The sequence below is a fragment of the Paroedura picta genome, chromosome 6 (assembly GCF_049243985.1).
Source record: "Paroedura picta isolate Pp20150507F chromosome 6, Ppicta_v3.0, whole genome shotgun sequence".
In the NCBI taxonomy this organism is placed as follows: domain Eukaryota; kingdom Metazoa; phylum Chordata; class Lepidosauria; order Squamata; family Gekkonidae; genus Paroedura; species Paroedura picta.
The window spans coordinates 42,136,441-42,196,353 of record NC_135374.1 but is presented as its reverse complement, the minus strand read 5'-3'; the positions used below and the strand labels follow the sequence as shown (position 1 = coordinate 42,196,353).

The 59,913-nt window shown below is 42.5% G+C and overlaps 2 protein-coding genes and 1 long non-coding RNA gene across 3 annotated transcripts; 2 read left to right on the top strand and 1 right to left on the bottom strand.

Moving 5' to 3' along the window:
• The first annotated feature begins 12,750 nt into the window (after nucleotides 1-12,750).
• MAEL (maelstrom spermatogenic transposon silencer) lies at nucleotides 12,751-25,187 on the top strand. The gene is made up of 12 exons (XM_077342275.1): nucleotides 12,751-13,039; nucleotides 14,105-14,188; nucleotides 14,937-15,027; nucleotides 16,057-16,212; nucleotides 16,627-16,668; nucleotides 17,695-17,822; nucleotides 19,682-19,736; nucleotides 19,820-19,961; nucleotides 21,568-21,630; nucleotides 22,447-22,579; nucleotides 22,949-23,027; nucleotides 24,399-25,187. Exons 1-12 carry the CDS (start codon nucleotides 12,818-12,820, stop codon nucleotides 24,530-24,532), a joined length of 1,329 nt encoding a protein of 442 aa, XP_077198390.1. The 5' UTR covers nucleotides 12,751-12,817; the 3' UTR covers nucleotides 24,533-25,187.
• Nucleotides 25,188-31,147: 5,960 nt separating this feature from the next.
• On the top strand, nucleotides 31,148-33,319 carry LOC143839785 (uncharacterized). Its single transcript, XR_013231855.1, has 2 exons — nucleotides 31,148-31,487; nucleotides 32,718-33,319. It is a non-coding gene; the product is annotated as an uncharacterized LOC143839785 (long non-coding RNA).
• Nucleotides 33,320-33,329: 10 nt separating this feature from the next.
• On the bottom strand, nucleotides 33,330-59,659 carry GPA33 (glycoprotein A33). Its single transcript, XM_077342276.1, has 7 exons — nucleotides 59,371-59,659; nucleotides 54,413-54,564; nucleotides 47,979-48,198; nucleotides 42,463-42,627; nucleotides 37,359-37,472; nucleotides 36,149-36,272; nucleotides 33,330-34,342 (listed from the first exon to the last, which is right to left on the bottom strand). Exons 1-7 carry the CDS (start codon nucleotides 59,411-59,413, stop codon nucleotides 34,180-34,182), a joined length of 981 nt encoding a protein of 326 aa, XP_077198391.1. The 5' UTR covers nucleotides 59,414-59,659; the 3' UTR covers nucleotides 33,330-34,179.
• Between the last annotated feature and the right edge of the window lie 254 nt (nucleotides 59,660-59,913).

The following is a 59,913-nucleotide window of genomic DNA, read 5'->3' as shown; positions in this document are numbered from 1 at the left end:
CCGGCCAACATTGCCTTGTTGTTGTTGTTGTTGATGTTAGGTGCGAAGTTGTGTCCGACCCATCGCAACCCCATGGACACTGATCCTCCAGGCCTTCCTATCCTCTACCATTCCCCAGAGTCCATTGCCTAGGGACATCTATTCGGACATTACAACTGCAAACAGAAGAGCTGAGGTGTTAGGGGGCTGAGTAGGGTATAAATTGTTGCCACCATCAACTGGAGTACTTGCGTACTATATGAGGTTATTGGGTTTCAAATATTTAATGATTTTTATGTAAACCACCACGAACCGGCCGGGCCAATGGTAGTAGTCTCTAAGTTTAATAATAAATAAATTAAAAAAACAAACAGCAAAGCTGGGAGAAACCTAAAAACTGGACATTTAGAGAACAAATTCATGTGGAGTATCCCAAAACTGGTTCGAGTTTTGAAGCAAAAGCAGAGCAACACATTTGTGTGGAAACTGTCTGTGATAGCCACATGCTACCCTACCAAAACTGACATTTTGGTAGCCCATTCTTTAAGACTCTTCAGTAACAATGAATTGCAAATCCCATATCCCTTATCTATTGCTCTTGATCCAAGACAGAAGGCTGAAAAACAACCTCAGCAATGTGTACTTCTGTCTTGATTACATTCAATGCAACTTGAACAATATTATTCTTAACTTTGGGAGGGGTCAGAAACTCAACATTTGAAAATGTCTTCTTTATAATGTGATTTTTCGTGTCATTTAAGTTTTCAGTAGAATACAAAAATGTTATTGTAAAACTTTCATCTCTAGCCAATTACTTAGTAATGCAAAAGTATTAGGCCAAGAGAAATAAGCCTGCACAACACATCAAGCTATGTGGTATAAGCCATAGAGTCTAACTTTTTACTCCATGGAGTCTAACTCCATACCAGTCAGCAGTTCCTGTTGCTGACAAAGCCATTATTCTTCACAATAAACATGTTAGTCCTTGAAAATAACACATTTTAACAAGAGCAGTTGATTCCTTGGGGGAGGGGGAGATCAACTATTTTGATAAAACATGTAATCAAACCATACTGCAAGTTCCCTGCTTACTCGAGTGGGGAGAAGTTCCAAGGACAGCACTTTTGGGAATGATTCCTCTAAAAGGAGAATAGTATTTCTATAATAGTTGCTTTACATACAAATAGATAGGTTAAGAATGGCGATGACAAAGAAGCAGTTGCACAGGGCAGGAGATCATCAGCTACCCCACATCAAATCCTGTTCCGATTCTGAAAGAGATCTCATCCCCCAAACTCTGTTATTCAACTTCCCGTGACATCAGTTTGGTTCAGTCTGTCCAAACTCGGTGTTTCTTTTTATTCACACAAACACACAAGCACACTTATTTACTTACTTGTCCCTTCTTAGCTGAGAGGTATCACCTCCTCCAAGATGTGATCAGAGGACCATTTCCTTATCATTAGCATTCTTTTGATATAGGCCCTGATTCCCACCATGTCAATTGCCTTAGGACAAGCCCATGTTTACCTAAATAGGTCAGCACAGTAAATTCAGCTTTCAGGTGGGGGTGGAGTTCTCCCAGTTCCAGATGTTCAACTGCTCTGCTCTACAGAGATCAATTTTCTTGGAGGAGATGGATGCTTTGATGGCAGCCTCCATGTATCACGTTACCACCAAGCTCAACCCCCCTCACCAACTCTGTCCTCCCCAAGTATGGTCCTCAAATCTCCATGAATTCTTCCTTGAGTTGGTAGCACTAAACGCACAAAAGCTCTGTATCATCTTAGACTTCAGTGTGGGAAAGAAGCACCATAAATTTAATAGAAAAGATTAGATTTTCTGCACACAATTTTGTAAACGTTCTTGAAATGGTTTTACCTTAAGAGCAACAATAACACTATGCAAAGTACAAAATGAGTAGTTCTGTAGAGCATAAAAGCTTCTCTTCTCCTTGGCTATTTTTCTCTTCTCCATAATTTTCCAGCACTAGTCATTGAGTGCTCATTTCTTCTAGCAGTAGGTATGTGCATTCTCTTTATTTAACTCACTGCTGGCAACTGACATCTTTACAGTGACACCCTCTGTCTGAATAATTTGTCTTCAGTGTAGGCTGTGTCTCTGCATGTTACACCTTCCTTTTCTAAAGCTCTGGCATAACAGGAAGAAAAATAGAGGCTGGATGGTTAATAATAATAGAACTGCAGGGAGGAGAAACAGATAAAAGATGTGACACTCCATATTTGGTGTCTGCGCATGCAAGGTACATTTTTGCACAAGTAATTTCCCCAGATGCCATTATGTATCCTCCACCATGAAGTGCAATAAAACATAGGACACTTACACCTGTCCTTAAGAGTCTCCTTTTAACATTTTATTTGGAAACATGTGGTCTCTTTATGTTCATTTGCACATCCCTTCAGCACTCAGGATTTACCTTGCAGCAATTTCCATAGAAACTGTGTTTTCAACAGCCTTCTGAGATATGCAGCAGTGCTCAACAAACAGGCATTGCTAAATTCTTTCCTTAGATTTACTAAAGGCCAGCGTGTCACATAAAAAGTACTATTTGATATTGCAGCTATCCTTAAAGATAGCTATACGCTATAAAAGCTTTCCTTTGTGACAGCATTCTATTTTTGGACTTTCTCTTTCATTACTAGGACTTTCACAAAAATTGTTAGCAAAGTAGTTAGTTGTGGCATCTCAGCATGCATATATATATATATATATATATATATCCTTTCCAGTCTATTTATTTTCCCTAAAGGCTCAAAACAGCGAGTACAGTCTGTCGCATGTACCATGATGTTCATTACTGGTACCTGCATATTTTGTTCCTTAGGTTTTGTTAAATATGCCATTGAATGGCTACTGAATAAGGATGCTGGAACAGGTGCAAACAATTGCACAGCCATGGTCATCTTGGCAAGGCTCTAATATCAGGCTGCATGTCTCTGACAGAAAGAAGGATGCTGGCCAAAGTAATACCTTAACAGAAGCAACCACAAGATCCAAATTTAGTTTCTCTCTCTCTCTCTCTCTTTGCCACCACCATGTGCACTAACTAGGGAGAACGTTGCAATGAACTCAGCCTTGTTTCTGAGCGAATAGAATCAAGCTGCAAGTGACTATGGTGCTTAGAGTGCCAGACTAGGACCTGGCCAACCCAGGGTTGAATAGCAGACTTTGCCATGAAAGCTTCCTGGGATGCCTTGGGCCAGTCACACACTCTCAGTCAAGGCTGTTGAGAGGGTAAAATGGAGAAGAGAAAAATGTAAACCACTTTGAGGAGAAAGGCAGGGCATATATACATGAAGTATATAAAATATAACATTGTACCATATACTGGGAGTCACAGAATACGAGAGTGGTGCCATCTTCTTTACTTCCTTCAAGTTCTTCCTCGACACTCACCTTTCCAGGAAGCATATGACATAACCAATTGTAATCAATTTTCTTCTACTAATGTTAATAAGCCTTTACATGATAATACATGTACAAGAGATGGATGCATTTTCTGCCCCTGTTTGTGCCCACTCATTTCCAGACCCCTTCTTTTGTGGCCTCTTCTGGGTTAAATTACAGGTTCTATTCTAAATTATTCAGGACCCATGTCTTGTATTCTGAGAACACATCATGTATACTGATGGTGATGCATGGTGAACATGATGATGAACAGGAAAATATGGCACCAGAAATGTACATGGCATGTTACAAGGTAACATTAATTGAATAAAGCATCTGCTCCAAGGATCTTACAATCTAAAATTAGCAAAGGCTTCACTTATCCAAGATGGGGAAGAATGTGTATGGCAGAAGCCTGGGGAGATTCATCAGGAGAGCTTTAAACTGAAGCCACAAGGGGAAGGAGCCGTCCAACGCAGAGATTCTAATGTAGGAGAGCAAATACCAGTGGCCCACCTGGGAAGGTCAGGTCAAATAGAACCAAGGGTATGAGGTTTCAGGTGCCAGTATGCCAAAGCATGGGCAATAAAAAGGAAGAGTTCGAGCTTCTCATGCAGACTGCCTGCTCCACCAAAGTAACAGATACTGTGAAAAGCTGTAATGTAACGGTGGCTCAACAGTTGATTTCTACATGTTAATAGTCAAACAATTTGCTCTTAATTCTAGTTCTATCTGGGGCAAACTAATCAAAGTGCAATTTTGCCATGGAAGTAATTGTTCTAGGGCATTTAGCAACAAAATGGATTGTTATTGCGGGGAAATAATAACTATCATGCTAGAATCAAATATCTGTTCAGCATAGTCTGCTGCTATTTTTATTTTTGATAAGAACACAGCACCTATTTCCAAGAGATGCCACAATATTCTTTCATGTTCCTCCTGAGGTGAGTGTGGATGTTATCTTCTACCAGCACTTTTACCCTCAAGCATGTTTTTTGTGGTTCTTGACATTTTTAAAAGTTATCTGAGTCATGCTAACCTTAATTTATTCCACAAAAGGAACATTTGTCAGTGGGTAGGTGGTATTCTGACAAAGAGGGAGTTTCCTTTTCTATCAGAAATTGAATAAGGTTATGTTAAAGATACACAAGAAACAAAAAGAGGCAGGGGACAGAAAAAGCAAGAACAGGCACAGTGCAGGAGAAGCAACTATGTATGCTTCATGTGTGTTTCAACAACACAGTGGAATCTGGTAAGGTGCACAGTTGGTTTTATATCTATGGGAAATTTTCATAATTGAGCAAATGCACTCACAGAGATCTTCATGTGGAAAACTTGAGTTGTCAGCTTTTTTCTGACAAGGTTTCTGTGGCATTAATACTTGAGACACAAAATGTAGAATATGAAACTTCCTAAATATTTCTTTTCTACCCTGAAAAAGCTTTTTGTACTAAATAGTTGCATGACACAGAGCAGTTACAACACAAGAGCCCTCAGCAAAAGAGACAGAGTGACACACACATCTAGAGAGAATGCAAATTAGGATAGTTGGTGATTTTCCAGAGTAAAAGATAAAAGAACCACTTAACACTAGACGTCATTCAGATAGTCTGAAATTGTTATAATGTAATCTGGTTCAATAACACAAAATGAAACCAAACAAACACCCTATGTTGACCCCCTTTATACATACCACTCTGTTCAAGAGGGGTAATTCATTCTACATACTATGCAGTCTTTCCATTTAGCCTCATATATTCCACTTAGTATTTCTGGTAAGGCCTTGGAGGAGGACCGTGTCTCATGGCTTAAGTGCCACTTAGTGTTTAACACCCGCTCAGGGTGGTTGTCCTGCCCCTGAGTGCTTCCTCCTTCAACTGGCTTGCCTGTCTGTCCAGCGGCCAATCAATCGCCTTCTGTCCCCCACCCTTGACCACCCCCTCTTTCTTTCGCTTCTTTCCGAGGCTTGGAAGCTGCAGATCCCTGTCGTGTGAGATCTATGCCCGGACAGTGAGTTCCCTGCCTGGGGGCCCCTAGACCAGGGGTAGTCAACCTTTGGTCCTCCAGATGTTCATGGACTACATTTCCCATGAGCCCCTGCCAGCATTTGCTGGCAGGGGCTCATGAGAATTGTAGTCCATGAACATCTGGAGGACCACGGGTTGACTACCCCTGCCCTAGACAACCAAGCCACCCGGCCAGGGACAAGGCATCCTAACAGCTGCATGCAGCCTTTCCAGGTCCTGAGGGGAGGGAAAAGCCATCTAGAGTAGCGGTCCCCAACCTTTTTTTGGTTGAGGGCCACCTGCGGTGGTGGCAAAGAGCCGACGGCCCAGGTACCGCACATGTGCGTTAGCGCCCCTGGTGGTGAAAACGCGCATGCGTGGAGCTGCCGCGCATGCACATTTTCACCACTATAGGGTGCTAACGCGCATGCGCGGAAGCTCCGCGCATGCGCGTTTGTGCCCGCCGGCGTGCCAGCGGCCGCGCCTGCCTCTCCCCCCCCTCACAGCAGAAAAATAGCCGGGCCACGAGTGAAGCGGCCGTCGCGGCCGGGTGAGCTTCTATCTGCGGGGGGGGGGGGGGAGAGGCAGGCGTGGCAGCCCATCACCGAGGCCTTCGTGGACCGGTAGTGGGCCGCAGACCGGGAGTTGATGACCACTGATTTAGAGAACAGCCGCCTGCCACCTTTCCAGGTCTTGGGAGGAGCGGGGAGCTGTGAGCAGATAACAAACCTGAAAAGGGCCATACATTTGCAGAAATATGTGAAATCTTAAAAAAAAATGGGTGGCTTTAAAAAAATCAAAAAAAGATAAAAGGAGCACCTGTAGCTTAAAAAAAAAAAACAGATTCCTGGCTGTTGTCACCAACCAAGGTATTCCAGTCTAGGTTCTATCAGTATAAATATGTGTGAATAAAAAATAAATAAAAGGAGTTCCATGAAAAAATAGGAATTATCCAGGCAATTCAAAATCCAATAAAGAATTCTTTAATTTCTTCCTATAGTTATCCAGGCTGTTTCCTCCAAACCTCACCTTCCCAAGACTCCACCCCCAAATCTGCAAAGATGTCCCAATTTTGATCTGACAGTCCTAAGTGGAACTGATCTCTGTGGCTGGGAGATCTGCTGTGATTCCAGGAGATCTCCAGCCCCTGCCTGTAGGCGGACAACCCTAGAAGAAGAGAAGGAAGCAGGAAAAGGGAGAGAGTATGGGAGCTTTCAATGAAATAGAAAACAGTGGGCGAGGGTGAAATGAAAGCCTCCCAGAAGTCCTTGAGAGCTCATGCCTGTTCCTTTATCATTCTAAAGTTCAAATCCCTTTTCGGACATGCATTCTTACACATTTCTGTTTTGCACATTCTGCTGAATGATAGAGGTATGGAAGCCTGACCTCCTTAGGCGAGACATTCCACAGTGTGGAGACCACCACAGAGAATATCTTTGAACAGGCATTTGGCAATCTTTCTCTTTTACAGGGTGGCCCCTTCCAAAGGTCCAGTTCAGATGAATGAAGCTGCCATGACTGAGGATAGCATTTATACACCTCTACTTTTCCTTCAAGGAGCTCAGGACAGTTTCGTTTCCATTTTATCAGCTGCCATTTCCCCTAAATTTTACAGCAATATATTGTTATGATCTAGTAGCTTCTCAGAATTCTCAGTTTTTGTTTTTTCATCTTCTAAAATCCTTTCTGCACCATAGGTGGACTATTTGTGTGATGTATAACAGTTCTGTGTAATGCCACTACCTTGCTACTGAGGATGCCTACATGAACCACTAACAGACCTTCTTATGCACTTGCTGGTTGAGCTGTGCCAACTTGACATAAGAATGCAGTGCAAGCAATTTAGTATTGTCCTGGCATATCCACACTGCTGCATCAGTCTAAATTGTTAGCACTTGGGCATAACAAAATTGCTTAGAACTTGGGGTTTGCTTCCCACTACAGGTGTTAAATTAGCATACCATACTATAACTGGAAAGATTATATTATCACCATGGCTACTGTTGTGAATGGGTGATTCTTTTCTTATCTTGCAGGCATCTGAGATCTGTATAGAACTGCCACAGATTTTGTTCCTATATTTCATGGGCACGTGAAGGAGCAGGCTTTAATTCATCAAACTTCATTGTCATAATAAAACTTTAAAAAGACATGAGGCCCTTTGTTCCTCTTAACCTTAAGAGCATAGTACTGTTGCCCCTTAGTTAAAGAAAGTGATCTTACCCAAAGCATTTGGTTCTATGCACTGAATTTTCTCCTCATTACAGACAAATTAGTATATTACAGACCTTGATCTAATTTCCACAACATCATCATGAAACACTATATATTTTATCATGTCCAAACCACAGGATAGTACAAGACAATAGTCTATGGCAGGGGTAGTCAATCCGTGGTCCTCCAGATGTTCATGGACTACAATTCCCATGAGCCCTTGCCAGAAAATGCTGGCAGGGGCTCATGGGAATTGTGGTCCATGAACATCTGGAGGACGACAGGTTGACTACCTCTGGTCTATGGTATATAATTTTAATGAACAATTTTATTGTGTTATACATAAATTACTCATGGGATTAATCAAATAATTTTTCAATTATTTGGAAATAGGTGCAATAGGATCTAATTCAGTTAAACCTCCATGTTCTGAGGTAAAATATCTCTCAATACCTGGGGATCATCATTACAGTCAAAACTATTTGTGAGTGTCCATCAGAATAGGAGTCCAGTGGCACATTAAAGACTAACAAAGCTGATTCCAGTGTATTTGAGAGTCAGGCTGATTCCGCACATGGACCAATGTTGCCAATTGGTCACACAAAGCGGAAACGCTATTTTTAATAGTGCAATCCCGGCGTTACGCATACCTGCTTTTTTAGTGGAATCCAGTAGCATTTCATTCGTTTCCCACAGGTTTCCGGTCTTGCAAAAATCGCTAGACAGGAAGCGATTTTTCCTGTGCTTTGTCACACCCCTGGACGTCAGTCAAACGAACAACCAATGGGCGGTTGTTATCATGCTCCGGGAAAGCCCCTTTCCCTTTCAGAAAAGTAAAAAAAAAACCACACACACACACATTGCAACGAATATGCCTTGATTCTCCCTAACAAACAGACCCATCTAGCTGGCAGCTGGCGTGTGAGCTGGCGATTCATCGTTGCCACGCTCCCCCAGTGAAAAGAAAAGTCCCCCCCCCCGCACGGGTGCGATTTTCGACCGAAAATAAAGGGAACTTGCAAGCGGGGCTATGTTGTGCTTGGTGACTTAGGGGAGCTTTAAAGCACTTCTGTGGAGGGACTGTAGCCGGAGAAGCCTCGCTGGGTGAATGAAGGCTCGCCGGTTCATTGCTTTCTGCTCACTCCGAGAAAAAAAAAATGGCGATCGCTTCGCCGGAAGTTCAGAGGAGAGAGCCAGGGGGAGGGACTTTGCTCGAACCGCAACAATGGGAACACACAGGTCTTTTTCACTAGTGATGCAGATTGTTTGCAAGAGTGTAGTGCTTTTCGGAGGGTGAATCCATTTTTCTGGATTTCCCTTTAAGCGCTACAACGAATCGCTTTTTGTGGGACTGTTTCAGGAGTGTGGCAGATTGTGTGCGACGTCTTGCGGAACTGCAAATTAGTAGCGTTTACAATTTACAGCATTCCAGTTGAACTATTCAAAAGTGGTGGTGACAGCATTCCAGTTGAACTATTCAAAATCTTAAAAGACGATGCAGTAAAAGTGCTACACTCAATATGCCAGCAAATTTGGAAAACTCAACAATGGCCACAGGATTGGAAAAGGTCAGTTTACATTCCAATCCCAAAGAAGGGCAATGCCAAAGAATGTTCAAACTACCGCACCATCGCACTAATTTCTCATGCTAGCAAAGTTATGCTCAAAATCCTACAAGCTAGGCTCCAGCAATATGTGGACCGAGAACTTCCAGAAGTACAGGCAGGATTTCGAAGAGGCAGAGGAACTAGAGATCAAATTGCCAACATACGCTGGATCATGGAGAAAGCTAGGGAGTACCAGAAGAACGTCTACTTCTGCTTCATTGACTATGCTAAAGCCTTTGATTGTGTGGAGCACAACAAATTGTGGCAAGTTCTTAAAGAGATGGGAATACCAGAGCATCTTATTTGTCTCTTGAGAAATTTATATGCAGGTCAAGAAGCAACAGTCAGAACTGAACATGGAATCACTAACTGGTTCAAAATTGAGAAAGGAGTTCGGCAAGGCTGTATACTGTCGCCTTGCCTATTTAACTTGTATGCAGAGCACATCATGAGAAATGCGGGATTAGAGGAGTCACAAATTGGGATCAAGATTGCAGGGAGAAATATCAACAACCTCAGATATGCAGATGATACCACTCTAATGGCAGAAAGTGAAGAGGAACTAAAGAGCCTGTTGATGCAGGTGAAGGAGGAGAGTGCAAAAGTTGGCTTGAAACTCAACATCAAGAAAACAAAGATCATGGCATCTGGCCCTCTCAATTCATGGCAAATAGATGGGGAAGAAATGGAGATAGTGACAGATTTTATTTTCCTGGGCTCCAAGATCACTGCAGATGGGGACTGCAGCAAAGAGATTAAAAGACGCTTGCTCCTGGGGAGGAAAGCTATGGCAAATCTAGACAGCATCCTAAAAAGCAGAGACATCACCCTGCCAACAAAAGTGCGTTTAGTCAAGGCTATGGTCTTCCCAGTTGCAATGTATGGCTGCGAAAGTTGGACCATAAGGAAGGCCGAGCGTCAAAGAATTGAGGCTTTTGAACTCTGGTGCTGGAGAAGACTCTTGCGAGTCCCTTGGACTGCAAGGCGAACAAACCAGTCAGTCCTAGAGGAGATCAGCCCTGACTGCTCTTTAGAAGGCCAGATCCTGAAGATGAAACTCAAATATTTTGGCCACCTCATGAGAAGGAAGGACTCCCTGGAGAAGAGCCTAATGCTGGGAGAGATCGAGGGCAAAAGAAGAAGGGGACGACAGAGAATGAGGTGGATGGATGGAGTCACTGAAGCAGTAGGTGCAAACTTAAATGGACTCCGGGGAATGGTAGAGGACAGGAAGGCCTGGAGGATCATTGTCCATGGGGTCGCGATGGGTCGGACACGACTTCGCACATAACAACAATAACAACAATTTGCAAGCCTTTTGCAACATTGAAGTCATGCGGAATGGACCTCAGAGTTCATTTCCTAAGATGCACTGATGTGTATATACATTATGTCTGATTTGTACACAACCGAAGGGAGGAGTTAAAAAAGGAGGCTGGATCACATCCAAAGAGTAATCAGTTGACTCAGCATGGGTATGAGATGCTTCCAACTGTTATCATATAGCCAAAATGTAGAATCTAGTGTAGAATGAAGATAAACAGATTAACAGGAAGTTAAAGTGGCATAACTGAGGAAATCAATATCTGTAACAGATGGAATATGCTAGATATTTATTTATTATATATTTATATAATAATATTTACACCTACAGTGAGAGGTAGTGCTAATTTTTTCAATTGTGATTGAATTGTATATGATATATACATTGTAAACTACCCCGAACCTACTCATGGGGAGAGGCGGTCTAGAAAACTAACAAAATAAATATATAACCAGTACATAAAAATGAGTGATGATATCAGTTTCTCTTCACAGTCTCCCTTTCAGTTTCTTCTGTATAGTATATTACTGACTTTAAGAAAAGAACTGACCACCGGTGGAAACAATATGTTGAATTAAATAAACCTAGACTGATCCAGCAAGCTAGATTTTACATAGCCCCACTACATAATTCCCATTATGTAAAAGTATTTTTTTCAAATGTACTTTGTTCTTTTCATCTTGTTTATATTAATGATTTCATTTACCCTCAAAAACATAGTTGAAATACATAGGTCCTCATGATTTTTGCACTATACCATCCAAAACTGTTAAATTGACTCCACCAAAAGACATTGTGAAATCACACAAATGTCTATGAAATGACCCGCTACAAAGCATCTGAAATGATTCTATGTTAGCATGAACTCTGTATTAAATGAGAAATCACAATCATATCCACAGCTTACATTATAAAGAATTGCATCTGGAACTTCCTGATACCACTAAGAAGCAAAAATACCTAAGGCAGAGATTGTCATGGTCTTATCTGTGAATGGAGAAAATGAAATCCACTACACTGAGACCACCAAAGTAATCATACAAAGCAAAAATCTGTCTTCTGTGATTAAGCTACAAATGCCTTTGGAAAAAAGTTGGGTGTTTGGTATATCTTTTTTGTAATTATGAATGTAGGTTTAACTGTAAGTTTTTTGGCCAACAGATTTTGTTACTGCAAACTTCTAAATCAGTGGTCTCCAATGTGGTGTCCATGGGCATCAGGGTACCTGCTGGAAAATTTCCTGGTCCCTGTCAAGTATTTGTTAGTTACTGGCAAGATCAGGGTGGTCTCTTTTCACCGGTTTCATTTCCCAAAGATAATTCTAGAGTGGTGCAAAAGGCAAATGGCCAATGTCATCCAGAATTTTGTTTCACATAGTGGCCAAGCAATTGCCCTTGGTGTAGGCACTTCCTTTGGGGCTGCCTCCTGGTACTAGATTTCAGAGGTTTGTGGACTCTGTATATTAACCTTCCCTTTACTTAACTTAAGAGCCTCTTGTGGCGCAGAGTGGTAAGGCAGCTGTCTGAAAGCTTTGCTCATAAGACTGGGAGTTCAATCCCAGCAGCCGGCTCAAGGTTGACTCAGCCTTCCATCCTTCCGAGGTCGGTAAAATGAGTACCCAGCTTGCTGGGGGGTAAACGGTCATGACTGGGGAAGGCACTGGCAAACCTCCCCGTATTGAGTCTGCCATGAAAACGCTAGAGAGCGTCACCCCAAGGGTCAGACATGACTCGGTGCTTGCACAGGGGATATCTTTACCTTTACTTAAACTTGGCTAGCAGCCACTGACAGACCTCTCCTTCCCCATGAATTTCTACCATTAAAGCCGTCTTTGCATGTGGCCATCACTAAATCCTTAAGCACTGTATTCCACAGGTCAATCCCTCATGGAGAAGTGGTACTTCCTTTGGCTGGGTGCCCGTGAGTTCAATATCATGGGAGAGGGAGGGAAAGTTCCCTCTATCCACTGTCTCCACTTCCTGCATAATTTGGAAACTTATATTGTATCCACGTCCCCAAAACGTAGCCACTTTTTAGTAGCCCAAGCTTTCTCAACTGGCGGAAGAGTTTTGCAGATAGGGTGGGAGTTAATTTATTTTGTATCATCCGCGGGTCATCTGGGCCCTGAAATTGACTAATGACCTCATAAACTGGGCCCGGGAGAAGGCGCCCTGCAATTGCTGTCTCAGACATTGGCCATTCCTCCCCTCACCCAGCTGCCGTTGGGGCTGCGCCACGTCGCCCGATTGGTCTTGTAAGAGGGAAAGAAGCAAGCGCGCATGCGCAGTTCTCTTTTCCCACCCCGAGGTCGGTGGCGGCGGCGGCAGGAGCGCTTTCCCTTCTTCTCCCTCGTGCCGAGAGCGACCGAGATGCCCAACCGCAAAGGCGCGAGAAACGCCTATTTCTTCTTCGTCCTGGAGAAGCTGCCGGAGTTGAGGCAGCGCGGTCTGAATGTGACCGGCGTGGCCGACGCCATCCCGCACTGCTCGGCTGACTGGGCGGTGAGGGCAGAAGCCGGCCTCCGCCTTAGTGGACCCTTCTCCCCCTCCTGGCCCCGCACCCTGCATTTTAACTTCTTCTCACCTGCAGGGCTGGTTAACGGGGCTGCATCCTGCTTCCGTTAAATTTTCTCCCCAACTAGCCGTGGCGCCCGAGTGCTGCACGCGTGTATTTCCGTTCGTGTGGAATAGTGAGAGGATCTTATTTGCTGGAAGTGGAGCGTATGATCGACACGCATTCCCACCCTGGTTTCGTGGGGCCTCGATCCAGTCCGCGTCACGTTTCAGACCTATTTTAAATGCGTGGTGATGCGGCGTAATCTAGTACAGCTAACCAAGATGGCCGTGCAAATGCTAGAAAAGTTACTTAAATCACGTCCATGTAGGATTTGGTTTCCACATAGGCCAAGTCTGAGTGTTTCCTGAGCACTTCTGAATGTTTGATACCATTTATGCACCCTGTGCTAGTTAATTGATAATAACAGAAGCGGGCTTTTGTAATATATATATTAAGGTGACCAGATTGTCCCACCTTTGGAGGGACATCTTGGGGTACCTGGAAAATTGTACTTATGTTGAAATTAAAATATATATATTACAATATTTTTGCATTCTATGGAAGTTTTTGTTGCTCCATATAGACCAAATTTTTAATGAAGAATACTCCCCCCCCCCCCCCCCGGTCAATGGTGTCCCGCTTTACCAATGTTAAAATCTGGTCACCTTAATATGTACTCGAAAATTGGTGGGTTGGGTCCCCTGCCATTACTGAACTCTTAAATTTATTTCCAAAGTCTTCATATATTCAATGTCACCTACAAGCTCACGTGGGAGTAAGTTCTAGTGATTTTAATTAGAGGTGAATATATAAACAGTGAGTAGGATTCAGCAGATGAAAAACTAATTAGCACAATCCAGCCACTTTAAAAAGAATTCAGGTAATATAGATTTTAGTGTTAGCTTAGTTTATGTTTGGGGTTTTCCAATGGAGTTACAGGGATTTAAATATTCGGATGATCTTGCCAAACACATGGAGAAATGGAAAACTATAACTGATTTTATTTCAAGATACTGACAGAAGAGCAAAAAGAAAAGTATGCAGTTAAGGCTCGGCAGTGGAAAGCTAAGAAATCGGAAGCCAGAGAAAAGGCAGTAAGTGACTAAATGTATTTGGATTTGGGAGTAGAAATATTAATTGGGAGTAGAAATATTTTCCCACTAGTAACTTGAAAGATCCTGCAATTGAAGAGCTGTACATTAGTGCAGTGGTCCCCAACCCCCGGTCCGAGGACCGTACCAGTCGGCGGATCAGTCGGTACCGGGCCGCGGCTCACCTTTGGTGCTCTCCAGCGGCCACCATGGCTGGGGCTCCCCCTTGGCGTGGCACTGCGCAGCTGTTGATGGCAGCACTCCCCAGCAGGCAGCGGGAAGTTAGGGGTGCCGGCAGGAAAGCAAGTGGAGCAGGGGTTCAGGCAGCGATGTCCCTCGGCAAAAGACTACCCCCCTCCACGGGCCTCAGTAAAATTGTCAAACGTTGACCGGTCCCCAGTGATAAAAAGGGTGGGGACCACTGCATTAGTGGACCTGCAAAAGCAAAAGAAAAGCAGCATTAAAATGAATGCATTAGGTGGAGTGGACAGAGGGTTGTTTTCATACAGGAATAAGCTTATGCAGTTTTCCTGTTGAGCGCTGGACACAAATGATACTTTCATGTGACTACATCATTAACCTCATACCTGTGATGGTTGCATAGAGGATGACTCATCTTTATCTTCACTTGGCTACATAAGAGAAGGAAAGATCTCCATCTATGGTCAAATTACAAATTGAGAGAGTATGATCTGTTAATCTTTCTTGGTTTGGTGTAAGATGAATAAATGGTTCAACGTTTTTTCTTTAGCCGCCTGGCCAGTTCCTGGCACCCCTTCCTGTGCAAGCACAGACAGTTCCTATTGAGAGCCTCACCAGCACATCCAGGAAGTGTGATCAAGGTGAGGAACTCTAAAATTATCTTTGAGCATGTTATTCTTGCATTCAGTTGGAGAATGCTGGAAGGCAACAAAAACAAATTTGTCCTTTGAACCCAAGGAGAAGCTGTTACAGGAAAAACCTCATGTACATAGGAGTATGGAGGGGGAAATGGGCACATGAGGGACGATGAAGGTTTAGACAAATTAAAGACAAAAGAAGCAAAACCAGGTAAATGGGTTGGCAGATGTTGGTCTGCTCAAGAAAAAGAGTATACATACATTCATACATCTCCCCCCACCCCCGGTGCAGGCTTGGAAAATACAAATATACCAAAGTAGAAAAGCAGTTTAAAAGGAAGGGATTTTTCCGCTCACTTTTATATTTGCAGGAAAGGGAGTAGATCATATGATTCAACAGGTCATTCTCTAATATGTAAAAGGTATCCCCTGTGCAAGCACCGGGTCATGTCTGACCCTTGGGGTGACGCCCTCCAGCGTTTTCATGGCAGACTCAATATGAGGTGGTTTGCCAGTGCCTTCCCCAGTCATTACCGTTTACCCCCCAGCAAGCTGGGTACTCATTTTACCGACCTCGGAAGGATGGAAGGCTGAGTCAACCTTGAACCATCTGCTGGGATCGAACTTCCAGCCTCATGGGCAAAGCTTTCAGACGGCTGCCTTACCACTCTGCGCCACAAGAGGCTCTTTTTCTCTAATATGTCGTTTCCCCCTTTACCTCATTAGTGGTTAATATTAAGCTTAGTTAAGTAGTAGCCACATTTGTTAAAGTTAGAAGCTGTAATATTTTTAACAATTTTACAATAAAATCAGGAGTGAAACATGTAAGTGGACTACAATAAGAAAAATCTCAAGCTACTATAGTGATGCTTGTTGAAGCAGGTACATGTAGGGTCTGTTGAGTTCTCTAGAGAAAGTTCCAAAGAATTAACTAAGGTACATTTCAGGAGTTTTTCAACAATTTTAGGCTGAGGTTAGTGTGAATTTATTCTTCAGTGGTGGTATTGCTCTTATATTCAACTCTTTTTGCAGTTTCCCTTAAAAATGTATTCTACATCCTCAACATTTTCAGCCATGGAGAACTACCACCTCATTGCGTTCAGCGTTTTCTCCCTTGTGAAATTGGCTGTGTCAAATACTCGCTTAAGGATGGCATCATTGCAGACTTCCACCTTTTTATAGATAGTGGTAAGTTTGGGACAAGGGAATACAAGACATTGGTCCTTTATACTTGAGTGCTGGCAAAGAGACATTAAGTTCTGTTTCCTCAGGTTCATGTATTCCTACAGTATAAAAAAGACTGAATTCAGGTTCTGTGCAGAAATTATCCTGAACAGCATCATCAAATAGAGTTGAAATTAGAATAGATGAAATACTCCTCTTGCCAGCAGGAAATATGGTTGCAAAAATTCATAGTTTTGTGTACGTGGATGCTTTACACTTTGTTGTCCCATGTTAGTAACTCTTATAAATAAATTGAGTATACAAAGAAGGGCATACTTGAACACTAATCTCCCATTCTCCCAAAATGAAGAAAGATTGTACTGTGAAAGCCCTGTAATCTTGGTGTCACATGCTAGGTTTCTCTGTGGTCTTTTACAGGTGCAGTTCCCCGGGGGTTTCGGTTTCATTGCCAAGCAGCAGGTATGCATTGGACACATGACATTTGTTTCAGGAAACTGGTCATGTTCTCAGTAAAGAGAAGACATACTGAAGTTCCTTTCTGTGCTGTTTTCTTTGTTGAAATGGTTCTCAATAAAGTAAACAAAGTAAACAAATCCAGAATCCAAACCAGGCATTTGGTGGGGCCGACTGAGCCATAACACCTACAGGTGCCCCCCAGACTGAGGGAACGAACCGAATGAGGGATTGTCAAGTTATTGTTGAAGTGCCATTCTAATTGTTCCAGTTGGTGTGTTGTTGTTATTGTTATATTGTTATATTGATTTTTGATATTGATTTTGATAGTGTTCTATGTGAATGTTCAAAAATGTTTTATGTAAACCACCCAGAGCCGTAGGGAAGGGCGGTATAAAAATATAAATATAAATAAATAAATAAAATATAAACATATTAGTTAGCTGTCCAAATCTTGTTGATGATAGAGCCATCAAAAAAGCTTACAATATTTAACTATCTCTCCCACCTGCCCTATTTCATTCTGAATATTAATCCCAGTTTCTGAGTGGATGTTTTGGCCCCTCCTCCCAGAGCAACAGGTCTTTTATATCCAGAACGTCATGCAGAGAGGAGCTAAGAGCTGCACTGCATCTTATGGGAGAATGTCAGTAACAGACACCTTTTAATTCTAGAGAACACCTTTATGTACTAGTTGAATATGAATGTATTGTCTTGACATAGTTATAGAATACACTGAATTAGCCCAAGCTTGTCAGAGCTTAGAATCTAAGTAGGGTCAGCCACATTGAGTACTTGGATGTGAGACCACTGAGGATGTCCAAGCTTCCTACAGGGGGAAAGGCAGTGGCAAGCCACCTCTGCTCATTTCTTGCCTCAAACGCTCCATAGGTGGAACTTCATGTTTTTGAAGATCAGTGCACTTGACATTGCAGAATTCAGTGTTTCAGACTAGCTATAGGTGAATGGATTATTTAAAGGGCAGTGTGCGGTTCTAGAGGTCATGTGTTTACTTGAATGTTCTGTTGTTAGGTGATGCTACTCATAGGATTCCCATCTCTGGCATTGAACTTGCGTCTGCAAGTCGTTCTGTTGCGTTTCGTGATCTGTGCATGTTCATCCAGCCACATAGGAGCAACTGGCCACTCGTATATTGTAAGGTAAAATATTATGTTTTTAGACTTTAATTGCTCCATGTTCTTCAGAATTAGTCTAAAATCTGTATCCAGATACATTTCTCACAGAGACAGCTTGGAAAAAACCTTTGTTGGCACTATTAAGTAATGAAGGCTTTCTATTAGCTGTTTGATCATTTCCATGCTGCAAAGATTTGTGGCTAGCAGCCTGGATCATATGTGCAGGTGACCTCTTAAAGTCTGAAATGCTACAGTCAAAGGAAGAGCGGGCTTCTACCAAAGGGAATAGGCTACATTTAACACTGAGGTATAGGTGGTTGGCATCCATTCAAATAATTGTTTTGAATACCTTTAACTAGAAATCTGCCACATCTACTTTTTTGTCTCCCTTTCCTCTAAGGAGCTCAGGAATGTGCAGTGGTACCCTCTCCCACATTTTATCCTCACAACAGCCCTGTGAGGTAGGCTGAGAAATAACTGACACAGAGCTGCATTTTATAGGAGAGCTTGTGTATGTTGTTATTATTGCAAGGAATCTGCTATATAAATGGCATGCAATGGCATTAATATGCTGTGATACATATTTGCATTTGTGCCTCTGAATATTTTTCTATATTCTCTCCCAAGTATTCATTTGCCAAGTCCTATGGAATAGGAACACACAGCTGGAATGTCCCTTGAGTTCTTGGCAGGCATTCACTTTGCCTGTGTCAGTGGTTTGTTTTCAGATGTTGGCCTTATTGCTGGATGTGTTTCACTCGTTCAGCCTCCTCTTTTCACCTAGTAATGGAGACACAACAGCCAGGTCCTCCTCATAACCAGTACATTTCTTCATCAAACCTTGGATAACAGGACTTAGGTTGGAGGTATTACTTCAGTCATACAACTTTATTACGTGTACTTTGGAGTTGTTATTTTAAAAAATGGCACCAGTTTTTTGTATAAGAATTAATGGGCCGTGAAATTTGGTCCTGTGGTGGCTTTGTTATCCTATGCGTATCTGCCTCAGGGAGCTTCAGAACTCTGTGTAATGTTCTGTTAGAAACAAATGTACCATGATGCTGTGGAGAAGCAAGGGGGGGGAGTGCCTGTTTTTTCCACAGTAGGTGAGTTTCACTTTGAACCAAGGGCCATCTGTTTACAAAATAAGCTTGCAGCTTAGATTAATTTCCATTGCATTCTTGAAAGATAGCATAGCCTTTCTCTGTGAAGAGGTATCTGTAAACTCATCTAAGTTGGTCTATATTTTTTACTCCTTTTCTTCCTGAGTTGATAATTTATGAGGCAGGACCTACTCTGCGCCTTAAAAAATAGTGTGCAATTGCTGTAATCAAACGCATTTCTGTCATGAGCCCACTTACTTTCCCCAGATCTTTCCCCCTATTTCGAGCATTCACAAGATGCAAGACATTTTTCTTCCCAGGTAATCTTTGTGTTTGGTATAAATCCTTAGTGAGGACCACTTTCTGTTCTAGTAGATACTGCAACATCCTCCTAGGCAGAATCCCTATTGCTGTGCTGGGAGACCTTCCACAATGACTATTAAGTCACTTGTCCTACTTTTCCTCCTCTGCTTCTTGGCTACTTGAAAGGACCAGCAAGTGTTCTTCCTGAGCTCATCTGTCTGTTTGATCTGTTGTAAGACTTCTGTTGCCACTACTATATGTATCAGATGCTTTAGGTATGAATAAACCCAATCGTGAAGATTGCTCTGCTGTAATACGGAGTTATTACCTTGTGTTTGTAGAAGTAACCTTTGCCTCCACAGTGGGATTAAATTTAAAGGTGTATGGAGGGGGTGGTCTCATTCTGTTGCATTGATTATATATAGATGCCTGATCACCATATCTGGTGGTTGTTTTTTGTTTGCTTTTTGTTTGCAGTCTGATGACCACTTTAGAGTGAACTGGTGTCTGAAGTACATGGCTGCAGAAGCAGGTGAGATGATTCTTTACAGTAGGAAAGTCTTTCTGTGGATATTTTTTGTTCCTTTTGCTCCTGAACTCCCCTCTTTGTAATAGGTGTAACAAATCAGCTGAAGCTTCTCAATGTGGAAGATCTTGTGGTAGAGCTGTATCAGCACAAGTTTCAAAAGGAGCCTTCCAAGACTTGGGTGTGCAACACCCTGGATGCTTCCATGTGGGATTATTCCAGCGATACTAGGTATAGTATAGCTTTCTCCCCATCAGAAAAGATATTTTGAGAGCTATCACGCATAACCTGCTTACGGGACACCATTCTTATAGATATATATGTGATGGATGCCAAAGCAAAGACTTGCCACCTGTTCAGAAATAAGAGGCTTAAAGCTTATTTATGAAAAAGCATGCGTACAACCCCCTCCCAGACACACATACAAAAAGTATATGGTTCAAATGCTGAATTTTAATCCTGATGCTTTCAGGATTTTCTAAATACATGGTTGCTAAAGCAAAACAGACTTCTGTCTCTCCAGTACTCGTATAGAAGGTCATCTTCTACTGGGCCCCCCAGCCTACCTCATATGAAACTGAAGCTAAAACTGCCCTGAGCCTTCGGGGATGCGGTATATAAATGCCAGAGAGAGAGAGTAGAATGTAGCTATCAAGCAGGTAGCTGATCCTAGACTCTGTCATATGAATTGAAATCAGGAAATTATTAGCCAGGATAGTTCTTCATTTTCTGCCTATTTTAAATATATATTTTTAAATAGCTCTTCTGGATAGGGAAGATAGATAACTAAATTTGGGCAGCAGTGTCAGGCCTTAATATTGAGCATAGGCTTTCTTTTCATTTCAATGAAGGCTGGGTTTTTTGTTTTGTTTTAAATTTTGGAGGATTATGCAGTGAGCTTGAGTTTGTTTATTTACTTTACAAGTAAATAGGTTTGGTGATATGAGAGCTGGTATTTACAGTGCCAGATCAAACTGTTGAGAATCCTTTACAGCGCTCTCAAGTTATTCTAATTTATTTATATACCGCCTCTCCTGGTTTAACCAGCTCAAGGCAGTTCACATCATTAAAATCCATCATATATTAAATGTAAATGCATTTAAAACGGTTAAAATGCATCAATCCACATCAGCTAAAAAAAAAATTGTTTCTGTATTTCCCCCCCCATCTCCAGGAGTAGGTTAGTCTTGAAGACGGCCCATTTGATGGTTTTAGTCATTTACAGCCCCCAACCAAGAGCCTGGCATTTTGCAGGCCCTTTGGAACTGAGGAAGTTCCTGAAGGGCCTGCAGTTCTTACAGGAGTTCATTGTACCAAGTAGGGGCCAGGGCTGAAAAAGCCCTGGCCCTGGTTGAGGCAGACGTACTTTTCTAGGGCCAGGCATAACCTGGCAGTTTGTATTGGCTGTGAGAAGCACTCTTCGGGATGCATAGTTTATTGAAAGTGTTACAATCCTGAAGCTTTTTCCAACACCAGATCCTAGAGTAGAGAGAAGTCCAGTAGGATATCTTCAAAACATTGTCTCAGTACTGAAATGTATTTTAGACATTCTGACTTTTCATATGGCTTGTTGTAGTGGTTAAGAGTGGTGGCTTCTAATCTGGCAAGCCAAGTTTGATTCTCTGCTCCTCCATATGCAGCCAACTGGGTGACCTTGGGCTGATCAGTCCTGATACAGCTGTTCTCACAGAGCAGTCCTGTCAGACCTTTCTCAGCCCCATCTACTTCACAGGGTGTCTTAGGGTTGGCGGGGGGGAGCTGCTTTGAGACTCCTTTAGGTAATTAAATGTGGGGTATCAAACCAACTCTCCGTCATGAAAGTTTACTTTATTTGTAGGTGCAAATGGCATGAAGAGAATGATATACTATTTTGTGCCCTTGCTACTTGCAAGAAAATTGCGTGAGTACTATTAAATCCAGAAACATTCTAAAATACCTTCCCATTCCTGTGGAGTAAAACTAATGTTGGTCTCATTTCATACTGTATGTGGTCTTGTTACTTTAAGGTATAATCTGATATTCCTGTATATCACATTGTACGTGTTTTGTCTGCTTGAGTTGAATGACAGGCCAACTGATGTGACTTTGTGGCATTTCTGTTCTAGGAAGCCTAGGTTAATTTTTTTTCAGTCCAATCTTGTTCCAGTGATTGAATTACAAATTGTTAAAGTTAGTAATAGTTCACATAAACCTGGTAGGAACATAGAAGTTCTTAAAGTGTCCTGAATAATATCAGATTTATTGTTAGGTTTTAGACAGTCATTTGCCTCAGGCTTCTCTAGGATACTAGCCACAGAGAGTTAAGGGGTTCTCCATGTACAGGGGCAACAAGCCTCTACTGGTGCCAGGAGGTAAGCATTAGTGGGAAGGCTTTGGCCTCTATGGCTGGTTGGCTGTTGTGTGGAACAGGAAGCTGGACTAGATGGTCCACTGGTCTGATCCAACAGGGCTTCTTATGTTCTTAACCATTTGGTAGCTTTGATCTTATTTGTCTGAAAGTTGCTGATCTGTAAACACTCCTAAAAAGTAAGTTATAAACTTTACACTTTGTCTTGTCACTAAGAAAACGTCTTTTTAAATTGAAAGTGTACCGTTGTTTTGTTGTCAATGTTTTGGTTAATTCAGTTTATGCTGTCAGCTGTAATTATAGTTTCAGATTTCAGTCTCTAGAATATGAGAAATATGACATCACAGTGCTTTTCTTTCTTTTCCACAGATATTGTATCAGCAATTCCTTAGCTGACCTGTATGGCATCCCACTAACTTCATCTCATTTACCAGTGCGTGACAAGGATTCCCAAAGTACAGTAAACCCCAAGATGGTAGTACTGGATGCTGGAAGATTTCAGGTCAGCTTCTGTTGCTACTTTTAATCCTCTCGTAGAAATATAGCAGTGTATTTATAACGTGGAGTAGAGCTGTAGATGGTTCCCGGGGAAAATGCTACAGATGTCACATGCCTTGAGAAATAGTTCTGTTAATCAGAATATATATTGTTTTCTTCTATTGTTGATTTGATTGTTACACTCCCAATGCTGCTACTAAAAAAAGGTGTAGATTAATGTATTCACCTATAGGCCCAGACACGTTATCTGTTAGTCGTTGTATTCTTCTTGATCATTGCTTAGTTAGTGCATCATGAAAATCTGGTAAATGGGGTGGTTAAGGCTATTTTAAGGATTTTGTGATTTTCTCTTTTGCTTTTGTCTACATTGCAGAGAGCGAAGGCCCAGCATGGGGGAAATGATAGGTACTTCACATCTCTTAATGAGGATAAAAATGCCATTCCGTACCCTGGTGAGTGGATGCTTACGTTGGGAAATTAAAACTAAAAAACACATGTTATTGAAATACTTCAGTATATTAGTACTAAGATACCATTGTGTAACTGAGACATCTTCCCTTTAATCTATTCCCAGAGCTTCATGCTTTTGTATCAGCCACTAAAATAACTTAATATTGGAAGATTCAATTGGATAGCCGTGTTGGCCTGAAGTAGTACAGTAAAAACAGGGTCCGGTAGCACCTTTAAAATGGCAGCTTCCCCAGACTCATTAGGTGGTGCCAGCCTCCGCAGGCTCCATCACCACCACCACCACTACCTGCCTTTGTGCCGGCCACCTGCCTAAGTCTTCTGGTGCGCTTGGGGGGGGGGGGGCAACTCGCATCCGTCACGTCCGTAAGAACTTCTGTTTCACCAAGCATGCCAGAAGATGCGTTGCTCATCAAAAAGGGCTGGAAATTTTCACTTCCAGTCCCTTAGGCTGTTGTGTGCAGATAAAAGTCTGGGGGGAGATGGGGTGGGGGAAGTTGGTCAAAGATGCCCCCATGCGGACGTGGGAAAAGATCGGAACAGCTATCCCGAGGCAAAAAAAACAGGTGGCAGTGTGGCATAACAGCTGGGTGAGTCTTCTGTGCACAAGAGGTCTCAGTGTTGCCAGCTCTCATTCAAGAGTGCATTCTCCTATGTTAAGCAGGAAACAGTTTAACACATGAGAATGCACTTTTGAATGAGAGCTGGAAACACTGAGTGGTGATCTTCGGAATAATATTTCAGTGTGGGCTCCATATTAGACAACACTTATACAGCGCACATTAGTTGAAGCATCACCTTATATATATTTTACTCCTCATAAGCCCTAATGTTATTTTATCGTATAAATGCATTTTAAAATTATTTGATCAGGGCTGAAGCAGGTCTGGTCTTACTTCTGTATGTATTGCTGATTGTGTTGTACTGTCTACAGTGGAGATTTTATCAGTGTTTTTAATTTTTATTATGTGCACCTGATTATAATAAAGGTAATATAAATGTATTTTAAACATAAAACTTCTTTATGCCTCTAAGTTCCTAACTTGCCTCCTGACTTTGTACAGTGTTAGATGTGAGGATGTGGTCTCCTTGAATCCTGCTGAATTCTTGGGTTATTAATCAGACCTTTATAATGTCAATGGGTTTTTGTTGTCCCCTACTATATGGAAGAGATACTATTGAGGTTATGCTTAGGAGGGGAGCAAAGGCTGGTTATTTCCTTTCTTAATCTGCAGCTGAAGCTTAGCAGAGCTGGGGCTCACTATTTACATCTGGCTCTTGGCTGCAGCTGAGCCTTATAAGCTTTTGAGGATGAGCGCAGTTCGTATGCTGATAGTAACATGGTATTTGTTTAGATGAGTATTCTTCAGGAGTGAAGACAGTGAATGAAATGAGTACTGGCCGTGGAAGAGGAATTGTGCGCTTTCTGGAGAGCATCTCCAAGCAGCCCAGCAATTGGAAATCAACAAGTGTTTCCTGCCCAAAATAGTTCTGCATAGCTGTGTTTCCAAATACATGGGGATCGTAAGGCGCCACATTACTTTATTTTCCTGTTTGTCATGTTTAAATGTTTCCTTAGCAAAACTATCTCTGTTGTTCATTAACATTTTAACACTTTTTGTTTAAAAATTGAAGGGTTACTCTACAGTGATGAATACTTGATATGTGTATGTTAAACGGAAGTCAGAATAACTGAAACTAGCAAGGCAGGTTTTTTGAAAGCATCTAGATTCTTTAAGCCTCTATTGTGCCTTATTCCGCAGTGCACAAGCAGAAGTCAGCTTGTTCAAAGAAAACTTTTGTTCCTGTGGTATTAGACATTGTGATGGCAATTATGTTTAATTACAATTGTTTTGTACTTTAAGGTGTTTTGATTTTACCTCTAAATCATTGTGTTGGAGAGTGATGCAAATCTTCTTAGTGTGTCATGTATTTCTATAAGGCTACAATACTTTAAAAATACTCCATCTGTTGCTGTAGAAGCTTCAATGCATTAAAGCTATTTGAGTGAGAGGACATGCATCTGTTGTGTATTTTGGCAGGGAACTGCAAAAAGGGTCTGATATCAGTTGTAAAGGATATTATAGAAATGAGTTGTGTGCCTTTTGATGACATGAGTTTGTTGCCTTTAACATTTTATGTTCCGATGGGAAGTGAAGGCATTCTTTCATGGATGTTTGTTCTGCTTGACAGAAAAGGTCTTGTATCTTGTCACAGCCCCTGTGGCTGGCAAACTCATTACTACAAAAACTCACAGTACAGCTTGGCAAAACGAAGTTGACTTGGATTCTCCTCTGAATAAGCATATGAATCTAGCTGCATGACTACTTTCAATATGTACAGTGAAATGAAAGGCAAGTGTTCTTTGTCCTGAACTTCTGTCTTACACCATATTTTGCATTCTGACTAAATAGATCAAGTCATTTGAAAAACCTCCATACATGGCCCTTGTTTCAGCTTTTTATTAGGCTTTTGGATACTGCTCAGTATTGCGATGGTTGTTATTGGGGACATGCTGTCTTAGATTGAGTAGAGGATGTCTACGTAACTGATTTTTATCGGTTCTCTGTTCTTGCAGGCCTCTGACTCCTCAAGCTTTTGGGAGTGGTGAGGGTTGGGAAAACACTGGATGATGGGCAAAGAGGAAAGGAAATCACACTACACCTAAAGAAATCTCTTCTCTGAAAGTTACTTGTGGATCCCAGACTGTATTTAGATTGTCTTAATGTATGCCTGTCTCAGGTTAGAACATGGGTCTGACACTGTGATTGAAGAATAGTGTGGACAGTAGACATTCTGTGTAGCTTTAAGAATGGGAAACTTAAAAAAAAATCCTTACATGGAAGTCTTCTAAATGCTACACAGCCTATATCTTTACTGCAAACAAGCTCTATCCTTAGTTAGAATATCTGTTTCAAACCTTTATGAATGGAGATGGTTATGGTACCTTAGGAAACTCTGTGTAACATTCTAAATAAGTATCAGGAAAGGAATGGACAGTTTTCCAAGTGTCTCTGAATCTCTGGAAAGACACTGTATTTGGAACTTGCCCTCAGATTGAAAGTTTACCTGAACAATAGTAGATCAGCTATTTACTCCAGGACCAGAAATTAGCCAAATACAAAACTCTTGAAAATGTATTTCTTGCATCTCATACAGTTGTGAAGAGAAGACCACCTTTTTTATGACGGAGAGTGTCAGATGGATTTTCTCAACAAGAAGTTGATCCAGCTACTTTTCTTCACAATGGAATGCACCCAGGAATGGGCACTTCGATGTCCAATAAAATCTTCAGGTTGAGGGTAGTGTGGTGTCATTTGTCATCAGAATTTTGGGCTGAATTCTGTGCAGCACCTGTGATGGTGATGGCAGGAGCCTGTTTAGAAGTTATAGTGAATGTATGTACAGTCCATGTACAGTCTGTGTACACTTGGGGTTTTCTTTGTGTGTTGAGTAATTGCAACATTCATAAGATGAACAGTTGAATGTGGGATTCAGAACTTACATTTTATCCAGATATAAGATGAATACACATTGCCTGTGTTACAAACAGATGGACGCTTATACAAGTAGGATTTCCCTGTGTACAGTGTAATGGGGGGGGGGGATGAGAAAGCCACACAACATAAGTAGGGGAAATTGGGTGAAGTTGATCACCTTGCCTGGAGCATTTCTGAAACTACATTTATGGAGAAGGCATAGAGGGTGATTTTGCTAGCTTTAATTCCCCACAGGGCAGCTTACCCGTATTGCTTACTTTCCCACTATGAGAGTCTCCCAAACATTGTTTCTTCTCTGAGGCTCATAGCCACTTGTAGTGGAAGAATGAGTCAGATAAACCCACCTCCACTGCTGCATAGAATCCAGCCTTTTGTAGCAAAATTAAATTGGTATGATGGTAGCCAAATTAGATTGGTGAGATGGCTCAGTGATGCAATAGTCCCTGCTTCATCAGTGTGATCATACAGTGAAGAAAGAAAATCTATCAGTTTTAAAATGACTGACACTTTGAGGTTCTTTCCATATTCTTCAAGGGCATTTTTTTTTTTGCCCTTAAAATGTTTGAGGTAAAAAAAATTGGCAACTTTTAATTTCCAGTGGCTCAAACAATGCTTAATTTCTAGAGAAAAATTATATGAGGGTCTTGGAAATCTACCCTCTGATCTGGAAGCTGTTCCCTTTAATACTCAAATGAGTAGCCGTGTTGGTCTGAATTAGCGCAATAAAATCAGAGTCCAGTAGCACCTTTAAGACCAACAAAGATTTATTCAATACTCAAAATTTGTAACTTCTGTTAGTTACTGATGACAGGAAGGCACTTGATATTTTCATTTGATTTTCCTTTGTCTTTCCCTTAAATATTTCTGAATTGAGCCTGGCTACAAATCAAGCCTTTTGGTACAAGCTTGCACACAAAATATGTGAAACAGGTATGTGGTATGAAAAATGTACCCTTTGCAATTGTGTGTAGAGGAATGTGCAAATGAGATGGCTGGTGCACAGCTGGAAGCAGCCATGGGACAGCATCTTCATGACTGGCATAATGTCTAGGTGAAATGTATTTGTGACAAATATAGAACTAGCTTGTCATCTGAAGAAAGATTTCTTTGTGCTGAAAGTGACAGCTGGTGATTTATTGAGACAGGGCTAGGGGGGTAGTGTTCATTATTTATACTCATTGCTATTTTCTTGCATGGTTTCTTCTCCAACATCCAAGAAGTCCTGATATGCTAGAATATCTGAGTAAGTATTTTTTATTAAGAAAGTCACATTATAAAGTTATTTTTAAAAGAACTAAGAATGCTGTTATTAGCCTAACCTTGAATTATGTTCAGGCTCTGACTTTTCCTTCATTCTGACTTCATTCCTAGTGAGCTGTTTTAATTGCCACTTCCAAAGCCATGGTTTACTTCACCAGAGCTGCAGGTGAAGGCAAGATTTCCAGGATGTGGTATCAATTCTTCCAGCTTCTTCATACTGTATGCATTTTATAGCAATCAAAACCGGCCGTTTCAAGAAAATCAGATAAAACAAAAAAATGTATTATGAAACAAAGTTTGAGTTCAGCAGCACCTTTTAAGACCAACAAAAATTAATTCTGGGTATAAGTTTCATGTGCATCCAGACTTCTTTAGATATATTAAAACAGACTTCACCAACCATTTTATGAAGGTAAGTAGAGGGTATGCAGGGGGAGGAGAGTTGCCAGGAAGGGCTAATTAGAGTCAGGCTGTGTTAGTAACTGCTAGGAACCCGAAAGGTTGAGCAACAGCAGAATATATTAAATATTAAAATGCAAATATTTATTTGAATACTTGTGCACATATAAAACTTTAAAACACCAACATATATTACACTATTGCACAAATCCAAAACATTTTGACACATGGATAAATGACAAAACAAAGCCAGAAGTATTTCAACTCCTCTTGGGGTCTTCTTCAGTGGTATAATATTTAAATACACTCATGTGATATAATAATGGGAACTATGATTAGGCTTATACAAAGTATCCAAATATATCTCTTGGAGCTTCCCAATTAAAATATTCTTCAAAGTACCACCCTTATTGAAGCCCTCTCTCAACCTAGAGTATTCTCATGTGTCTCACAGAATGTAGATTAGCAAATCCAGAATGGGATCTAGAGAACAAGTCAACTGGAGATCCCCTGCGAGTTTGGTGTTTTTAGCACTCCAGGGAGCCATCCTACTACCCCACAAACCGGGTTGCATGGTGACTAGTGGCTTGCAACCAGCACATGTCATGAGCTACAAACAGAACCATATGTTCCTGGTTCATGCCCATCCTTATCAATATAATAGGCATAAGTGCTATCAAGTCACAACTGACTTACGGCAGAACCAGCAATGAGCTTTCAAGGTGAACAAGAGGAAGAGGACTGCTATTGCTTTCCTCTGCAGTCTTCTTGGGGGTCTCACAGTTTGGTGTAGTGGTTAGGAGCGTGGACTTCTAATCTGGCATGCCGGGTTCGATTCTGCGCTCCCCCACATGCAACCAGCTGGGTGACCTTGGGCTCGCCACGGCACTGATAAAACTGTTCTGACCGAGCAGTGATATCAGGGCTCTCTCAGCCTCACCCACCCCACAGGGTGTCTGTTGTGGGGAGAGGAATGGGAAGGCGACTGTAAGCCGCTTTGAGCCTCCTTCAGGTAGGGGAAAGCGGCATATAAGAACCAACTCTTCTTCTAAGTACTGACCCTGCTTCACTTCTGAGATTTGGTGAAACTGGGGAATGCTATATTGTTTTCCTTCCTGTAAACCAGCATTAAGTACAAGCCCCCAAACCTGGCTAGAAGGTGGCCTATTGTGAGGTTAAAAATGGTGCACATAGTTGTTGAGGAATTTTCTGGAAGGCTGTCTGATACGCTATTCTGGGAATCAGGGAGAATCTCCAGAAGCGATAAAATACTTTGTTCAGAGAGAGGTTTTATAATGCAAAAGTTCACAAATACTAACAGATTGCCAGTATGAGTAAACCTGTGTTTTATTTTTTCATCTGATTTCTGGATAGGATTGTGTGGGATGCTTTGATATGTAAATACTTGATCATGTTGCCATTATAGTGAAAGGGGATTGAAAGTGTTCCCCACCATGAGTGACTGTGGCTGCAAAGAATGAAATCGTTGCTGTCAATTTAAACTCTAACAATATGATTTCCACTGTACAGTTTTCCATCTTGAATTATACACCGGTGGCTAGTCTGGAATTCAAATAGAATTAGTTCCTAGGGACATGTTAAAGGCTGATGATCCTGGATAATAAAAGTAAAGAGGTATTCTTTTAATAAATTTGGTCAGTCTCCTATAGGAATGTACATTTGGTATATCTGAGTTAGGAAAATAGATGAAAAATAACTTATCTGTATTTCCAGCTGTTTTTTCAGTTGCATGGACATGGAGCTGCATTTTGGGCTATCCAAAATGGCCATCCTTGAAAATATTTTGAATTCTTCACTAGGATGGTTGGATAGCTGAATTAAAAGGGCATTTGAAGGTATTGGTAGTCCCTTTAAATGTCTTCTGGGGGAAGGGAAGGAAGTGCCAAGGATGGCTTGTTTAACTGCCACCTTGGTGGGGCAAAGGGAGGGGGAGCTTCTGACCCCCCCTCCCCCCAAAGCACCACTTGCCCTTTAGGAAGCGAATGGCCTCTTTTGTCCAGGTCACCCCCAGACCAACCCCAAACTACGCTACTGCTGTCTTCCTTTGCACAGGGAAGAGCAGACAAGGCTTTGATGGCTGCTGCTACAAGGCCTTGGCGGGGATAGGCTCTGGTGGCAGCCAACAATGCCCTTTGGTACCAAGCACACAGCTGCTCTTGCTACTGCCCAACCCCAAACTCCTTGCAACGCAAAAAAGGTAGGGGAGGTGATGTCATCAGGTCCTGGGGCAGCAGGCACTTGACACTCTCGTCTACACTGGAGCTGTTCTCCTGTCCCAGCTGATGGGAAAGAAGAAATGCCCTGCTTAACTTAAACCCAGAAAGATTTGCAGATGGGTATTGGTTGTGCTCATTGGGTTTGACTTGCCTGAACATGTGAAGACAGCCAGTCAAGGTAATTCTTGCTAATGACACAACTGGTTGCCTAATAGAAAATGCAGGGAAGAACTTTTCCAGAATTTCCCAATCTCTATTATGAGGATTGCACAGCAAATTTAGTGTCCAGCACAGTCAGGATATGTTTGCTTTTGAAATGTTAACTCTCCTTTGTCCTGTGCTGCACAACCTTGTTTTCTTTTTCACTTTCAACTGTAGTGGGATTCCCCACTACAATGGTCCATGTAAGAAGTAGTTGATCTCTTGCCCTCATTTTGGCAGTCAAGCACAATGGGTGCTCGCTAGCTAGAACTTCAGTTATTAGAAAACAAGATCAAAATGTTTGTTATTTATATATTACGGTCTTATATGGGAACTACCAATGGAACTGTAGGAAAGGGTGTACAGGGCCAAGTACTACAGACTTCTCCAACTTAAGGAAAGTGGGGGAGGGGGGCTTGTCTGGGGTTTTATGTGAGTGTAAGATCATATCTTAAGATCATTTTGGGAGGGTAGCCTTATTGATCTAGAACTAGATCCAAGTATAGTAGCATTTTAGAAACCAATAAGTTGGGGGGGGGGGGTTGTCAGTGCTTTCAAGAGTAAAAGTTACCTTCAGCAGATATTTGTCCCTTCAGATATTTCAAGAGACTGATGAAGGGATCTTTGACTCAAAAGCTAATGGCCAGGAAATCTTGCTGATTGCTAAGGTGCTACTGGACTTGAGTCTAACTAACATGGAATGAAGAGAAGTACTTTGAATTCCCTTTCATCAACACAATTTTTGGTGTTCGAAGGAGCTAACCAATCAATATGAAGCTGAGCTGTATGAGAAGAAAAACACTGTAGAGCTTTGTTGGATGAGCACTATATTGCCTTCATAGACAGGGTATTAACAGAATGGACACTATCCGTGCAAGTCTGGATAAATGTGTTCTTTCCTTTCAGTTTCCCAGCTTCCTATCATTGTTGTTCGCCTTTTGTTTGAAGCAGATTCTCCTCCTTTGTGTGTGGCATTTCTCCCCCCTTCAATAGCTGCTTGAGCTGTTCCTTTGTACGTTTTGTTACCTTTTTTTTTGAAGTTGCTATTTATAAGATGCTGTTTATGTGTGAGATTTCCCAAGACTTCTCTGTGGGGACTGTAGCAATTTAAATGGAAATTATAAAAAGAAGAAAGATCCAAGCAGAGTTTTTGTCTGTTTTAATGGATTGATCTTGTTGGGTATTTCTACTTGATCTGTGAAATGGGAACAATGTGATCCTGTGGAAGCCTGTGTGCTTTTGGCACCAGATAGTGGGAAAGGGTGAAACTTAAACTTTTTTACTGTAGACTTTTGAAATGCACTGAGTTGATAGCATCATCTTAAAAGTTTATACTGGAGGAAAATGAGTACTGTGAAGCTTGTAAATGGGGGGGGGGGAATCTGCCAACAAGGATTCTCACCCCTTATGTGGATGTGTTCCACATAAGGTGTGAGAAACCTTATCCCCTGCCCTCTCCCCCCCTTAGTATCACTTCTCTCCCTCTCAGACACACACATACCCAGATACTCTCAGCATCCATTTCCCTTCCTTACCATTAGTGGTGGGAGAGCTGATGTGTCTGGCAGTCCTCCACCGCCTCAGCTGGGCAACCCACACCTCTCTGCTGCAGGGCTCCTTTGAGATGGCTGGGCTGGCCTCCACAGGCAGCGGTGCCAGGGTTGCCCCAGCACCACCTTCGCAGCTGGGCTGGCCTTCACCACCACAACTGCCCCACCCTCTACCAGCCTGCCCCATGGCTGGGCTAGCCTCCTCAGCCTCTGACACCATCACTGGCTGCCTCCATCTTCTGGCACCCGGAGGGGGGGGACTCATGTCCGGGAGTGCTTTGTTTCACCAAATGCTCCAGAAGATGTGTTCCACATCAAAAACGCAACATTTTAAGGGCTGAGACCTAAGTAGTGAAAAAGGACACTGAAGGGAGGATATATAGGGAGGCAATGTCTGGGAATTGAGTTTTATTGGTTTTGCCAGATGCTGAAACATCCTGCCTATGCCAGTGAAAAATTAGAGTTAGAGGTTGATCAGGAGAAACAGCCAATCCCTGGAATTTTAACTGTGCTTTCCACTTTCACAGTCAGCACTGTTACTGAGGCATCACTCAGGAACGTTCACTGGTACATTAACAAGAGTTAGCTATGGGAAAATGAAGTTTATTGAGACATCAGTGATAACGGCATGTCCTTCTGAAACACTTCTGTTGTGAGTGGCAAAGTTGTTATTTTTCTCCAAGAACTATTACATTAGAGTTCTGAGAGTCTCAGAATTTTGAAAATTACTAAATTCAATGTTAAGTAAATTCTGTCTTTCCTAGCGTGGTTTCTGTTATGCATCTTAAAGTTGCATCTGAAACTAGCTACTAGAGGGAGGTGGAAAAGGCAGTTTTTTAATTCAATGCGTGGTGACTCCAATTTGAGCTCAGATATAGCCAATTATGCTTCAAACGACTTAGAAGAATCTATTTTTATTTAAAAAGCAATATTGCAACTTCAAAAATAAACATTAACAATCAAAACGACGAGAATCATTAATAGCCCATTCATTCAAAGGTTCTCCAGCCAGCAGCAATTAAAGCTCTTTCTGGCTTATTTCTTAAATGAATTTGATTGTAAGCAACAAAATTATGCTATTACTGGCACTGTCTCAGTACTATAATGTAGCTAACCATCAGTTTTTTTTTTTAAAACTGTTTTAAAAAAACTGAAGATTACTGATTTAATGGTTTGGGGAGAAATAATGGTTCCTGTTTTTGAAGCTTTTTCTTTTTTTAAACAAGTGCTCAAATTCTGAGGTAGCATTTTGGGACAGTGAAGAGTCATTTCTAAACTGGTAAGAAATGATGAAAGCAAACTTAGGAATACTTCATGTACTGTCCAATAAGTGCTTTTGGCTGTCATGATCACATTCTGCCCAGCAATAACATTAGATGCTGTGCCGGGGGATGGAACGTATTAACAGCAGAACAGCATTGCAGGTTCAGTGCTAGGGAAATGAGGTGTTCCTGCGACACAAGCATTTTCACAAGTGAACATCTTCGAATCCTACCCAACAAATTAGCAAGAATTATACTACTGGTGATTTCTAAAGTGACCATCTGAAAGATCCTACTTATTATTTCAAACATACCGATGGTGAAACTCTGTTTCCTTTTCCCACTATGAAAGTGGTAATCGCTTAACTTGCGTGAATTTCATTGCGTTGTATCCAGTCACCCTGGTCAGCCAAATTTGAAGCTGTCCTCTAGCTTAAGTGGCTTCCCCTCCAACAGAAGAGCTGCTTGTTGAAGGAGTCATATTAGATTAGAGGGAGGCTTCAATCTTTGCTTAACATAGTAGCTGGGTGATATTTGCCTTTTCTCAACAATTCACAGATAGGGACTACGAAAATTTGTATGGGGAATGTGTGACAGTGTAACATTTACAGAAGGATTTCCCTCTCTTTTCCCACTTAGGTTTAAGCAGCTCTTCTTTCTTATCTTGTGTATTCCAGAACCCCCAGAAGATTCTTTCCTTTGCTGTAACATCAGGAAATGCTAGTATCTAAGCCACCACTTCTGGCTTGGGTGTAGGTGGCATTAGCGGCTTGCTCTTCCACCTGTCTACTTCCTCCTGCTCGTCTTCCTCCTCCTGTACTTCTTCATCAGCCGGACCTCGGATTCGTACAGGTTCATTTGGTGGGGGTTGGTATCCATTTTCCGTCTCTCTGGATATTTGATATAGAATTTCAGTTTATTATGGCTTTTTAAATACTGATGGATAATGACTTAGCATAAAATAACTGAAACTTAAATGAATCATAATTTTAGAGCCCTTGCAAACTGTCCTGAAAGATGACAATGGGGCATTGAGTATTTTAGTAGTGCTTTTGGACTGCATTTTGGACTGCAGCAAGAGTGGGAGATGAAAAAGCTGTACTCTGTGGGTGGCAGTCTTTCTGCTTGCAGAAATTTTCATCTAGATCCAGTGCAGAATTGGTTTTGCTCTTGTCTAAGAGTTTGATTCTTAGCCATTTTGATCTGTCTTAACAGGTATAATTGGGCATAAAATACTGAACAAACCAATCATATCCATGATTTAAAAAGTAGCAAAGCCAAAAATTGTTTGATATGGTTTCTTTGAAAATCTTCAACCCAAAAAAATCTTAATTTTTTTAAAATGTGAGAATTATTTATGGGTTCATGAGGAAAAATATCACACAAACAAATCAACAAAGTTCAAGGCTCCCAAAGTTATTTTCACATTTGATCTGAACACACCCTCCTGGTCTTTGTCCAAGTGCAGCACATGAGAATCTTACATGATCACCTCATGATGTTTAACTTTCCAACATTAGACAATAGGGAATTGTGGCTAACATGATGTGGTTACAGTGAGAATCAAACCTTTGAACATTAATGGCTAACAATGTATCAACCTTCAGCTGCACAAGAAGGCAGCATTGTATGATTATATGCATGCGCTGTGGTAATTTGGATGTTTCAATAAAATCTCTGGCCACCCAGAGAGATGAGGAAAGTAGGAGTCAAAGTTGGCTGGACCAACTCTTTGTATGTGTGCATCATTCCAACACAGTTGCATGTTAGCACTTGTAATCATTGCATATATGCAAAACCATATATTAAATGCTTTTCATGTTTGCACCCGTGCTGTAATGTATGAGCTAGCTTTTATTCACCTGACTAGGGAAGCAATCCATATGTCAGTATGATTCAGAGAGAGAGAGAGAGAGAGAGAGAGAGATTACTCTGGAACACTGTGTAAAGGAAATACTGGCCCATACTTTTTTTATTTTCCAGAACCCCATATTATGCAAAGTCAAGACCTGGGATGACTGAACTTATGGCACAGCCTTACAGTTAGTTTATGCCATTGGCTTATCTACTCTGTCACACAGCATCTCTCCAGAATCTCATATCTTTCACATATCTTAGTGTCAACCCAGTCTTTGTAATTAGAGATGTCAGAGTTTTAACTCGGGAGCTCTTGCATGTAAAGCCTGTCAAGAGTGAGTACCCTAGCTTTTTTATCATTAACTCTTTTTTGTAGTCTGTTTCTTGTAGCCTTACTTCACAGTAGTAACTTCTGCATGGAATATGCTATTCTTAAAAGCATGCCATTTGGACTCATCTACAGAATGAACTACTCCAAAGTGTTGCTAGATTCTCAAATCTAGATGCTTAAGGATATGTTGGAAGTACCTTCTATGTTGATGGAACAATGAAGGGAGGGGGATTGGCACATTATGTGAGCACATCTGGCCTTACCACCCAAGTATTGGGATAGTAAGGTAAATACTGGGCACATTTCAACTGAGGGGAAAGCTGCATTACTTGTTGTGCAAATAGGTTGGTAAAGCCCCAGTTACTTCAGTGATTTTTAAGTAGCCTAGAGGAAGACTTCGACCAGTCTTTTCATTGCAGCACAGGAAGGGAAATGTATGCCTTGAGCATATTATCCATCTTGAATAAGCTTTCTTTCCCACCCACATCTCCAAGTGAAAGACACTCACGTCATCTCATAGTCCTTATCCTTCTGTTTCCTACAGCAGCAACAATATGCTATAATGCCAATGACAATTATTGCAGCAACAATACCACCAATAACTCCAGCATAGAGACCAATGTTCATGGATGCTGCAGAGAGAGGAAAAAACGATTAGCAGCCATTCACTTGTGTAAGCACAAACCAATTTCCCATTTGGGAAGACACTAGAATAGCAAGCTGCCTCTCCCACTTCTGTTCCCCTGTATTTTGGGGGTACGTGTGGGGGGAGTGTGGCAACTAGTGACATGATAGAACTGGTTTTAAACCAGGGGTCAGTCAGACTAGGGAAACATCTAGGGGATAGGACCATGTCGTTTCTTCAGCGAGCCATGCACTTTTGGTAAGCTCCAAAGTAGTAGTATTGGTTGAGAGCTACGTGTCAGTCTGGGGCTGTGGGCTGAAACAGATACAGCAAAGGTTACTGATCTCCATTAGTCTGTAAAATGTAAATTGTAGTCATGTGCAGTTACAATTCAGACTAGTGCCATGTGGGAAAGGGAAAGAGGGTATTTAATCCTTCAGTGCCCACTCAGTTTCATATATTGAAATTAGGCTGTATCCTTTTAAAACTCCCTCCCATTCTCCCGCTCCCCGGGAGCGGCCTCACCGCGGCGAGGCCGCTCCCGGGGGTGAGAGAAGGCCAGCTCCTGCCCCTCCACCCTCCCCGAAGCCCCAAACGGCGTTCTCTCGCCCCCGGGAGTGAGAAAAGGCCGGCTACAGCCACCCCACCCTGCCCTCTGGAGCCTTCTCCCGGCTGGCAGTCCAGTCTATGTGGTGATTCCCTGGCCGGGCGAAGCAGCCAATGGGGAGCCGCTCTTTGCGCGGCTCTCCATTGGCTGCTTGGCCGGGATGGACACTCGGAGGGGCCAATCAGGAGCCTCTTCGCGGCTCCTGATTGGCCCCTCCGAGTTTTTATCCCGGACAGGGCCCGCCCTAACTCCTCCCAAACAGCCCTTACTCTTTTATTCAGTCCGCGGCGCGCTGCGCCGCGGGGCTGTTTAAAGATGCAAGTAATTGACTTTTCACAGGCTGATAATCAGTACATACATCTGTTTTGGCCATCAACTAGAACCTTCCAACTAGATAAAACAGTTCTTAAAGTGATAAATTTGGTAGACGTTTTTGTCCTGTCTTTTTCTTCACCCTGCAAAGCATTTAACTGCTCAGTCTCTTACGAGGTGAAATGGAAACAGTCATGTTACACATTTCGCTTCCAACAGAGTTGGTGGAATAGCAGATGTAGAAGCCAGAGGTGTCTGCAGAAATGTTCTTCAGGGTCAACAGTCCCCCTGTTAAGAAACCATAAAAGATAATCAACAGATAGCAGGTACAAGTGTGGTGCTCATGTTTGTCACAATTGTAAATCCATTGACAATCACAAGAGCACAAACCGTAGCGTAGGTGATAACTTTATGTCCTATATGGGAATTATGTTTAACAAACAAAAAGTTGTACAAGGACTCAATGTTGTGATGTAGTTGCTGCATTCTTCAGCAATTATTGGCATTGGTCAGTCTAAATGTAATTCATAATTATGAGAGCAAAAATAGCCCTAATCACAATCTGTGATTTAATAGAACCGTTCCAGTGCTGTTGTTTCGTTTATGAGCGGATTTCTTGTTGCATTTTTATACACTCTGTCACTCTCTCTTTCATCATATTAGCTACTAAGGTGGCTTTCAGTCGATCATTAAAAATAATAATGAAATAATAATTTCAGTTATACAAAGCAACTGCATTGTATATTACCAAACATAATATCATAATATCAGCAATAATTAAATGTTTGACATTAAAATCAACATTAAAACTGGCAAAGAACGGTGTTGGGGGGGAGGATAACATTAACTGATCACAACCAAGTCAAAATGAAAAATGTTGAGGAAAAAAATCAGTAGAATAATCAAGAAAAGCCTCAGTAAAAATGTGTTTTTGTTTGGTGCAGCCATAACTGCAGGAAAGCTCCAGAGTTGTAGAGGTACAAAAGGCTAAGCACTACCAACATGCTCTCAGAAAGTAGAGAAGTAGAATATCGTAATTGACAGACAGACTCATATGGAAGCAAGCCATCCTTTACATCAGGGGTAGTCAACCTGTGTTCCTTCAGATGTCCATGGACTACAATTCTCATGAACCCTTTGCTGGCAGGGGCTCATGGGAATTGTAGTCCATGGACATCTGGAGGAACACAGGTTGACTAACCCTGCTTTAAATAACTTGGTCCAAGAACATCGAAGGCCTGTTTGCAAAGGGGGGTGGTCTATAAATCAAATATAACAATTTCAAAAAGCTGCTAATGGTAACCTGCTTAATGGGGGAAAGATGCTTTAGAAGCACAATTCTATGAGCAATTAAATGAGCAGCAATACAACTATAGATGTTTATGAGAAGTTACAATGGAAGGCATAAGAGATTACTATTTTCCCAAGCACAAATCCTTCTCGGATGTAGGCCTGATTCACGTAGGAAAACGAGGTAGTAGATTTTGAGGTAGTGGAATGGGTGTGGAGAGAAGCATTATAGAAATTGGATAGATAAATAAATGTCTGGCTGTGAATGATGCATTCCTGTCTTGAACACCCCTTCACATTTAAAAAAAGAAATCCTCCCTACAAATAGAAACCTAGCAGGGGTTCTCACCTGCCCTTTAACATAGATGAGCACTCAGAACTGATTCCCCAACCTGCAGCATGACATAGGACATTCTGTTTTATCACCGTATATTCTGCTATATGCGCAAGTCAGTTCTTTGGGTTGGCAGCTTGGACAACATGATGGCATCTAGCCAGAAAGCTTTGAAAGCATCAGGTATATGCATAATAGTGTTTCCCCAAGTTGGTTGGAAATTACTGTTCAAACATTTTACAGTGCTGAGCCTGGATTCCCATAATATTGGGACAGTTTGAACACATAGAGGGGTGAATGGATGTTGTGTATCTGCGTGTGTGTGTCTAACGGCTCATGCCGTGCTGATCCAAAAAGTTATCAAAATTGCTAGGTTCTTTCACAGATATGACATCTTGAAAATCAAAAGAGTCTAAAAATGAAGAATTTTTCTACCTATAAATACACAACATGAATTGCCCCTCATGGCAGCAACCAGTACCTTAGCCAAAAAAATGAACCAAGGATGTATTGGGCAGATTTTGCAAGGATATTCCGGAAGGTCAACACAACTGACAAAGGAAGGGAGGGTCCTTTGCATAGTCAATGGAGCTAATGTGAAAATGGAGCTGTCTCCATTTCCTAGGAATTGGAAAAGGAGTCACCCCATCAGGAGAAGGGAACAAAATTACTAGTTTCCCCCTCTCATGGAGGATAGGTGCTCATAAAGTTACTACTTCTTGTGGGCACCTGGGTGAAAATTGCACAGAGCTTTTATTCCAACCCCAGATCGATTCAGTCCCTGCCCTCTACACAGAATGCGATTTCCGTTTGGATTTGGGGTGATTTAAAATTTCGTTCTGCAGCAAGGATTGATCCAGAGTGACCCTATCTTTATTGTGCGATATCTTAGAGTGCTTTGAAGCCTCAATATTTAAAGGCTGTTTTGAATCTGGGCTCTCCTACGTGGTAGAGGACCCGTGATTGGCCACAGGTGGTCATGTGACAAACTTGCCTTAAAGGAGAAGACCCTAATTTCTCTCAACTTCTGTTGGTCCTGGATTTTTCTCCCTTCTCTGCCTTTTTCGATCCTCTCCCACCCACCCCCCTCCAAGAAAAGAAGGAGGCTCCCTGCTTGGCTTCCCCCCCCCCTTCAAGAAAAGAAAGAAAGAGGCTTGGCTCCCCCCCCCTTCTGAACTACCCTAACCACATGCAGAACACTTTCCTGTTTCAATGGGGAGGGGGGGAGGAGAGGAAGATCTGAGTTCAAAGCGATCTGGATTCAACAGGATTGACAATGGAATAAACAAAGTAAATGCAGACTCTGCCCTGGTTTCCATATAACTTCAGAGCAGTTGCCAGAAAATGCTGATTGGTTGCCAGGATACCCATTATTGTGGTATCATTAGCACTGCCTTAAACCTTCTCCCACATTCCGACCTGCTCATAATACTTTTGCCTTGGGCAGTTTGCTGTTCTCATTGTTGCTTACATTTTGCATTCCTAGTCCTGTTGCATTGTACTTCTATTGCATGTTTACATTTTTTGTTTACATTGTAATCTACTTTAGAGTCTCAGTGAGAAAGGTGGGCTAGAAGTAAATGAAATAAATATTAAAAGGACAGTTTTCTCCAAGCCTGTTGGCAACCCTAGCACACGTGTGTATGTGTGCATACAAACTGATAGGGACAGCAAAAACTAGGAATTCTCCACTGGGATAAAGGGAGTGGGCCATGTACAAAATTTCACAGCCAAGTTTAGTAGCATGTAGACTGTCTTGAACCCCTTTATAGAGGTGAGTTTTTTCTAACTTTCTTAGGCATTGCCGGAAGAAAAAAATAGGGACTGGAATAAATTGCTTATTTCTGATGAATGGAGAGGAATACTATCCATCCTGAGTGGTATTGGTGATGTTAGGCCTATTTCTGGTGCAGTGCTTCCACCTGTAGGTCAACCTGTGCACAGCAAGCACATGTTTCTTTGTAGTTGTTTAGAACAGTTCTTGGGACTTCTCTTTACAGTCAAAAGAAAAGTGTGTTGAAAGTACATTTTAGGACATATCACAATTCTTTTGATTGGGAGGAGCAGAGAAGAGATAGTCCTCCTTGTATTTCCCTCCCAGTGCATTGGATTGATGTTTGAGGACATGCAGTTCACCTCTGCCAAGAACCACAGGAAAAAAATATACATGAACAATTTAACAAGAATAAAAGCAACCCCAAAATTTCAGGGCATTGTTGTGGGAGTCAGCTAGGAAACCAGCAAAACATATAATTAACAATATTGGGGGGGGGGGGGGTGTTTACAAACTGTATCATAGTTATGTTAATTTAATATATAGGGTTTTTTTCTGTATTCTGTGTTCTTTTTCTGAATAACCAAAGAACAGTGTCATAAATTGGGCAAGCCTGTAAGGATCAGGCACATGCTTTTAACTTCTGCAGTCACATCAGCACAGCACACAAATGTGCTTGTGTGGGTGGGGAGGGACAGCAGGATTTCATTGTGGTGGTGGCCTAATGGCTAGATAGTGATAGCATTAGCAGAGGCCAGTGTCTTCACTTTCATCTGGGCTATCTCTTCCAGTACAGATTGGTGTACCATTCCTTCCCATTGACCCTAGTTGGTTTATGTAGACTTGAATGCCACAGACATCTCCATTACCCATCAGAACCACAGTCAAAAGAATGTCATATCAGTATGATATACGGGAAGGAGATCCTGAACATGCATCCCTGAAATCTGGGAAGCAACAGGCAACCAGTTCACCAGGTGATGACATGTGACATATGTAAGTAGTCACCTATATTCCCATTGGCTTGGTTAATTTAGGATTCTGAAGTGGATGAAAGCATAAACTGAAGTTATTTTAATGGTCAAGAGAAAGGAACCTGATGATTATGCTGAATTTTATTATTGGGTAGTATTAATTTTAAAAGAACACAGGGTACAATTATGGACCTCCTTTCAATGGAAATAGACCTTCCGACTGAAGAGCATCTGGAGTGCCACTTCTTCCTTGCTATTCCCAAGATTTATTAATCTGAAATCAAAGCTTGTGATCCTGGCAACATTTAGAGAGACACAAATGTTTGAATGAAAGAAGCCACGGGGGCAGTGGAGAAAGAGAACATACTACTGTAAAGAGTTCAGTACTTTTCCCAGAACAGTAATAGTTGAAAACATGCTTTTTAAAAGTATGTTATGATGTTCTGGCAAGCAGCTGGTTTGTGCTGCCTTCATTTTGCGAGAAATAAAAGGGCAATGGTACAGGACTAGTAACTGGTATGTAATTGTGCACTTTTTGCATAGTGCCCACTACATCACTGCCAATACAAAACACAATTCTACCCTTTCCAAACTCATAAAGCTTTTGTTGCTGTACTTTAAAAGACAGAGGACTTATAATTATTAAAGTCCTCTGCCTTTAATAAGCAAGATAGAGGGTCTGTAAGAGGTATGTATATGCTTACTCTTTGGGCTACATGAACATTTGCAAAAAAACAAAAACACCAAGGCTGTCCCATGTTTTCTTTGCCGAAGATGACAGGGCTATATATCTAAATCGTGGTACTTATACATTCCTATTGTAACAAGCAAGCTTCAAAATGGATTTCAAATCTGAAAAGAAAATGTATGCCACAAAGTATTGCCAGGAAATTAAATTTTTCATACCTGATACTACTGTTCCTGTGAGTTCCTTTTTTTTGTTTTGTACATCAAACCTTTGCCAAGAATACTGAGGTTTTGGGGATCCTTCCTGAGAATTGCAGGTCAGGTTAATGTTGTGTCCATATGTTGTAGTCCCTATAATTTTGCACTCTGGTATGGATGGAGACACTAGATCAGGTGGGGAAAAAAACAACATCTAAGTTGTTTCAGCAATGTAAAAATGGAAATTTTAGTATTACAGTACTCCCAATGTTGTTTTACCATCATGTTCACTGTACATTCCCTCATGGCTACTGTGCATGCTCAGACTGGATATGAAAAATTCTGTAGCCCATTATAACATGTGAGGGCACTCCCCTCCCTCTTGATGCCTCTCTCCAAACCCTTTGGGCTCAAGAACGAGGGAGAGGAGGAAGCACACATCCCTCAGTTCTCTCTGCAGGTCAGATTTATCTGAAATCTGAAATGTGATTGTGTGTCTGAAAAGACAAAGACAAAAATATATATTGTTTTCTTGTACCTGCTGTTGTTTGCTCAGTCTCCCTTGCAATAAGAAGAGTTCAGAGCATTATCATTCTGAAATGGCACAGAAAACTGCATCAGTTGTGGCATTGAAGTCTCTCGGTATGATGACTATTTGCAGTTACTATGTTTCAGGGAAGAGCATGATATACAGTGGGGAGGAGGGAGGAAATGGTCTTGGAAAAGAGCCACCCCCTCCCCTCAAGGAGGGAGGCAGCTCCTGTCTGGCCAGCCCTGAGCAGGAGGTGCCCAGCTGAGCTTGGTGTCCTGACAGGATGAGGCGAGGTGGGCTAGGCACCTCCCTCACCATGGTGAGGACAGGCTGGATGGGTGAGTCCCTTACCCTGGTGATCCTTCCTTCCCTGAGCCTCTAGCTCATACCTGCTCCTCTTAGGTGAGGCCATGAGCCCCACAGGGCTCTTTCAGCTGGCCTTAATTGCCACTCTGCCCTAATGGCATGTTGATATCCTTTGACTGCTGCCTTCACCCTGGAACCTGCCTCATTGCAGGTCAATGCAGCCTTGTGGGGGAGACCTTTGAGCCCTTCAGCATATAGAGCCACACCCAAAAGGCAAGCCAGTTTAGCCTCTGTTCCATCAGCCATGAGATCAGTGCCAACACCTCTTTTGGTTCCAGTCTCAGTTCCAGTCCCCACTCTAAAACACCATCAAATAAGACAGCACCCCATTCCCCGCCAAAAAAGGCAATGCACAAAGAAAATAGGAGAAGGACATTGTAAAGAGTTCCAGGGTGAAAGCAGGTACCAGTCCTCCATGTTTCTTGGGATCATGGTCCTGATTCTCACTGCCCTCTCCTAGAGATCTTAAGAAAAGTCATCTCTGTTCCAAATGTTGCTCAGTCATCTTAAGCTCAGAAGAAAAGGTTGTTGAGATTTCTGCAGCTGTGGTACATCATATCTCTGTCGTAGATATGAACAGCCATGAAGGGGATTTCCTTCTGAATATCCTCCATGAGTAAAGAGAACAGAATACTACTGGGAATTCTCTGGCCATCTACTTTGTTACTATGGCTAGTCCTGCACTTCCTGTGGTTTCTTCAACTCAGCTACATGTCACTAGTGCTGTCAGTGTAATCTCTAGAAAGTGGGGTGAAGTATTCTGCACCTCCGGCATCTGATCCAACCTCTCGTGTTTTCCATACAGAATACATGGATGTGGTTACTTCATGAAAGGTCTTCCGGACATCACCAAGAGTCCATGACTGCCTCAGTTCATGCCTCACTAAAGTAGAACACAGTTAGTTGCAAAGTCTATTCCTCTTTAGCCCTTTAAGGTGTGAAATACAAAGTGATAATGGGACATTATCAACTGTTCCCACAGGGAAAAATTCCTAGTTTGAAATCCTAGAGCAATCTTTCTCAACCAGGTTTTGTGAAACCCTGGTTTTAATACATTTTAAAAATTTGTCAGGTGATATATGGTCATGTTGGCCCCCTTCCAAAAATGGCCAATGCGGGGCCTGGAGGGAGTGAGAAGATGAGGGGCGACTTCTGAGGTTTCCCGAATCTTGAAGACTGTGTTTGGGGTTTCTCTATGGTAAAAAAAGTAGAGAAAGGGTGTCCTAGAGAGAGACTCTTCAATCAGTGGTCTCCAAGCTGTAAATAGCAGATTAACATATTAACACTTATTGTTCTGCATGTAATATTGCTACTCCTTGGCCCATTATGCACGGCCGCCGAAACGGCGATTTCGGGTCACATGGAAAACGCGGAGGGGGAAGACGCGACGCATACCGGTTATACACGGGGCGGGGCGTGACGGCGGCAAAACCCAGAGTAACCGATTATGCACGCGCCGATCCGGGCGCCGCTTCTGGTTGCGCCCCGCTCACCCGGAAGCTGCGCTTTCTTCCGCGTTTCACTGACGCGGCTTTTTCGGCGGCATGCACCGAAGCTGCAGCCGGTTGCAGCCGGCTCCGTGCGTTATCCGTGATTTTAGTCGCCGCCATTCCACCCCGAATGCGCGCTAAAACCCCCGTGCATAATGGGTCCTTGAGGCACACATGATTGCATTTAATTGAATTGCCTAAAAAACAAAAGCTGGAACAGAGGTTCTGAGTTCTTTTTATTACAGTGTGATACATCATTTCTGCAATAACAAGGTCCTGCCCTTCGACCTGGCAGTTGTGCCCAGCATCTCTGCAAAGGTCATATTGGTTTAGTTGCCTATCTAAGAAAACAGGGTTGCAAAATGCACGATTGTATCAATGCCAGGGTTTTTCATCTTTTAGAAAGGATACAGGCTATTTGCTTGCTAATAAAGAATTTCCTACTTTGTAATTTCTGACTAGTCCTCTGAATACTGAGGCTGTTGGTTCTCATGGCCTCCACTATGTTGTCACACTCTTGAAGTCTCAGAGTTTTCAACCCTTTCTGCCATAGCCAAAGCAAGAAACCAAGTAACCTTGGATTGACAAATCAGTCTCTAGCTTGGTGGATGACAGAAACAAGCTTGATGGGAGGGTCCCCTCTTCAGGATCTCTCACCTAGACATAACACCAGCTACTACTATGCTTCTCTCAAAGGGTGGAGAAGGCCATTGCAACCATCTCCTAGCCAGTGGTGGCATTACAAAGCAGTATGTTATACACTATTAGCCTTCCATGCTTAACTTGGAAAATCTGAAGTAGCAGTGAAAGATATGGCAGCCATATTTTATGTAAACAAACAGGGAGGCCTGGCCTTGTCATTCCTTTGTCAAGAAGCAGTTCCAATTTTTGAATCACTGATCATTGCATGGTCCAGGCCCAGGCCATCTATATTCCAGGTTCCCACATGCCGTCAGCAACAGTCCAACACGGGGTCCTGAGTGAGTGGTTGGATCTTTGTTTCTCCACAGTTTTTGCCATGTGAGGTTTTCTCTCTCATAGCAAGGGTCCCTTGCAAGATGGGGGAGGAGGTTATCCATGCCACCTTGATAGCTCCTTTTGGACCTGGGCAAAGTTAGTTAGCTAAATTAATCTTAGGTTCATATGGTGGGCGAGTTTTACATGTTTCTCCATGATAGCTTCCTCTTCTCTTCATAGTGCAGGGCGTTGGACTAGATGACCCATGAGGTCCCTTCCAACTCTGATTCTCACGGGGCACAGTTTATCACCACAGTTTATTGCCAGCCTGCACCGCACTACATGGCATATTCAGAATTACTTCAAGGTTTTTAAAGATCCAGTCAAAGAGGTTTCTGATAGCATTAGAAAAAACACCATCTACTTAGAAATCTTATAGACTTAAGTGTAACAAGTTTGTCGTCTTGACCTTGTTGAAAGGCCTGAAATATAAAATCTGTTTTCTGGGATTAGCATTGAATCTTCATTGAGCTCATGAGGGTTTGTTCTGCATCTCACTAAAGGTCCACTTGGTTGCTATAGTGATGTTAATTGGTTTTGTCCAATAAGAATCCAAGATTTTATGAAAGATTACATAAACCTGGTGGACATTTACTCAAACTTCTAAGTAGAATCTCTCCCTTGTTTTTCTAAGCTTTTGACCAATCCGTTGAGTTGATGGTTACTTGTTACTTCTACCTTTTAACCCCCTAGTCTTCATATATAACACCAGCCTGCAAAATTAACAGACTGCAAGTCTTTAAGTGTGACCCACCCTTTTAAATGATTCAGTTTGTCTCTAAGGTATTCTCCACCTTCCACCACAGTGCAGTCTTTTTTTTTTCTGGTGCAAAGGACAAAGTTGAACACTCTGCTATGAGCACTTCTCTTTTAGTCGAATAGAATGAAAGACTTAGGAAGAATCCACATCTTTTTATTGCTTAGGGTGGTACAAAGAAGGGACACAAGGTCTCTCCTGAAAAGCAGTGTTGTGGTCCTCTTTCTTGACTTTGTCAGTCATTATGCCATGAACAGCTATGCTGCAAAGGAAGCAGAGGTCAGAAAAGTGCTGTTATAGTGTCTGTCCAATTGAGAGCTGCACACCTACCATTCAAGTGTGTTAAAGTAGTTCATTATTCTTCCTTGGGAGTAGGGTTGCCAGGTCGTCTTCCCCAGCCTCCAGTGGGGGGTGGGGAATAAGGTTGCCACCTCCAGCTTGGGAAACCTCTGGAGATCTGGGGGTAAAGCCTGAGGAGGACAATGCCATATTTTCTACCCTCCAAAGCATTTATGTCCTTCAGGAGAACTAGTCTCTGTAGTCTGCAAATGGGCTGTAATTCTGGGGAATCCTCAGGTCCCTCTTAGATGCTGGCATCCCTACATGTGAGACTGCACAGTGACCATGATGTTGACAGCATGGGTGCGCTTACGTGTAACTACTGTTCATCAAGCTATCACGTGTGCTATCACATCTGTCCTCACGGTGAGATCTCTGGCTCTGAGTTTCCGGGTTTCCCATAGCAGCTTTTAAGAACTGAGAGATGAGTGCTTCTCCTCCCCTGGCCATGTGCTGAGAAGATGGCTTGAGGTGAGAGTGCAGTGCCGTCACACACTGCGAACCTCTGTGGCTTGCACACATGTGGCACCCTTATAGGATTGCACAGATGACCACTGAATAAACATCAATACAGCCCAACAGTGATTTCTGCCTTTATAATGCTATCACAACTGGCTCTGCCATTACAGTATATGTCCTTTCCCACAATGTCTATAATGTTTCTTTATTTTGTGTATGTCTATATTCTAATCATTTCACATTCTTAAATTGGGTAAATGATCAGGCTGTTGTCATTGCTCTGTCCCCCCTATTGAAGACTACCCTCCCTCCGAAATCACCTACAGTACAAATTTACTTATTCCTTTGGAACAGGGGTGGCCAAACTGTGGCTCTCCAGGGGCTCATGGTAATTTTAGTCCATGGACATCTGGAGAGCCACAGTTTGGTCACCCCAGATCTAGAATGATGGGCACAGCTGCCTCGTTGCAGAAGGACAGAGTCAGTGTACTTTTCTGGAGTGGAGTACTTCTTCATTACAATCACTGCTTTCTGTTCCTGTGAAATTAAAGAAGTTGAAGAGCTGGTGATGCCTTACCAAGGACCACAAGATCCATCTGTGCACTTTTCACGGGGGGATCATGACGCATGCGAACTGAACATTCATAGGTTCCATTGTCCTCCATGGTCACATCACTGAGGGTGATGGTGAGATCCTTGCTACTTGGATTGCCTGTGAGGCTCACACGATTCTTGTAAGCTTCTCCTATATATGGTGGTTCTTTCCCACCATCAAAGTACCAGTTGACAAATTCTTCCTGGAGAAGGAATAAGGGAGTCAATTTGAAAGTCCTGCATACTTCATCAGAGTTAACTCTTCTTCCATTCAAGTAGCTTTACCAAATGCCACCCAAAAATGTCTTCATTTTTGTTGCAAAAATCTTTGGCTTGTCATTATTGGATGATAATTATGTATTGGGGTGGGCACGGAGAAAAAAGTCATTAATTTTGGAGTTGGGGAGATCCTTTACTGTGATTTCTAATTTTTCAGGTAGGACTTTACCAGTTTGGGTTTCCAAATCTGTATTTGAAGTAGTTCCAGATGTCCCAGACCATTATTTTCAATTCAAGGATCCAAGGCAGTTATTTTTAAAGATAATGGCACTAGATTTGCACAACATAGTTCTTCCTCGGATCTAAAGACCTCATAAATTTTAAGCAGAATAGACAAAGTGTGTTGATTTTACAGGTCCTCGAAATGGATACCTTTAGGTGCAGGCACGCCTATCTCAACTGATTTGTATCCTGAGGGATGGTGCCGGTCACCAGCATTTATTCTGTGTCTTTTTTAAACATAATCTTACAATTACTGATTGACAATTTTTTTTTTACCTTTCCACTGAAAACTGTTTGCTACCCTTCCCTGATCTATTTTTGTTTTTTTCTTTTAAAAGTTAAAGAGCCTTCCTTTACAGAAAATGTTCCATCTGCCCCACCCTGTCTGCCTCATTGCTGCATTCTTTAATAAATACTATTATAAAATCACAATAAAAATACATTTAAAAAATACCTGTGTTTTCAAAATGAATTGCTTTGCTTTTCCCCTCCCCCCAAAACTTCTTTTAATTCAGGAACATCATAGTGGGTATGAAGAGAACAACAACAAAATTAGTATTCTATAAACTCAAAGAACAAATAAAATGTGAGGAGATGTTGGAATTTTGCTTTTATTTATAGTTTATTTACTTAATTTATATTTTACCTTTTCTCCCACCTGGACCCCCCCCCCAAGGAGTTTGCATCATTCTGTCCTCTATCTTCATAGAATCATAGAGTTGGAAGGGGCCATACAGGCCATCTAGTCCAACCCCCTGCTCAACGCAGGATCAGCCCAAAGCATCCTAAAGCATCCAAGAAAAGTGTGTATCCAACCTTTGCTTGAAGACTGCGAGTGAGGGGGAGCTCACCACCTCCTTAGGCAGCCTATTCCACTGCTGAACTACTGTGACGGTGAAATTTTTTCCCCTGATATCTAGCCTATATCATTGTACTTGTACTTTAAACCCATTACTGCATGTCCTTTCCTCTGCAGCCAATGGGAACAGCATCCTGCCCTCCTCCAAATGACAACCTTTCAAATACTTAAAGAGGGCTATCATGTCCCCTCTCAACCTCCTTTTCTCCAGGATGAACATTCCCAAGTACCTCAACCTAGCCTCATAGGGCTTGTTCCCTTGGCCCCAGAACATCCTTGTCGCTCTCCTCTGTACTCTTCAATTTTATCTATGTCCTTGGAAGTGAGGCCTCCAGAACTGCACACAGTACTCCAGGTGTGGTCTGACTAGTGCCATATACAATGGGACTATGACATCTTGTGATTTTGATGTGATGCCCCTGTTGATACAGCCCAAAATGGCATTTGCCTTTTTTACCGCTGCATCACACTGCCTGCTCATGTTCATCTTACAATCCACAAGTACCCCAAGGTCTCGTTCACACACAGTATTACCTAGAAACGTATCCCACATCCAGTAGGCATGCTTTTCATTTTTCTGACCCAGATGCAGAACTTTACACTTATCTTTATTAAATGGCATCATGTTCTCATTTGCCCATTTTTCCATCGTGTTCAGATCTCGTTGAACTCTGTCTCTATCTTCTGGAATATTTGCCAGTCCTCCCAATTTGCAATTTGCCAGTCCTACCCATCTGCAAACTTGATGAGTAGTCCCTCCACCCCTTCATCTAGATCATTAATAAATATGTTAAAAAGTACCGGACCGAGCCCTGAGGTACCCCGCTACTCACCTCCCTCCAGTCTGATGAAATACCATTGACAACAACTCTTTGAGTGTGGTTCTCTGACCAATTCCCTATCCACCTAACTATCTGAAAATCCAGATTGTAGTCCTTCAATTTATCCATCAGAACATCATCAGGAACCTTATCAAAAGCTTTACTAAAATCCAAGTAAACGACATCAACCGAATTTCCACGATCCAGCAAACCTGTTACTCGGTCAAAACAGAAAACCAGGTTGGTCTGGCAGGACCTGTTGGAGACAAATCCATGCTGACTTCCTTGGATCACCAAATTGTCCTCCAGATGTTTGCAGATCGCTCCCTTTAATATCTGCTCCATTATCTTCCCCACAACAGAGGTCAGACTCACTGGTCTGTAGTTTCCCGGGTCATCCTTCCTCCCTTTTTTGAGCCTCACAAAAACCATATGAGGTGGTTAAGCTGAGAGTGCATGACTGGACCAAAGTCACCCAGTGAGCTTCCATTGCAAATTGTAGTCTGAAATTCTAACCACTACAACCACACTGGTTTTGATGGGGTGGCTGCTGTGGTGGTAGGACCTGAGTAAGTCATGCAAGTTTTTGATAGGACATTATGCAAGTTGTGCAGCAGTTACTGCTGAGTCTTCCTCCAAAGGCCAAAACAGCCCTGGAAAAGCTCCTGATCCACCACTGCCTTTTTGAGACAGAAACCAAGGTTTTGAAGGCTGGTTACGATGTTTGATTGTCTGGCAATGGTAACTGAGGCCATCTGCTTCTTAAATCTACAGCACTCCTTTTATCATTCGGAGGAGTTGACCCCCCCTAATTTGTTCTTTAAAATTTTTAGATTCCTCTACAAGTCTGGTGGCTTTTCTCTGGTTTGTCAAAAAAGTTGCCTTCCTGACTCAAATGTTTTTTATTTTATGTATTTATTTATGTTTGTTTTATTGACTGCCACTTCCGGACCCTGCCGTCTCATGGCAGTTTACAGTAAGACAAAACCAAGATAAAAATATAAATACAATACTGGCAGCATAAAATCCCATCTACATCTTCCCCCTCCACCTGTCCCTATCTGATAACTTGACACCACCGTCTGGGGGGGGGGGAGCTCTTGCCCAGATGCCCAGCACATCGGCTTATGCAAGGAGACACCCAATCTTCGTGGCCTGGCCTCAACTAAAAGCCTGGCAGAAGAGCTTCATCTTACAGGCCCTATGGAATTGTACTAGCTCCATCAGGGCCCTAAGCTCTTCCAGTATTTAATATTTAAGTATTCATAGATAAAGCCACATGGAAAATGAGTTATTTTGAGGAATCCCAGGTTCATTTCCATTTGCAGCTGAATGCAGAAAAGGAATGACTGGGCAGTGCAAAGATGTCCTAGCCTGAAAGCAAGTATTGTGAAACAGAAGACAACGCTTAAGGCCAGACAATCAGAAGGCTTTAACTTCTAATACCTGAAGAATCATCAGCCACTTATTTTAATACATTTAATATTATGTTTTGCTTCTCAAAAACATGCCCTGCATTAAGTTCCTTATTTTTTTTATCCTCATAAACATTGTGAAAGTCCATAACCTAGGAAAACAAACTAAGATATTTTCACAAGAGGATAAAATGAGACAAACAGATTTTGCAGTGCAAAGTGGACTTCCATTTGCACAGCTGATGCACAGGCAAATTTGCATCTCTGTCCCCATTTTGGTTAAGGGGCTTGAGTTGGTAGTGGCCATACAGTTCCAGGCACTGGTCAGACCACACCTGGAGTACTGTGTGCAGTTCTGGAGGCCTCACTTCAAGGACGTAGATAAAATTGAACGGGTACAGAGGAGAGCGACGAAGATGATCTGGGGCCAAGGGACCAAGCCCTATGAAGATAGGTTGAGGGACTTGGGAATGTTCAGCCTGGAGAAAAGGAGGTTGAGAGGGGACATGATAGCCCTCTTTAAGTATTTGAAAGGTTGTCACTTGGAGGAGGGCAGGATGCTGTTCCCATTGGCTGCAGAGGAAAGGACACGCAATAATGGGTTTAAACTACAAGAACAACGATATAGGCTAGATATCAGGAAAAAAATTGGATACACACTTTTCTTGGATGCTTTAGGATGCTTTGGGCTGATCCTGCGTTGAGCATGGGATTGGACTAGATGGCCTGTATGGCCCCTTCCAACTCTATGATTCTAATCTTGGAGTTGCTCTGTTCTCTAGGCCTATTTCAATCTCGTTTCATGTCAGGGTTCAGGACAGAAGTATCAGTTACCATGACTGAGGAACTTTAATGGGACAGCGACAGGAAAGAGTACATCCTTGCTGATTCTCCTGGACTTGTCATCCTCCTAGACATTTATTGGGTTGGGAATGTGGAGCACTGTGCTTCAGTAATTATTTGATCTGCTGATTCCAGAAGGTGGAGTTGGAGGAGTGCTACTCATCCCCATGGTGAGTAGGCTACAACAGTGGTCCCCAACCCCCAGTCCGGAGACCAGTCCCAGTCCGGGGATCAGTTGGTACCGGGCCGCAGCTCCTCCTCGTCCTCCTCCCTGGCTGCTGCCTTGGGGGCTGCCCTGCCACTCAGCTGTCGGCTCAACTTTGGTGTTCTCTAGTGACCGCCATGGCTGGGGCTCCTCCTCGGTGTGGCACTGCGCAGCTGCTGCTGGCCGCATCCCCCCCAGCAGGCGGCGGGAAGTTGGGGGCGCCGGTGGGAAAGCAAGTGGAGCAGGGGCTCAGGCAGCAGCGACGTCCCTCGGCAAAAGACTACCCCCCCCCACCGGGCCTCAGTAAAATTGTCAAGCGGTGACCGGTCCCTGGTGATAAAAAGGTTGGGGACCACTGGGCTACAGGATCCCCAGGGATCCATCTTTTCTTCCATGCTGTTTAACATGAATGCTAGAAGGGATCATCAGGGGATTTGGAGTTAGTTGTCACCACTATATGAATGACATCTGCCTCTATCCTTAACAACCGAGTCAAGTTGATCTCTGGAAGTCCTGAATAGGCACCTGGAGAAGATAATGGGATAGATGAGGGGCAGTACACTGAAGGTCCATGTAGACAAGACTGAGATGCTGATGGGCAATTAGAAAAGTTCTCAAGGACTGAGGTGTCAGCCTCTAGCGTAGAAGAAGGGTGCATGCCCCTGAAGGACCAAGATTGAAGACCTGGGGGTCTGGTTTATGGTTTATGGTTAGAGGTGCAGGTCTCCATGGATGACATGCCAGCTACAGCCATTACTCAAAAAGAGTGTTCTGGTCATGGTGATCTATGTGCCGATCACATTCAGCTTAGATTTAAAATATAGTATGTTGGGAATGCCTTTGAAAATGATCCAAAAAAACTTTGTCCAAAATGTGACAGACTACTGTCAGGAGCAGGGTGCTGGGATCATTGTAGTGCTGAGAGATCTCTAATGGCTGCCCATCCCTTTCCAAGCACCATTCAAAGTGCTTGAATGGTTCTTACCTTTGAGGCTTTTGACCTAGGAACTTCTGATACAACCTTCTTCCCTCAAGCTCAGTTCTTCCTCACAAGCTCCCACCTTCAAAAGTATGGTAGGTGATGACTAGAGACAGAGCTTTTTCAGCAGTGGTACTTCACCAGTGGAATACTCTTTGCTGCAATGCTTGCCTGGCACCTACCCTATTCTATCTTAGGTGACAGGATTTTATGTAATAGTTTAATAATTGGATCTTTTAACATCACTTTCATAGTCTTCTTTCAGCCTAGGGAAATACTTCATGAGCCTTATTTCAAGCTGTTTGTACTCTGGCTGGGCTTTTAATGCTGAGTTGAATCACTTTTATTGTGCTTGATCCATTTCATATTATAAACAAACAGATTTTCTAGAGACAGCCCAGAAATTTAGCTCAATCAATCAATCCCATCATGACCTTAATTCATGCCCGATGTATCTTTTGATGTGTATGGAGATATACATGCTCATTTACAGCCACAAGCAATGGCAAACCACACCTGAATGTCTCTTGCCTGGCAGCCAGATGATCTTAGAATCTCCTGGCTATATTACACACATTCCCTACGATAAATAATAAATACATAATAGGGCGAAAGTGATTGGCCAAAGTTACGTGATAGCACTGTAAAACTGGAGACTAAAATAGAATTTGCAGTTTGCAGCAAAAGCCAAATAAAACACTTCTAATTCAAATCAGAGAGGCCAGCCTGGTTCCTTCATTTTATCCTGTTTGCCCATACATTCATGCAGAGATTATTCATATATGATTGCTCACTTTTGAAGAGAGTTTTGTCCAGGCACCGAAGTCGCTGTCAATAAGCGTTTGGGCAGTTTGGAAGGTACAGGGCAGGGTGGCCGTTTTTCCTCTTCCCACTTCGACTTTTTTCTGGGGAGTATCCACCTCAAGGGACACAACAGCTGCCACAACTAGAGAGCGGGGAGGAGGGGGGGAGAAGAGGACAAAATCACTTTTGGCCTTTATCATCTGAATGGAAAAGGAGCATACACTGAGAGCCAAGCTAGACAGTGACAATGATAACAATAACAACAACTCTGTTTTTATATCCTGGCCTTCCTATGGAGCTCAGGATGGGTGACACACAATAATATACAGTCCTTAACATCATAAAAACATTTAATTATCCCCAAAATACAGGTCAAACAGGAAGGCCTGGGGGGTTCAGAACTCCCTGAGCAGTTCTTCCTCAACCATAGGCCTGGTGGAACAGCTCTATCTTATAGGCCCTGTGGAACAAGAACAAGGCCCTGATCTCTTTCTTCCAGGCTTGGCTGGACATCCTAAGCAAACTTTGGTCTCCTTATCATAACACTTTGAGGAATGTAAGGGAAAAGGCAGTCCCAGACCACTTAGGGCTTTGAAGGTTAGTACCAAAGTCTTGAACCTGATCCAGTCTCCAGTCTGAAGCCAGTGCAGCTGGCAAGCACCAGTGTCATGTGTGACCTCCACTGGGTCCCTGTGAAGACCTGCACTGCTGCAGTTTGGACCAGTTGGAGTTTCAGGAGCATTCTCATGGGAAGTCCTGCATAGAGTGAGTTACAGAAGCCTAATGGAGATGTGACCGTTGTATGGATCACTCTGGCTAGGTTCGGTGCTGAGAGATAAGGAGTGAACTGCTGCTCCTAGCACAGGTGAAAAAACACCAGATGAGCAACATGGCCTCCATTGAAAGGGTGATATCTAGTATCATGCCCAAGCTCCTGAAAGAAAGCACCAGTGTTAGCCGGGCTCATCAAGGGCTGAGAGATGTATTGCCTAATCACCACCTCTTCTAGTCTCTACAGAACCCTCCCAGAGTCCAGGGATAGGTTGATAATATCCCAGAGAGGGGCCAGAATCTCCTCACTGCTAGCTTTCACTAGCCACGAGGGATACAGGTCAAGAGGGCAGTTGATTGGCCGGACAGCTGCTAGGGCCTTGACCAGCCAAGGACAGTGGACGGAAGCGGTCCAAAATTCGATTCTGAGATGGCCAAGGGGCCTCTATTTCCCTTTCTGCATCAAATCCGGTGGAGAGGTCCTGGCGGAGCAACAAGATATTCTCCACAAAATAGCTTGCAAAAGGCTCACAGCTAATATTCTGTTGAGAAATTTGATACATTTCTGTAGATAAGGATGTCAGAGATCTGATTGTTTTGAACTGTTGAACTGGGCATGAAATGGAAGAATAGCACAATTGTAGAGTGGTGGGGATTATCTAGTCTTTTTTCATTTGTGAGAGTTCCCTTTCTCTTCAGTTATGCAGTTTGCTTTTTCTGTTTTCCATAAGAAATGAGAAAGGATTCGTTGGTATGACAATCATTTAGTACTTTAGAAGGAAGTAACTTCATGAGGACAAAGTCCTCAGATCATTATGATTTTATTGGTACCACTCCCAGCTAGTACCTCATGCAGCGTGCATTTCATTTTTATTTTTTATGTGGCCGGCTTCCACCGGCCATCCAATTTACACGTGCCTAGGCATGTCCTCTCACATTGCTGAAGATCAAAATAGAGTTCCTGGATGGTTATTACACCTGGACAAAATCTTTGCTTGTTGAAGCACAGCTCATATTCCTGACAGCTTCTGAGCAGCAGGAAGTGAGCAAGAGTGCCCACAAGGCTTTTGTTTCAGGGAGTGTAGTTTATTATTATCTGAGGTAGCTCAATTGTTGTGCCTGAGAAACTGGTTCCTCCAGGCTTGAGTTCATAATCAGGTCATAAAACGAGCCTTTAGAAAGAGAGAGAGGGAATGCAGCCCAGCCTCTCTAGAAAAAGTGCAAACATTTATTGGAGAATTTTTATCCAGAAATTTAGCGAGAGGAAGGCGGAAAGCTCCCTTCAAAATATCTATTGCCTGTACACCAAGTGCCTATCAGAAAGCTGTATTAGTTCTGTCACCAAGGTAACCTAGGAGTCTTCTTTCCTCCTCCCATTTAACCAGGGATTTAGCAGAGCTAAAGCCAAGCAGGCTGACCTCCCCTTTCCCTCTCTAAGGATACTTGGAATGACCCGCCTATTGAGTCTGCGGGTTCAGTGATCGCAGACTCCAAGTCTTCAGAACAGCTCTTTTTATTTAGCGACTCCAGCAACAGACTACAACCACTGAACAGAGAAAAAAACAGGCAAACTCATGCACTTTTATACCTTTCAGGCAGCCAGCTGCTGCCTCTGATTGGCCCTAAGCAGAGCAATCCGATTGGCCCTACCAGAGTGATCAGGTTCCTTTGATTGGTTAGTTCCTTGGCTGGAACCCAGTTTATGTTATGGTTTTGATGCCATTCCTACCATAATCCTGATGAATCCTGGTGTGGACCAGATTGTGCTGTCCCATCATGTTCACAAGACTTTTAGCTTTGAGTGAACAGCTGGCCTTCACACCCAACTTCAGTGCCACATCTGCCAATGTTCACTTAGCAATGGTTTTAAAAAACTCCACAATAAAACCCAATTAAAACCCACCTTTACAATCCCCAGCAGTGAAATAATTAAAACTCCAACCCTCCCTTTCATATCAGCTCATTGAGACTCCTAACTGTGCCTTGGGGGTGGGGGGATGTTTATATGGGGTAAGCTTGATGAACTGGCTATGCCAAGGAGGAGTCCGCAGAGCTTATCTACTTTGGCCTCAACCAAATGCCTGGTGGAAGAGCTCCATCTTGCAGGCCCTGTGGAAATGTACCAGCTCTGAAGGGGCCCTCAGCTCTTCCCGGAGCTCATTCCACCAGGTTAGGGCCAGGACCAAAAAGGCCCTGGCCCTGGCCAGCCGCACTGCTTGAACCACCAAGAGATTTTAAGAAACATTTTAAAATTAGAGGCAGAGACAACCGATCCATGTCCCTAGTGTGGCAGTGTGTGTAAATTTCAACCATTACAGGGTCTCCTGCTGAGCTGAGGCCACAGACTTTTGCTCCAAGGTTCTGTCCTAATCTAACACATACCTAGTGGCCAACATGTAGTGCTTTCTTCACCTGCTCAAACTAGAGGCATTAATTTTATTTATTTGTGCACTCTTATCCCATTCTAGATCATTTATTTATTTCTTACATTTATATACCGCCCTGCACTGAGGCTCAGGGTGGTTTACATGGAATGTAAATAATTATACATTGAAATCAGTTTTGCCAATAAACTAGAATAAATGCTAACAATAATAACAGAAGTACAGAAGCATCTTAAAGAATATCAACACTGTAAAAACCAATTTAATAACAACTTAGCCAGCAAAATCGTAGAAGTCTAAAATTATTTCAAAAAGTAGAGAATAACATAAAAGCTCATGGAAATGGACCTTACATTTACAAACATTTTCTAAATTAGCTAATAAGTAGCAGCAAAGAATGAAATATCTAATAGAGAAGAATGAAAAAATAGAACTTATACATTCTGTGCTAGTGCCAAAAATTAAAAGATTTTATATGAGGAAGATAAATGAGGGGAGGTGTTCCATATATCACACAGCCAAAAACATACTCACTCTTGTCAATGCCTCCTCAGATATTTGTATGCATTTGTTTTTGTTTTTATTGTATTTGTTTTTATTTTCTCACTGAGTCAAGGTGGTTAGCTCAGGCAAGCCTGAGCAGTAGTTTAGCAGGATCAGCTCTGGCTAGCCCCTGGAAGGGAGACCTCCGAAGAACACCAGGGTCATGACGTGGAAGCAGGCCTGGGACTGGTAGCAACAGAGGGTTTTCACCACTGTGGTGTATTCTCTGTCTCTTGTTTGGACTACTGCCATTTGGACTACCATATGCACTTAATATTTAGACCAGCCCTGGAGCTACAGTTATTGTAGAACACAGCAGCCTTATGGACTCCAAATGTTAGCTGCAGAGAACACATAGAGGCAATTTTGATGAACTTCACTGGTTGCCAGCAGTGCCCCCTGATCACTTAGAAAGACTCTACATTGTGCAGGTCTACACTGTGCAGATGCAGCGGTGGCCATGAAATATTGTTTCTTCACTGCCATCACTACTAAAGTAGGCTTTAACATGAGCTACAGCCCACGGTTTGTCAGATTTGTCCCAAGTATTTCTCCACTGCTGCTCAGGATGCCCTGGCACCCGCTGGAAGCATGGTCCCTCAATAAGCCAAGGAGGTGTCCAGACTCTTATATCTGAGAGAGGGCCCCTAGGAGTAATATCAGTTGTTCAGGTCATTTCCTTATTCCAGAGGTCAACCAAGGCCTTGACAGGAGACTCGATCATTCCAACAGCAAAATCTCTGATGGGTGCTGTCAACCATGTCTATCTTCCTCCTCCCCCCATCTCCCACTGGTTGCCAGGTTGGCTTTGGAAACCCTATTCCATATGACCAGTCGAGCACTGCAGTAGTACACTGTGCTAACAAACCGTAGCTGAGATTACCATGTAAAAGGCACATTAAACATTCACAAGATGGCATGGCCTATTTAAGGTTGTCTCAGGTATTGTTAAATAGATGCTCCTGCATCCACATAGTATTCAGCACTTTGCAATGCCAAAGATTCCCAGTGAGAAAAGCAGATTATAAATGAAGTAAAATAAAATGTTGTTATTTGAGATAAAATGAAATATAGATTCAGTTATAGATGCCTGGAAACTGGATCATGAAGGAATAACAGCGCATGTCTTGAATTATGGGTCCATGAGATTCTGTCCAGAGAGAGAGAGAGATTCGCAAAGACTCTAACTTAATGACAGAGCAACCTTTTACTGACAGGTGTACTACTAGCAAGAGAACAAGAGTACTTACCCACACTGAGCATGAACAATTCAGCCCCCTTATTCGCTCTCATGATGGCTCCTGAATTTCATCGAGGGGTTTTTTTAAAGGGCTGCCAGATATCCAGATGACTGAAATTTTAATCGCTGTTTGAGGGAAGCACAACCTGATTCACAGTCACAGCTGAACTCTCTCTTTACACTTTCTTCCACTACCTGTTTTCTCTGCTTCCTTGTCCTTTTATCTTTGGTTTTCCTACCCACCTCCTTCTGATCAGAGTGACAGGCTGTGTCACCACTCCTGCCGTAGCCTTCTCTCTCCCCCCCTCCCAAAAGGAAATGCTTGTGCCCTCTCTCGGTCACCCCACCCTAACCTAAGTAAACATACCTCTCTCCTGACAGACAGGTACACAAGGAAGCAATAAGGCATCACCGAGGTCCAGGTGAACATACTGGGGGAAATGCTGCACAATAAGGAGGCACGGGGCTGCTCCAGGTGCTTCCATTTTATGGAGACAGTTAAAACCACAGGGAGCTGCTTATTTGTAGCCATTACACAGATCAGAACATTTTT

Excerpts from the sequence above, each read along its gene's own strand:
- GPA33 (XM_077342276.1), bottom strand. The coding sequence starts at position 59,413 with ATGAGAGCGAATAAGGGGGCTGAATTGTTCATGCTCAGTGTGG. Across the intron at positions 48,199-54,412 it reads GGACAAAACTCTCTTCAAAA|GAAGAATTTGTCAACTGGTA; the intron begins GTGAGCAATCAT and ends TTCCTTCTCCAG. Across the intron at positions 36,273-37,358 it reads GACTGTTTCCATTTCACCTC|CATCCATGAACATTGGTCTC; the intron begins GTAAGAGACTGA and ends CTCTCTCTGCAG.
- MAEL (XM_077342275.1), top strand. The coding sequence starts at position 12,818 with ATGCGCAGTTCTCTTTTCCCACCCCGAGGTCGGTGGCGGCGGCGGCAG. Across the intron at positions 16,669-17,694 it reads GTTTCATTGCCAAGCAGCAG|GTGATGCTACTCATAGGATT; the intron begins GTATGCATTGGA and ends TTCTGTTGTTAG. Across the intron at positions 21,631-22,446 it reads GCTACTTGCAAGAAAATTGC|ATATTGTATCAGCAATTCCT; the intron begins GTGAGTACTATT and ends TCTTTTCCACAG.